The sequence below is a fragment of the Eschrichtius robustus genome, chromosome 6 (genome assembly GCF_028021215.1).
Source record: "Eschrichtius robustus isolate mEscRob2 chromosome 6, mEscRob2.pri, whole genome shotgun sequence".
In the NCBI taxonomy this organism is placed as follows: domain Eukaryota; kingdom Metazoa; phylum Chordata; class Mammalia; order Artiodactyla; family Eschrichtiidae; genus Eschrichtius; species Eschrichtius robustus.
Genome location: NC_090829.1, coordinates 144625698 through 144695766, shown reverse-complemented (window position 1 = coordinate 144695766; position 70069 = coordinate 144625698). Strand labels below are relative to the sequence as shown.

At 52.0% G+C, this 70069-nt stretch overlaps 2 protein-coding genes across 5 annotated transcripts; one reads left to right on the top strand and one right to left on the bottom strand.

The window, feature by feature from the left end:
• Positions 1-9031: 9031 nt before the first annotated feature.
• CRYAA (crystallin alpha A) lies at positions 9032-11642 on the bottom strand. The gene is made up of 3 exons (XM_068545801.1): positions 11454-11642; positions 10134-10256; positions 9032-9241 (listed from the first exon to the last, which is right to left on the bottom strand). Exons 1-3 carry the CDS (start codon positions 11640-11642, stop codon positions 9032-9034), a joined length of 522 nt encoding a protein of 173 aa, XP_068401902.1.
• Positions 11643-44303: 32661 nt separating this feature from the next.
• On the top strand, positions 44304-57185 carry U2AF1 (U2 small nuclear RNA auxiliary factor 1). 4 transcript variants are annotated; one of them, XM_068547156.1, is made up of 8 exons: positions 44304-44437; positions 47878-47965; positions 51278-51344; positions 54727-54776; positions 54929-55027; positions 55567-55688; positions 55779-55871; positions 56904-57185. In XM_068547156.1, exons 1-8 carry the CDS (start codon positions 44394-44396, stop codon positions 57040-57042), a joined length of 702 nt encoding a protein of 233 aa, XP_068403257.1. In that variant the 5' UTR covers positions 44304-44393; the 3' UTR covers positions 57043-57185. The 4 variants fall into 4 exon arrangements, with proteins under 4 accessions (XP_068403257.1, XP_068403254.1, XP_068403256.1 ...); XM_068547153.1 differs by having other exon boundaries at positions 55567-55700; XM_068547155.1 differs by lacking the exon at positions 51278-51344 and adding an exon at positions 50395-50461 and having other exon boundaries at positions 55567-55700.
• The last annotated feature ends 12884 nt before the right edge of the window (positions 57186-70069 follow it).

Genomic DNA, 70069 nt, shown 5'->3' with positions numbered 1-70069 from the left:
GAGAGAAGTCACCAGCCACACGGGGACTCGCCTGGGGGCTCCCACAGCTCCCCTCCCCCAGCCCCACCCCGACTCCATCACCCACTAAACCCAGGGCTCAGGGGTGGCGACCAGTGCAGCCAGGGGCGGGAAGTGCTGAGGTGGGCTGAGCCGGGGGGCCGTGGAGCAGAGGGAGAGCCGCCCAGCAGGGCCGGGGAAGAGTGGGGTGTGGCCCCAACCCCTCCCCAAAGGGGGGCTCTGGGCACCCCACTTCCCATCCTTTACACCCCAACAGCAGGGCCGCCTCTGCTGCCCACTGGGGCCTCCCTAGTCACGGCCCGGCCAACACACCATAGGGTCCCCGTTGCCGTCAGGCAGGGTGCGGGCTCCTGGGGCTGGCTGATGCGGCCCAGGCCAAAGGCCACCTCCGTGAGGCGCGCTGTGGAATGTTCTCTGCCACCCTGCAACAGGTCTCGGCCGTTTCTGGAGACCTACATTCCCCGCCCCCCGCCGGCACATCCAGCCCCGAAACACCTGAGTCCTCAGGACACTGGAGGAAGCGGTGTCTGAGGGGCACTGAGTTTATCACGTGGGCCCTTCCCCTTCTTCCCCTGACGTCAGGCCCCACATACGCACACAGACACACACAGAAGCCACACGCCACTGCTCCCGTCTCCTCTGTTCTCACCAGAAGTGGAGGGCAGGGCTCGAGCCCCCATCACCCAAGCCCTGGCTCTCCTCTCTGGGCAGACAGGCCGAGGGTGGAGGTGTGTCAGGAAGCCCCCCCAGGAGTGCCCACCCCGGGGTTAGTGGCGACCCGGAGTCCCCTGGGCCTATCCCGGCCACCTGGGCCCCAGGCCTTCCCTCACCCTGCTCCCTCCCCGGTGCCCAGGGCCCAGCAAGGCCTCCTTTGCACTTGGCCTCGGGGGCCACATCCCTGGGCGAGGTTCCGGACCAGGTCCAGGACCGTCTTGCTGGCAGGGTGGGGATGTTCCCTGAGTGGCACCCGCCGGTCTCCTGGTTCTGGGCAGGAATGTTTGGGGCCCCGTGGGCGGCAATAACTGGGCCCGGGTCAGCGGCTGCCCCACAGCTCTGTTAATAGGTGAATCATTGACAGACACAGGACATCGGGTCATCCATGGCTGGGCAACAGAAGGTTGCCATAGCAATGCCTAAAACAGAACCCCAGGCCTCCGAGTGTTAGGATGCAGGCTGGGCTCTGGGGGAGCCAGGGTGGGGGGCACCTCAGACGTACGCATCCAAACCCAGCTCTTAAAGCAGAGGCGCAGCTGCTGAGATGGAGGCCACGGGGCAGCCTGGCCTGCGGGGGGCTGGGGAGGGGTCACCAAGTGCATCACAGACCCCTCACTTGCCTTTACCAAGAAATCACAGCATTTCCTCACAAAGGAACCTTAGGAGGTTGCCCTTCACTTCACGGCTACATCAACTCAGGTTAACCCGGCCAGTGGCCACGCCGGGGCTCCCCCCACCCCCAGGCCTCCTGCTCCCTGGCTCTACGTTTCTGAGCCTCAGTCTCTCCTTCTTTAAAATGGGCTGGTGTCAGTCCTGCCAACCTCAGAGACTCCCTTCCTGGACCAAGAGGAGTGGTGCACCTGAAGAGTCCCAGCAGGTGAGGGCCGTGTGACTTGAGGGGGTCAGTCCTGGCCGTGGGCAGAATAGTGACCCCTAAAGAGCTGTCTCAGTTCTAAACCCCAGAACCCGCAAACGCAACCTTATTTGGAAAAAGGGTCTTTACAGATGTAATTAAGGTAAGGATCGAGATGAGATCATTCTGCTGCATTACCCGAGTAGACCTTAAACCCAATGAGTGGTGTCCTTAAAAGGAGAGCAGAGACACAGATGCAGGAAGAAGGCCACGTGACCTTGGAGGAGACAGAGACGGGAGGGATGCGGCCACAAGCCAGGGATGCTGGCAGCACCGGGAGCTGGAAGAGGCCGGAAGGACCCCGCCCTCGAGCCCCCCGCAGCAGCAATGACCTGCCCACACCTCGATTTCACACTTCTGACCTCCAAATAAATTTCTGTAGCTTGAAGCCGCCCTGTTTGTGGTCATCTGTTACGGCAGCCCCAGGAAACCAGCACAGCCCTGTGGGACATGAGCTGCCCACCAGGGGAAACAAGCTCTACACTGGCTACAGGACGGGCAGTGGAGAGAGCCAGGACCGGGCTCAGGAGGAGACAGCAGGGATTCACATCCCTGCACCCCCTCGGAGGCCAGGTGTCCTCAGACCCTTCATTTAACTCGGTTTTTCACAGGAAACAAGCAGAAGCAGCAGCAACAGCCCCTGGTAAGTCCCCACAGGTGAGCCCAGGGGTGAGCTCTCAGCACAGACCGGCACAAGAAAACCCCAAACTTCGCTGTTACCAGCCATCTGGAGGAAATTGGCCCCCAGCCCCTCCAGGAACCATTCCCTTTCGTCATCAGCCAGACGCTACCAGGCCAGCATGGGGCCTCCCAGTTCCCACCTCCCACTTCGGTCCCCCAGGTCTGATTGGTGTCCTTGGCTGGTGCCCAGTGCCCCCCGCCCCATACTTAGCAAAACTCTTCAAACCCACCCTTGCGTGCAGTGAGGCTCCGTCTGAAAAGTCTTCGGAAAGCTGCGTTTTGGAGCCATATCTTTTTTTTTTAGTTGATTTCTGGCTCCTGGCAGGTGGGGTGGGAGTGGGAGTGGGGGGAGTGCAGGAACGTGCTCACGGGGCTCCGAGTAGCTGACAGCTCCGGGGAAGGAGGGGCCGCCCCACTCCTCATGCTCCTTCCCTGTGACCTTGGGGCGCCCTTGAGCACACCGCCCCACCTTCTCTCTTGCTAATCTCTAGCAGCAGAAGGTCATCAGGTATCTTGAGCCACACAAAGAATGTCGGGTCTCCCTAAAATCACCTTGGTGTGAAAGGGTCTGCTGACCAGAGCACACGGGAGGTTTCTCCTCAAGGTGGAGAAACAAGCAGGAAACGTCTTTGTGTGATTGTGTCTTCAAGTACAAATCAGACACAGGGAAGCCAGTGAGAGGTAGGAAATAGAGCCTGGAGAATGCTCGTGTCTGTTGCAGGCATGTGGGGGGGGGGTGTCCTCTGTGTGCACATGTGTGTACATGTATGTGCAGGTGTTGTGCAGGTGTGTGTGTGCATGCCTGTGTGCGTGCGTGTGCATGTGACTTGCTCTGTGTGTATTTGTGTGTGTGTGCGTGTGCATGTGACTTGCTCTGTGTGTATTTGTGTGTGTGTGTGCGTGCGTGTGCACGTGACTTGCTCTGTGTGTGTGTGTGTGCATGTGACTTGCTCTGTGTATATTTGTGTGTGTGCGTGTGTGCACGTGACTTGCTCTGTGTGTACTTTGTGTGTGCACGTGACTTGCTCTGTGTGTATTTGTGTGTGTAACCGTGTGCACGTGACTTGCTCTGTGTGTATTTGTGTGTGTGCGTGTGTGCACGTGACTTGCTCTGTGTGTATTTGTGTGTGTGTGTGCGCACGTGACTTGCTCTGTGTGTATTTGTGTGTGTGCGTGTGTGCACGTGACTTGCTCTGTGTGTATTTGTGTGTGTGTGCGTGTGTGTGCACGTGACTTGCTCTGTGTATATTTGTGTGCGTGCGTGTGCACGTGACTTGCTCTGTGTGTATTTGTGTGTGTGCGCGTGTGCACGTGACTTGCTCTGTGTGTGTGTGTGTGTGCACGCGTGTGCATGTCCTCTATTCGGTTCTGTCTTCCTGACAGCAGCCTGCACACACAGGTGTAGGGCCGGCTCCCCTCCCCGACCCTGCAAACTCAACCCTCCGCCCGGGATCGTGGGGTAACCCCACAGCAGCAGAGCCCCACCCGCAGCCTGGCAAGCCCAGCATCAGGGAGCTGACCCCAATGTGGGCCATGTAGGGGCTGCAGCCTTCCACAGGCCACCCCTCATCTGGCCCTGGCCTGAGTGGGAATCCACTTCCTGCACCTCTACTCCCGTCCTGAAGGCCGAGGCAGGTACTGGGGGCAGGCACTGGCCCCTGGAAACAGGTGCAGGCCTCATCCCTCAGGTCCCATCCCTCGGGCCCCCTTTCAAACTGAGGTCTGACACGTATACATAAGCCTCTGGGTCTCAGCCCGCTCCCAGGCGGCCACATTGCAGCATCTGGCTGGCGGGACCTCTGACCCCGTGATCCGGCCGCCTGTGTCAGGCTCTGGGGCTGCCTGCCGAGCCGAGTCCCTTCCTGGGACGTGGCAGGACCAAGGCTGCTCTGAGTCTTCCCAGCAGAGGCCGCGGGGGCCCGGGAGGCCGGTGGCCTGGGAGGGCTGACATACCACGTCATTCTGTGTGGGAAGAGATCCCGCCAGAGCCGCAGGGACCCCAGCACAGTGCCGGCCTGCCAGGCAGAGACTGCCTCTTTTTCAGATGATTTTGCAAACGAGCAAATGAAACAAAAACTGCTTATTATAAAGAAATACCACTGGCTCTCTTTGGGGCTTTTTGTGTCTGTCTCAGTGTCCTCTGCTGGACACTGGCTCCCTGGGTCAGGATAGGGGTCTCCCAGAGCTCTGCGTGGCCAGCCCAGCCCACACGAGCGAGGCCCTTTGCGGATGTGGGCTGCAGCTGCTTCCCGAAGGCTGGACCCGTGAAGGTGACCTTTGAGACAAGATCCGCGCCTCCTTCCGGCGAGGTCTTGGCGGCCAAGGAAAAGCCTCTGCTGCCATCTGGTGGTGAGTCTTGGAATGGCAGGTGGTCATCTGGGAACTGGACACCCCTGGGAGAATCTAGTCTACCACCCTCGTGAACCGGTAAGGACGGGAATCTGATACCCAGAGGGCTTGATAAATCTGCCTGTGTTCACGCAGCGAGCCGCCTGCAGAACAACCAGCCTGGTTTCCTCAGTGCCTCCTGACTTACTGCTTAGGGGTGAGGCTGTATAATACCCATCGGGTAGGGGTTCCGAGTCCCACCTTTGAGGTCAGGCAGACGGGCTGGGTCCTGGCCAGGCCCTCATCGATGGGGAACGCTGGGCAAGGGACTCAGCCTCCAAGCCTGGGTTTCCTCCCTAACAGTGGAGCCTGTTACGGGCGGCGGGGCTGCTTGAGGGCTGCCAGCTGCCAGGGCGGTTGGCATGGTGCCTGGCACACAGTAGGTGCTCAGTAAATGCTCTTCCTGCTGCTGCTGAGGAGGAGGAGGAGGAGGACGTTATGACGATGGTGCCGAGCTTGCTGCTCAGGATGAAAACGAGACCCCAGGAGGGGACAGGGATCGTTCCTGCTCCAGAAGCACGACGTAGCCACAGCCAAGCATCCTGTTGGCTGGGATGAGCAGCTGCCCCCTCCCCCTCCCAGAGATCCACAACTGCGACCTGAGCCCTGAGATGGGAGAGGCGGCCTCCGGCGAGACTGTTCTCCCCGCACTCGCCCCACCCATGGAGGCGACCACTCTTACTCTGGCATGTCCCGGATTAGCCCGGTCGTAGGTGTCTCTTGGAGAAACGTGGGACACACAGACTCCGGGACTCCAGCCCCACACAGTCCGATTTGCTGGGTCTGGGACAGGGCCCAGGAATCTGTATTTGTGCAGCACTCTGGGTGGGTCCCAAAGGCCGACAGGTTTGGGGGGTGGTGACCCATCCCACCTTCATGGTTCTGGTAGAGGGGACAGACACTTGTCCTAGAGCGGGCAGGGCCAGGCTCTGGTGGCCCAGGACTGTCTGGGCATTGCCCCCCCCCGAAGAGATGTGACCAGAGGTAGACCCTTGTCACCTAACCTGGGTGAGGAAGGGCCGGCAGGCAGAGGCACAGCAGCAGGCGGTGGGGGCCTGACACCTGCACAGGTGATGAGCTCCAGGCCCTGCATCAGTAGACGGACACGAGCTTGGAAGGAGCTTGAAGGGAGGGGGAGCAGACAGTCCTCGGGGTTCAGAAGTTCCTCCTGCAACAGCCTGAGGGGCTGATACCGGTGGGAGCACCACGGTCAGGGATCTGGTGGCCGTCAGATCCCAGAGCGCGCCGGGCAGCCGCAGCCCAAGCTGTGCTCCCTGCTTGCGTCAGTGCGGCCTCCTGTCCAGCCAGCGTCAGGCAGACTCGCCCTCGGCTCTGCAGAAGACGGTGGTCAGCTGGGTGCCTGCACAGAGTCCGCGTAACTTGGCTGACGGCAACCATGGTGGGTGGGCCGTGCGGGGAGACTGTTCCAGAACAGACCCTAAGACGAGGAAGCTCGGGCGCCAGCTGACGCGGCAGCCCCAGACGGGCGAAGGCCACCGGGATGCAGGCTGGGCCTCCTGGGCCCAGGAGGGGCCGACCCTGGCCCTCTGTCAATGGCCTCAGGAGCTGGTCGTGCCCCAGAGTCCCGGGCATCTCCGCAGGTGCAGAGCAGCTGTGGGCCAGCCCTTGGGCTCCTTAGCTTGAGAAACGCCCAGGCAGGGAGGAGAGCAGAGAAGGGGCGTGTACCGCCCGGGGGCCCTGGGAGGACATCGGGGCGAGGCTTTGCCTCAGGAGTCCAGGCAAGGTGGGGTCTCCCAGCGTGCTGCCGTCAGGGAAAGTCCTCTCAGCTCCCTGCCCGGGCTGGGCCCCAGTGCTCCCTGCAGATCCCCGAGGAGCTCCATCCCGGATTCCCTGAGCCTGCTGCGTGACCTCACACCCCTCCCCAGAGGGCCAAAGTCTGCATATTCAGGCCTGTATTAGTCAGCTCGAGCTGCCATGAGGAATGCCATAGACAGGGAGGCTTAAACAACAGAAGTTCATTTTCTCACGGTCCTGGAGGCTGGAAATCTGAGATGAAGGTGTCACAGGCGTGGTTCCTCTGATGTCTCCCTCCTGGGCATGTAGACGGCCATCCCCTCCCTGTGTCCCCGCATGCTCATCCCTCTGTGTGCGTCTGGGTCCTAACCTCCTCTCCTTGTGAGGACACCAGCCCTATGGGATTAGGAGCCCCCCTCATGACCTCATTTTAACTTATTCACCCCTTTAGAGACCCTCATCTTCAAAATAGTCACATTCTGCAATGCTGGGGGGAGGACTTACATATGGATTTGGGGATCACAGCTCAGGCCGTTACCAGGCCTGGGCAAGAACTACAGTGAACACGAGACCAGCGGCATCTAATGACAGCTCAGTTCTGTCTGAGGCCAGACCGACAGGACCTCTCAGCCCCCCAGACCCGGTGCAGTGATAGGCCAGGCTGTACAAAACGGAAGGTGCCCTCTGGGGGGACCCGGGAGGAACAGGGGCTTCAGAGACTCTAATTTTCCAAAATACCTGCCCAGCCCCCAAATGCAGTGGCCATTTATGCCGCCTACCCAGGGTATGCCCTTCTCCACGGGTGTGGATGAAAAGGCAGGGCGGCGGCAGGGGGGCTTCCTGTTGGAAGGAGTCTGCGGTGGGGGGGGGGGTGGAAAGGAGTCTGGAGAAGCTCCCACGGGGTGAGGACCCTTCCCTAGATGGGGCCAAACCAGAGTGACCCCAAGCTACAAGGGCGCAAGTGTGTGTGTGTGTGTGTGTGTTCTCACGAATGCCCTGCTTTCCACTTAAATCCACGTGACAGCAACGGTTTCCCCGTGTGTTAAGCAGGGCTCACTTTTGGAAATTCTCCCGTGTGTCCTCCCCTCTTGGTGTCCAGTTTCTCCCAGGAGGGGAAGCGTGGCACCACCGCAAGGAGCGTCCCGCTGGGCCCCATCGGGGTGCCCAGGGTCCCGGGCCTCCGCTCCCCAGGAGAGGGCCCTCCGCATGGCCTGGCAACACCTGCAGTGCCCACCAGCCAGGGCATCCGCTCGCTTTCCGCTCCCGGAGGCCACAGCTGGCCGCCCACTGCCCTCCGCACGGTCACCGAGCAGCTGGCGGGCCCTGGCTGATCCGCCCACCCCCTGCCGGCTCCCCCGAGGAGGCCGCTAGCCTCTCGTCTCCTCCCATAGCGGGGGAGTCTGGGCAGACAGCACGAAGGCCGCCCCTCTGGGTGGGGGACGCTCAGACCTGGTCACCAGAGACCCCCGAGGACCCCGTGCCTGTTCCAGGCAGGGGGAGTCAGAGTGAGGGGGGCCCCCAGGGCGTGGTACCTAACAGGGGTGGACACTTCTGACTTCCAGGGAGCAAAACCCCAAGGGAGCTGGGACAGAAGTCCCCAGGGGGAGGCCAGCGGTCAGGAAATCCCCACCTGGCACCCCAGTTCCCACACAGGGTTACAGAAGGGAGCCCAGAACCTCTCCCTCCCACGTCCCCCGCCCCCTCCCCTCCTCCCTCCATCCCTCAGGGCTCTTGGAGGAACCCCCTCCTGCCTGCACAGCTGACGTCGAGGAAGCACTGGGTCTGGGAGCCAGGAGGCGACCCGGTCACTTAGAGGCGGCCGGGGCTGAACAGGGACAGGCGGACCAGTCTCCCCCGCCCCTCCCTGTCCCTCGCATGCCCACTACGGGTCCCCTCGCGCCTTCTCCATCGCTCCCCAAACCCCGCCCCCGAAAATAGTGCGGCCAGCCCAAAACCCCCCCACCCACGAAAATAGCACGGCCAGCACACGGCTAGTTGCTTGTGTCATCTGCTCTTTATTGACTGCCACAGGCTGCCTTCTCGTGGGTGACCAGATGCCCCAAGAGCGGCACTACATAGAGGAGGGTCGGAGGGGAGGGGGTCTGAGAGGTGCAGCCTGCAGAGAGCCCAGGCGCACGGGAGCTCCCGCCAGACGGACCTCACGGCACCCGGCTCGGCCCCGGTGCGGGCGCCTGCCACCGAGGGCTGAGACGCACCTGGCTGGCCCTGGAGACCAGAGGTCACCCAGAGATTGCTCAGCGAGGGGTGTTCTCTGACCTCCCGGGCAGCCTAGACGGCCCGCAAGCCCGGGAGGACAGGGATGCCGTCTAAGAAGCTGGGATGGTGGTCACTTCCACCGACTGGCTGGTGTTGGAATCCGGGCCACTCTGAGGTCTCAGCACCTCAGGCCAAGGCCCCGAGCTCTCCAGGCTACTCTCTCAAACCCTCATGCCCTCAGAGAAGAGGAAAAGGAAACGGAAAAGAGGGAGGCGGGGGAGACAGACGCCCCACTTTCTAGGGCTCCCCCGGAGGGATGGGTGGCAGCCGAGGCCGAGGCCGAGCTTAGGACGAGGGCGCGGAGCTGGGCTTCTCCTCCCGCGACACGGGGATGGCCCGCTCGCTGTGGCCGGCGTCCATGCCAGACGGGACCTTGGGGCCGGAGAAGGTCAGCATGCCGTCCGCAGACAGGGAGCAGGAGAGCGCGGACTGGTCCACGTTGGAAGGCAGGCGGTAGCGGCGGTGGAACTCGCGGGAGATGTAGCCGTGGTCATCCTGGGGGGCCAGGGGAGGGCGCGGTCAGAGACGCCGCTGCAGTGGGTGGCGGCTGCCTCGCACAGAGGAGGCCCTCCTGGACCGCACGAGGGTCAGACCCATGATACCCTCACGGGGCGGCAGCTGGACCGTGTCCAGCGCCCTGGGACCGCCCTGCATCCCTGCATACAGTCTGGGCCTGCCTGGGGCCCCTGGCTCTTCACGATAATGTCACCCTAACATCGTGTGAGTGGTCCTGCCCCTGGCCCTGCCCTTGGCTCCAGCTATCCCTTCACCTCTGGCCTCACAGACTGCTTGGGCTCAGGTCCCTGCCGTCCATCTAGCTGGGTCAGAAAGCCATGCCTCGACGTTCCCTTCTCCTGACGCCCTGGACCCAGCTTAGCCCCTGGCCCGACTCCCTCCCCTCCAGGTGGAAAGACCCAGAGCCTCAGCGTAGTGTCCGGGCATCTCCAGGGACCCAGGAGGGGAGAGCAGCAGGTGCAGTGGGGTCTCTCCCCCGCCTCCAGCTTCCCCACTACTGGACAAAGCCCTGGTCTCCGAGCTGTCCTGGCTGGACCCCTGCCCCCTCAGGGTAACGGGCTCCGGGCACTCGGGCTCCGACACAAGTCAGCTGCACCATCCTCCCGAGAGAAGCTGGTGTGAAAACCTACGTGGCTTGGAGCTCGCTCCCTTGGTGCTGGCGTCTCCTGGGGTCTTTCCTAGTCCCACCCCATCACCCAGGGGATTTGGACAGAGCCGGGGATGCCGAGCAGTTCCTGAATGGGGCTCCCCACGGGCCCCCGCTGGCCGTTCACCCGCTGCCCAGGCCTGCTGCGGGCTCGGGGTGGCCTCCTGGTCACCAGGAGGGGGCCTTGCTCGGGGATGCAGCCCCTCCCTCCGGGCCCAGGTTCACCTGCCGCTCGTTGTGCTTGCCGTGGATTTCCACGAAGTCCTCCTGCACCTTCACGGTCAGGTCCTCGGGGGAGAAGTGCTTCACGTCCAGGAAGATGACAAACTTGTCCCGGTCGGATCGGACCTGAAACCAAGTATCCGTGTAGGTCTCCACGGGGCTGTGGCTCAGGGAGGGGGCTGGCCGAGGCCCCTGCAGGGCTGGCCGGAGCAGCTGGAGTGGGGTGGCCGGGGCTTAGTCCCCAGTTATCAGAACAGAACCTGTGGTCAAGGCTCTAACCTCTCCCTCCACGTGCCCGGGGGACAGAGGGACCTGGGACTCAGGACACTGTGGCCACTCGGCTGACACTCAGAGCCCCGGGGGTCTGTGGCCGCCTGGTAGGTGAGGGGTTGCCTGGCTGATTGGTATGGGTTGAGTGGCCGGTTACAGATTGGTTGGCTGGCTGGTTATGTGTTGTTTGGCCGGTCGGTGGGACTGAGCACTTGGAATGAGGTCGCGGCCCCTGGCCTCTGCCCGCCTCTCCGTGAACAGCCTGGGGCCTTGTCTCTGCACACGGGCATGCATGTGATGTGCCCGGCAGGCTACGCAGGTCGCCCAGCTCCTCGCACAGAAAGTGCTTCCAGCCTCCTCCCCTCCCTCTCCCCTCGCTTGGGGCACTCCTGTGGGCCCCGTCGGCCCCGGAACGTTCGGTGTTTCACCAGCTCCGAGCAGGCCCCTGTGTTTTAGGCAGTGCTGACCCCTGGCACCTCCAGAACACTGGACCCTGGGAGCAAAGGCCGGTGGACCGCCCTGCCTGCCCTCGGGGCCTGGCCTCGGGCGCCCAGGCAAACTCGGGAAGAGCCCACACACTGCAGCTCTGTGGCTGCAGAGGGCTTCAGACAGGAGGCCTCCTGCCAGACCTCGCTGCTGGAGGGCAAGGGCAGCCCCAGGCTGCACAGAGCTCCGTCCACCAGCGCCCGTGCCCCGGGCTGCTCGGGGGTCTCCCAGCATGTGGAGGGATGCCACCCACCACATACGGGTCCTGAGCTGATGACAGGAGGAAAAGGCAGCAGGCCGGCTCCCCCTCCCACCCCCCCGGAGGCACGGGAGGCTCTGCGGGGTGGGGGGGTGGTTTAGTTGGCCTGGCCTCTGTGCGTCCAGGACGGACGAGGCGGGCTGAGGTGGGAAAGTGGCCCTGCGGCCGTCACCAGCCGCTCCACAAAGCAGGACGGGAGCGCACAGAGCAGAGGTGCCGCACCTGCCCCAGGGCCGGGCCTCACAGAGCCCCGCTTCCCGCCCGGCCCCCTGCCGCCGCAGGAGGGCGCAGCGCGCAGCGGGTCTCACCTCGGAGATGCCGGAGTCCAGCACGGTGCGGAAGAGGGACTGACGGTAGTAGGGGCTGATGGTGGAGGACAGGAAGGGCAGCAGGTCGTACTCGAAGAGCCCCTCGCCGAAGAACTGGTCAAACAGCCGGCTAGGGTAGAAGGGGCCCAGGGCACGTTTGAACCAGGGGTGCTGGATGGCGATGTCCATGGCGGGCGTCGACTCTGCAGGGACCTGGGGCTGGCGGGGAGTCAGGGCAGGGGCCTCTGTGCAGCGCACTGAAGAGCTGGGGCGCACGCCCTCCCTATATACGGCGGGACAGAATGGAGGCATTAGGGGGATTTGTCTGGAAGGCGTGAGCTCAGGAGGGAGGCCGCCCAGTCAGCAGAAACGTGGGCTGGGCTGAGCGCGCACCTCTCCCAGCCCCGGCTGCAGCGCTGACCAGCCCAGAGCTCTGGATGCCAGGAGAACAGCGTCCCCAAGGGGCTTCTCTGTGCCCCCCACACTCAGCCGGTGCTGCAGAGAAGGCTCGCATCTCCCCTTTCCTGGGCGAGGGTGCTGTGTGCCAGGTACCTGTGTCTGCATATGTGGTCCCCTGTGACCTCACGGCCACCTTACGAGTGGGAGCTCATACCCCTGGTTCACAGACGAAGAGAGTGAGACACAGAGGCTAGACAAGTGGTCCCCAAATCCCACCGCTGCGAGGCAAGGCTGCATTGTGTTTTATAACAGAATTACCTCTATTACTTCTTCCTGATTACAAACATTATACATACTTGTAAAAAATCTCAACAAAGACAGAAAATGCAGAGAAGAAACTAAAAAGCGCCCATAATGCCAGCACCGGGGAGCCCTGCTGTGGGGTCTGTGTGCATCCAGAGGGGAGGCAGGTTTGGTTTGACAAACATGGAAATCCTGCATCCCGGGGTCTCCTCTGGACACCATCCCTGAGAACCTCAGGGCCTGGGAACAGACAGAGCCAGGGTCCTTAGAGCAGGTGCCCTGTCCCTGTTACTGGCCTGGTGACTGGTTGGCTCCTGTCTCTGTGGCCCATCCAGCTATGGCCCAGGATGCGCTCCGGGGGGACCTGCCACAGTTGGGGCACTCCTGGTTTTAAGGCTTTCATACTTTTCAGTAACTTGGCCTCCAGGAGCCTTAGACTGACTCACCACCCCCTCCACACCCACAGCACAGGAGCGTGCCGGACCCACGCCCTACCCGAGCCAGCTTTTTCATGCACAGTCCAGACGGTGAGACGCTTCTAATTCACCCTGCGCCTCCCCAGGTCCTCGTGCAGTTTCTGACCAGCGTCCACCTCCTGTTTGTGGGGTCAGCGCACCTTCAAAGCACTCAGGATCTCTGCAAATTGACCTCCAAGCCCTGGGCTTAGTGGGTCAGGAAAGAGCACTCACCCTGTACCTAAGGAGGATTTTGTCTCACACATCTAAGAAGCAACTGGTGTCAAAAGTGGGAATTTCAGCGCCTCCCTCACACAGCCCCTCCCTAACTAGCGGTGCACAGTATCAAAGCCCACCCCCCTGCCTCTCTGAACACCTGTGATATGCATCCAGCCAGTGGTAAAGGGCCCAGAAAAAACTGGAAATGCCACCCTTTGCCCTGCACGTCTACAATTCCCTAGGGTGTCAGGCAACAAGGGCCAAATTAGGGGGCAGATAATCAATACTCTGAGGGGTGGAGGGCACTCTCCCTGCCCCAGGCCTGCCTGAGCCCACACTGATGGTGACCTCATGGTCCCTTGCAGCCACCCTAAATGGCATGTAGGTCCCAAATCTCCCCACTTCATAGACAGGGAAAGCAGGGTATAGAAAGGTTAAACAGGTCACTTAGCATGGAGGAAGGGGAGGGGGCTTTGGTGCAGGCTGCCCACCCAGGCTGGGAGTCAACCAGGGGATGGGCAGGGCTGTGGGCGACCCCACACAGCATGGGCTGCCTGCTCCTGGGCGTGGGGCAGGGGGAGGAAGGGGCACAGGCATCCAGCTGGCTGCTGAGGAGAGGGTCCAGCTGGGCCAGGCACATGGTCAGTGCGGGCTAGAGCCACACTGAAGCTGAAGACAGAAAGCAAAGTCAGCAGTAAGGATCCTGCCTTTATGTACAATTTGATCTTTTGTTCATCATGGATTTTTTGCACCCATTTTCATTTGTTTAAACATCACATTAAGATGTGATGTATCCTCATGACTGCGTTTGGTCCCCCTGACACTTGGTACGTTCTCACCCTGCACCTGGCTGTCCATGTGGTCCTTCAAACAGGCTGGGTCTGCAGGCAGGGGCGGGGTACAACCTCGGCCCACGGGATGCACGGCCCAGGGTCGCTGAGGGTCCTCCAAGGTCCTTCAGACACATAGGGGTGCCCAGGCACTCACCCATGCCCCCGACTCGTGGGCTGCAGCCAGCGGGAGCCCAGGGCTGGCCTTCAGAGTGAGCCAGCACCAAGGTGGCAAACCCAGCCATGCAGGCCCCAGACAGGGGGCCCAGGATGGCCGCAGAGCCCTTGGGGACCTTTCCAACCCAAGATGATGGTGCTGTATCAGTTTCCTGCAGCTGCTGTAACAAAAGACCACAAACTTGGTGGCTGAAAACAACACAAACGTATTACCTTGTAGTTTGGAGGTCAGAAGTCCAAATGGGTCTCACTGGGCTCAAATCAAGGTGTCGGAAGGGCTGGGCCCTCCTGCAGGCTCCAGGGGAGACTCCATTTCTTGCCTTTTCCAGCTTCCAGAGGCTGCCCATCCCTTGACCCATGTTCCTTTCCTCTGTCTTCCAAGGCAGCCGTCACATCACATCCCTCTGGCTGTCCCCCTCTGCCTCCCTCTAGTGACCCTGTGATTACTGAGCCCACCCGGGGAATCCAGGATCACCCCCCAGTCTTACAGTCTGCTCTTGAAGGAACCTTATTTCCCCCCTTGCCATGTAAGGTGACACATTCACTGGTCCTGGAATCAGGATGGGGAGGCCATTAACCACCTGCTGCAGGGAGGGAAGCGCTGTGATGACAGGCGCCCTCCCTCGGGGCGGTTGGAGGGACCCTCAGCTCAGGAAATGCCCACCAGTAGCGGCCAATACAAACTCACACCACTCAGAGCCACCACCTCGTTCAAGTCAACTTACAGCTCCGTCAGGCGTCTGAGCCCTTCCAGCTTCCTGTCTTGTTTGCTGACCTCGCCTATTGGCCAAACCTGTGGCCCACACGTGCTATGGCAGGCGGTCCAGAGCTCCGCAAAGTGGCCACAGGGATGGGAGGAGATGCGGGACGGAGTGATGGGCGACCGGCTCTTGCCAGCTCACCTGTGCGAACTCACCCTGCCTCACACCTGACCTCACACAGCCCAGACCCTCCCACCCTGGATTCTTGGAAAACAAGACCATTTTTCTCCGGGCCTGTGTTCCTCCTTGAATTCACGACCATGTGCTAAGGGGTGCGCTGTCTGCATCTGCGGAGCTTTAAAACAATAACAAACCACCCAAAAGTCCGTTCTAATCATGCAGGTGCAAAATACCCCTCCTCTTCTGTTAGTCTGAGGTCTGAGCAATCCATACATAATAATACAGTCGGTTCTCCTCATTGGAGGTAGTGATGTCCTATAAAGTTGCCGTGAACAATGAACTGGTAACTACTGAGCCATTTCTCCCAGGGAAACACAGGGTCAGGTCCTACCAGCCTCTGGTCACAACATTATCATCAGTCACTACGTGGGCAACATTTTCATCGCTCAGTACGTGAGCTTGTTTGGTGTGTGTTTCTGTACAAAGACAGCTAATTTCATACGTGTTGTTGATTCATTAACACTGAATCCACGCCAGCAGCCCCATAACTCACTCCTGTAGCGAAGCTCACCTGACACGTGTTTTCTCCGGGGAGGCACATCCCAGCCTTCCTGCACTTGGGACACTAGACAGCCCTTCCCGCTGTGCTTGGGACCATGTAAACAGTGAAGCCACAAAAAGTAGAAAAATGTGGGAAACGGGATACTAAACAGACCCTGGAAAGGACGCTGGTTTGCAGCACAAGCTGAAACAAGCAGGCGGAGTCGCCCTGTCACCCTCGGCCAGGGACGTGCACGTCCGGCCACGCAGATTTTTCACCTCTGCCGCTCTGCTCAGTGAATGGCTATGAAAAGGGCCATGAGCATGGATTTGAGGTCAGATTTCAGAGATATTATGGACTGAATTGTGTCCCCCCCCAAATTTTTATGTTGAGGTCCCAACCCCCAGTACTTAGAATGTGAACTTACTTGCAGAGGGGTCTTTTAAACAGGTGATCAAGCTAAAATCAGGCTGCTAGGGTGGGTCCTATTCGAATCAGATGGTGTCCTTATGAAAAGAGGACATGAGGACACAGGGGGAAGACCTTATACAGGAGGGCTGGTGTCCTTATAAGGGGAAGAGACACCAGGGGTCCCCAAACACATGAAACACCGTGTGAGGACACAGGAGAAGACAGCGTCTACGCGCCAACGGGGAGAGGCCTCAGGGGTTCCAGCCCTGCCCACACCTGGATCATGACTTCCAGAGTCCAGACTGAGAGATAACTTCTGTTTTTTAAGCCACTCGTGTGTGGTTCTGTGGTGTGGCGGCCTGGGCACCTGACACAGGAGACAGATCCTCAAACGCAGGATCCGCAAATACAAGGAGGGCCTGCATGTGTGTAATCTTCAAACAAGCAGAGTTTTCTTTCTTATCCTTCTCTAAACAGGTGCTAAGCGGAGATCACCCGGAGAACTCACGGTGACACGGCCAGCCCGAGGCTGGCCCACCCTGCTCCGCGCGTTTGTTCTGGAGCCGGTTTCCAAGGTCGGGAACTGCTCAGGCTCCCGGGGCGGTTCTTACCTCCAGCCTCTGACTTCTGTGCTTAAACACGGGGTTTCAGGTTGGCGAATGACAGCCCACGTGAAGACAGCACCGGAGTTATCCCAGTTCTGTCATGCTGTGTGACTTCTTGGCACTTTTATTGCGTGTTTAAAATATAAAACTGTGAAACAGAGCACAGGCTGTGAGGTGTGATGTTTCAGGGCAAACGATAGTCCTCAATGGAATATTTCACTGATTTTGAGGAATATCTTTAAGATTGAAATATATTCTATTTTATTGTTAATTGTTTGTTTTAAAGAACAAATCAGGAAACTCATGATTATTCATGATTATTCCCTGATTACACTGGAAATAGCTGTGTCGTGTGGAGGAGGAGGGTGACCTGCTCCGGGTGTCACATGCACCGGGCACACCACTGGCCTCGGGCTCCTCTGAGCTCTCTGCTGGCATCCCAGGAGCATCTTGCAGATCTGCAGCAGTGACGTGGGCCCCGCAGCTGTCCAGGGCAGACCTGAAGCCCACCGTACACGCCCCGCTGCCCACAGCTCTCAAAAAGGTCTTGGGTGGACACACACACGGAGCCCTTTGGCCAGGACCTCAGCTCTGCCTCTGTGAGCCCCAGGCTGCAGCCCGCTTGGTCACCAGCAGCCTTGGGGCCCCCGGGCGGAGAGGATGCACGAGGAGGTCACACCAGCGTGTCACAAGAGTGAGGTGCCACCCTTCCCTTGCCTCTCGGTGGGAGGGCCGCCTGGTAAACCAACCTGGGGCAGCGGCTCCGGCGCCACAGCCCTTAATGGTCGCACTTGAGCTCTGAGGACCACACAGCCCCATGGACGTCCACGGGTGCCCGAGGCCCCTCTGCACTGTCCTTTCTATCATTCCCATACACAAAAACAGACTGCTGACGAGGAGATGCTTTCTCGAGAAGGTCTTCGTGTACTAAGTCTTTAGAAGAGGACCGATGAACCCTGTGATGCTCGTTCTATTTCAAATAACAGGGCTGTTATAAAAGCGATCCATTGTCTTTCAGAATCCGGATAAATCCAATAAACCTAAAAGTGGGGGGATACCCATAAGCCTACCAAACCCCGAGTGTTTGTTACAGGCTGTCCCAGAGGAGGTGGCGAGTCTTCCCCATTTTGGTTGTTGGGCTAGTTATCAGGCTCTTGGGAGCCGACCAGAAAGTTGTGCCCGAGGGAAGCCGGAGCCACAAAATCCCAACAACATGCTCCTGAGACGTGGAGGGGCCAGCGGCTGAGGACGCCCCAAGGGGAGGGGTGCTGGGGGCCTGACCACCCACCCTCTCTGTGACAAAGACGCCCCCCTCGTGTCTGTGCAGGGACCCCCGGCTGCCCTGGCGCTGAGCCCTGCCTTGTGCAAACCCCTAGTGACCAGGACGGCTGTGCCCCAATGCTCCCATCCCTCCAGCCTGTCCTGGAGACGCCAACAGAGGTCTTCCCACCCGGCCCCGCCATGGCATCTGGGAGGCCACAGAGCTGACGCCAAGGCCACCTGCGGCGCAGGCGAGGGAGCAGGGGGAGTGCACAGGTGTGTGTCTGGCCTGGGCCCGGTCTGTGCAGGGGCGGCCCTGGAGCTCCCGCCTGGAGAGGGGGGACCAGGCCCACGGGGGCTGCAGCGGGGGGCGGGGGCCGGGGCCCTCAGCTCCCGAGCGTGTGGCTCTGTGTGTGTGTGTCTGTGTGTATAGAAGGGGTGCACTGTGTGCCTGTGTGTGTATGTATGTCTGCGTGTGTGTGTCTGTATGCGGGGTGCATGTGTGGTATGTCTGTGTATCTATGTGTGTGTTGGTGTGTACGTCTGTGTGTGTGTGTGTGTGTCTATATGGGGGGTGCGTGTGTGTGACTGTATGTGTATTATGTCTGTGTGTGTGTGTCTATATGGGGGGTACGTGTGTGTGTCTGTGTGTCTGTGTGTGCTTGTGTGTATGTGTGTGTGTGTCTATATATGGGGGTGCACATGTGGGGTGTGTGTGTGTCTGTGCAGTGTGTGCATTTGGGGAAGCGAGAGCCCCAGTCCCTGAGACCATCTTTCTCTAACATCTAAACAGATCGGGACCCGTAGGGAGTTTGGTGCCGGACGCTGGCAAAGCCCTGTGCCGGCAGGAAGTGGGGCCTGGAGGGTGACCCCCAGAGACGCGCCGGCCCCTCTCGCATTGTTTCCGTGGCGGGTTAAGCCTGCTCTCAGCAGTTTTGCATCCCGCTGCACAGCAGCTGAATGCCAGCCCTTCTCACACAAAGGCTGGTATTTGCTTTATCTACAGGATTCCCGGACGTCAGCAGTCTGCAGGCGCAGTCACAAAGCCCCGGCACCCCGATTTTCCACTCCAGGGCCCAGCGGGGCTCACCCACAAATCTGCCCAACTCAAGCCAACAGGCATTGTTGTGGGTCAGCGGGCTGAGCCCTCGCTCGCCCCTGACCCTCCGTGAGGCCGGCAGGCTGGACAGACAGTCCCCTGCCCACACCCACTGCAGCCCCAGGGAGGGATGGGAGGGCCGGCCATCCTCCTCCAGCCCCTTCCAGGACACTGGCATCGGCAGACCCTGCAGAGGCCCCCCAAACACCGCCTGAAGGGGAAACGAGCAAAGCTGGGGACTTGAGACAGTTCTGTTCCAAACACACCAGGTCATGTTTGACCCAGTGGGTCACCCACTTCTGCCCACGACACTTGGCATTTTCAATAATTTTTGTCATGAGAGTAAAGTACTATTTTCATTGAGTTGATTTTTGTTACAAAATTTTTCATACATCTAAAAAGTAGAAAAAGTGGTACAATGAACCCCCATATACTCATCAGCCAGATTCAACAATTGCGATGATTTTGGCCCCGTTTGCTTCATCTTCTTTTTCTTTCCTAAAGTATTTTATTTTATTTCTTTAATTTTTATTTTATATCGGAGTATAGTTGATTTACAATGTCGTATTAGTTTCAGGTGTACAGCTAAGTGACTTAGTTATGCATATACATGTATCTATTATTTTTCAGATTCTTTTCCCATATAGGTTATTACAAAATATCGAGTAGAGTTCCCTGTGCTATAAAGTAGGTCCCTGTTGATTATTTTATATGTATATCAGTGTGTGTATGTTAATCCCAAACTCCTAATTTAAAGCAAAGCCCAGACTTCCTGTCATTTCACCCCTACCTACTTCAGTAACTTCTCTTAAAAGATGAACATTTCCTTGTATCAGCACAAATACCATTTCATATTTGATAGTCATCATTTCTTGGTATCATCTACCACCTGGTCCCTAATCAAACACCCTGATCATCTCAAACATGTCCTTTTACAATTGATTTCTTTAAATCAAGACCCAAACCAAATCCACTCCCTTCTTTGGTTGTTAGGGAGGTATCTTTTTTCCAAAGCTTTTTCTGCATTATGGAGAAGGTCTCATGTGTTTTCCTCTTTGATCTGTTAAACGGTGAACCATATGGATTCATTGTCTACTGTTAACCAATCTTCCAAGGCTGGAATCAACCCAGTTGAGTTGTCTTAACCCAGGCTTCCCAGAAAACCAAGCAGGGGCAAAGCGTGGGTATTAACACTTCGCTGGGAGGTACAATCCCAGGGAAGCAAAAGTGGGGAAAAGGAAAGCGGGAAATGAAGGGATGCAAAGAGGGTGTGATATGATACATGATTAGAATAGAATAGAATAGAATAGAATAGAATAGAATAGAATAGAATAGAATAGAATAGAATAGAACAGAACACAGTATATGGTGGTGCTCTCTGGAGCTGGCAGCAGCCCTCACAAGAGCACAGCTGGTAGAACCTCAGAACAGAATTTAACTGCCGGTTGCTTCCCATGTCATCGCTCTCATGGGCCAAATCTGCTCCAAAGGGCACTAACTCCCTGCATTTCTGCCCTGTCTTCCCTGGGCGCCTCTGGGCAGCCTCTGGAGAGCCCAGCCCCTGATCAGGGAAGTCGGCCTGAGGGCCAGAGCTCCCGCAGCCCCACCGTGTGGAGATGGGGGCCCAGGCCCAGCCTTGCCCCAGGGCTCTTAGGAGACAGCCAGTGGGTTTATAAGTTTGCTTAGTATGTTTATGACTTTGCATCTGTGCTCCGAATGCAACTGGCCCATAATCTTTCTCTTACTCTCCTTATCTGGTTTTGATAAAAAGGTTATGATTCATAATAAAATGGGGGGCAGGGACATGTTTTCTATTTTTCTTTTCTTTGGAAGAGTTTCCTTAAACGTTGGCAAACTCACCTGTAAACATCTGGGCCTGATGTTTTCTATTTTGGGGACATTTTTTCTACCTATTCAATTTTTGTAATGGTTACAGGGGACTTCCGATTTTCTATTTTTTTTTTTTTCCTGAGTCAGTTATGGCAACTCGTGGTTTCCCTTCTTTTTACACACAGTTTTGTGTAGGTGCCCAGAGTCACCGGCATTAGGAGCTCCTGCTGGGCTCTGACTGCACCTCCTCTGCTCCCCACGAGCACGACGGGGGGCCCGTTCCCTTTTTCCTTCCCACTGCTGTTTACTTAGGTCCGCTTGTTTTTTTCCCTTGTTCATCTGGAGAGATCTGTCAATTTTGTTTGATTTTTCAAGAATCAGTTTTTGGCTTTGTGGTTTTCTGTTGCACCCACTCCTGCCCCTATTATTATATTCTTCCTTCTGTGTTTTCCGGATTTATGCTGCTATTAATTTCCTTAACGTTACGCGGTTACTTAGGTATTTGGTTCTTCCTTTTTCTTCGTCTCTCATGTGGGATATCCGCATCCCCATCCCCTCAGCTGCATCTCGCAGGAGTCGGCGGGAGAGTCAGGCCGCATGTGGCGGCAGCCTCCCAACCCGGGAGCCCAGCACACCGCCCAGCTCATGACACTTCAAACGGAGCGCAGAGCAGGCCAACCACAGGAGTCTCCGTGAGACCCCTTGGCTTGACTGGATGCCCACTTACATGTTTACCTTGATTCCACGCTGACCCCAAAATGCTTAGGGGCAGGCAATGAGGACTCAAGTCCTGGCATCCGCTCTGTTCAGAGGAACTAGCAATTCTGGGGGAAATGCTGAGATGAAGGGAGAGGCCTTTGGAAAAGCCCCCCATGACAGTGAACTTAGCCACCCTTCCATCGGGGTAAGTTTCGTATCTGAAGAGCGTGTGTGCACGTGTGAATAGCAAACGTTTCTGAGCGCTGTCGCCACACCTGGGGTGGACTCACTGCTAGCATGAATGACACTGCAGCCCCCATCCTCAGCACAGGGGCCGAGGCGCGTGGATGCCAGGAGGCCCGTGGGGCCCACAAGCGGGCTGTGTGTCTCGTGGTCCCAGCGTAAAACGCTCTGCTTTTCTGGATCAGTTACGCCTCTCTGACAGTCATCACAATCGGATAGCCAGAGACCACGCCGCCCAAACGTCCACTTGACCTGCCCAGACTTTTCGGTGGACAATCTCATCGTGACCTCCACCTGGATGGGAGCGATCGGGCGGCCGGCAAGAAGCGACGTGAGTGGCTATCGGCCTGGCCGTGGCCAAGGGGCTGCGCGCGGCTGTGCACACACGTGGGTGCTGGTGCTCAGGGATGAGAGGAAGCGGGCACAGGGACAGGGCAGCAGCGTCCCAGGGTCAGCATCTGGGGAGGGAGGACAAGGCCGGGCGGTCAGGCTTTGTTTCCTGAGCCACAGACACAACTTCCCTAACCAGAGACTCTACCCCGCTGACTTCACACGGCAGCCAGATGCAAAACGGGAGAGGAGTGTCTGCAGCTCTGTGTCTGCTTAGAAGAAGGAGGTGGTCAGCCGTGCACAGCATCTCCCAGCCTGGACGCTGCACCCAGAGAGAGGCCCTGACCCCTCCGTCTCCATTGACGCTGTCACGGAGAAGCAGTGACACGGGAGGGGGTCTCTGCCTGGCCCCCCAAGAGCAGACCCTGAGGGAAGGTGCAGGTGCTGGTCCCTTAGCTGGGGGTGTTGGGGAGGACCCAGGAAGCAGAAGTGAGGCAGGGCAGTGAGACAGGAAGGGAGAGAAGCCAGTAAAGTGTCCCCTGATGAGAGGGTCACTAAGGTGGGGGGCTGGGGCTCAAGCCACAGGGACCCCTGAGGAATCATGTAGGATACACATCAGGATCTCCCCCCAACTGAGGGACAGAGCTGGGGCATTTATCCTGACACAGCCCCTCCTGGTTGAGGGTTGTTCCTGAGGACGTCGACTCTGGGAGTTTCAAATGGGCTGAGCGGATGCGGGGGCCCTGAGAACAGAGAAGCAGGGGGACCATGCCCCCCCCAAAATGGTCCCTTAGCTGCGGTGGGTTCACAGGCTGCCTGGGGCTCTGGGCAGGGCAGCAACAGGATCTACCAATGGTGTGAACCGTCAAGGAGTTAAAGACCATGAAAGAGACCAAACCAGGTGTGTGATTCAGGGCTCTCCAGGGAAACAGAACCAATAGGATGGATGGATGATGGATGGATGGATGGATGGATGGATGATGGATGGCTAGATGGATGGATGGATGATGGATGGCTAGATGGATGGATGGATGGATGGATGGATAGATTGATGGATAGATGGGTGATGGATGGATAGAATGATGGATGGATGGACGGATGGATGGATGGATGGATGGATGGATGGATGGCTGGATGATGGATGGACGGATAGATGGATGGATTAGGAAACTAATACACCTCCCATACTTGACTTTTCAACAAATCCTGTCACTTCTTCCTGCAAAGAATATCCAGAATTCACCTACTACTCACCAGCCCACAGCCCCCCATCTGAGACACTACCACCTCTTGCCTGCTTTTTTGCAGTTACATCCTCACTGGGCTCCCCATTTCTGTGCTTGTCCCCCCAGAAGCTATTCACCCAGCGGCCAGGGTGATCCCTTAAAGTCACATAGGCCACTTCTGTGCTCCAAACCTTGCTGACTTCCCGTCTCACCCGAGCAAAAGCCCAAGTCTTTACCATGACCTGCGATGCCTTTCAGGTCTGGCCTCGCCCTCCCCTCATTCCTGAGGCTCCAGCCACGCTGGTCCCTGGTTGCTCAGATGTGCTGCTGCCTCAGGGCCTCTGCACCTCCTGCCCCCTCTGCACAGAAAGCACTTCCTTCAGTTACTGCATGGCTGGTTTACACACTTCCTGGAGGTCTTTACCCAAAAGCCACCTTGTCAGGGAGAGCTTCCACTGTGACGTTGTCATGGTCCACTGCAGGCAGAGCTCACTTCCCCACCCCTCTGACTTGCTGCTTGGCATTGTGACTCTCTCTGGGTAATGAAGTGTGAGTAGATATAACTTTGGCCACGTCCAACTGGAGGCTTTCGACGTGCTTGTGTGGTTTGACCCTGCACCATGAGAAGAGGATGTCCAGTGGCCACTGCTCCCTCAGCCTGAACCCCAGCAGAGAAACACCTGGAGCAGACCTAAACCCAACCTGAGGCCTGAAGCAGAACCCAGCCAAACCACAGGCCCACGAGCAAGAAATAAATGTCTGTGGTTGTAAGCCACTGCGGTTCGGGGTGTTTGTTACGCCGCGTCACCACAGCAGTAGCTGATGCATACACGAGGGCTTCCCCCTCCCAGTTCAATTGCTTCTCAACACGCATTATTCTCTAATGTGAATTATATGCATCTTATTTATCTTCATTGTCTGCCTTCCCGACTAGAAGGTAAGCTCCACGAGAACAGGAATTTTCACCTGTTTCATTCACCACTGGATCCCCAGCACTCAACAGGAGGCACTGGGCAAATATCACTGAATGAGTGAATGAATATGATGGGTCTGACACTAGAGCTAAGTCCTGGGTGCAAGGGGAGCATATAAGGGGACCTGTAACCCAGCCCTGGAGATCAGGGCAGTCCTCGCAGAGGAAGCAACAGAAACCCTAGGTGGCCAGGTTGACCTACCAGATGAAAAGTCCCTGGAGATTACTCCTGTCCCCAAAGTGAATAAAACCACTGGGAATAGGTAGGGGAGGGTGACATTAACAAGGAGAGAGAGAAAACATAAGATTCCGTGTGCATTGTCAAAGGTCACTCATCGGGCCATCCGTGCAGCCAGGAGCAGCTCTCTCCCATGTGTCTACTTCTATGTGAACACCGTGAAGTCAGAAGGTAACTACACTTTAATGAAGCAACTACTATGTGCCACACCAATTGAACACGACTATGAAAAGGACAGTCCCTGCCCTCAGAGAGCTTAGAGTCCCGTGGGAGGGACAGACATGCAGATGGACTATCAGACATGGAGAAACAGAACCAACGGGAGAGAGAGGTGGGTGGCAAGTCCAAAGTCTGCAGGGCAGGCTGGTCAGCTAGAAACCCGGGCAGGAGCTGATGCTGCAGGCTTGAGGCAGAATTTTTTCTTCCCCAGAAAAACCTCAATGTTGCTCCTAAGGCCTCTCAGCTGATCGAATGAGGCCCATCCAGATTCTCTGGAATAATCTCCTTTACTCAAAGTCCACTGAGGGTAGATGTTACCCACATCTACAGAATACCTTCCCAGCACCACCTGGATTACTGATGACTGAATCTCTGGGGTCTACAGTTCTGGCCAAGCTGATGCACAAAACTGACCATCACGTGCTGGTGACAGTCACACGACAAGGTGAATGTACTTAATGCCACTGACCTATATACTTAAAAAAATTTTTTTAATCACTAAATTTTTTTTTAATTTTTTATCTTTAAATTTAAATTTTTTTAAATTATTTTTAAACCACTAAATATTATTATATATTATACGTATTTCATTAAAAAAAACAAAACCTGACCATCACAGGCTCTGATCAGGGTGAATGCTGACGCCTGGAGACCACCCAGGAGGTGTGACAAACTTCACCGGGAGCCCCAGAAGACACCCCCGAGCCCCACCAGTGATGGCTACGACCAAAGGAAGTTCCAATCAGCAAACTGTGTTCGGCAGCAGCGGCTGAGCTATTTCTCGGGCTGAGCCGCGGCCCTGTGCTCACAGTGACCTGCGCGGCGTCCCTCCTGCTCGGCCCCCAGCGTGTCCCTGCCTCTCCCTCACCAGCCGAGCAGCAGGTGCCACTTGGCTGCAGAAGCTGAAAGAATCGCACTGAGGTCACGGCTGTCTGTCCTTCCCAGCTGTTTTTGCTTAGCCGCTGTGGTCGGCAGAATACCGCCTCCTCCAAGATGTTGGGTCTTAATCCCCAGAACCTGTAACTGTACTGTCTTGTCTGGCAAAGCAGGTGTGATCACATTAAGTGGCTTGAGCTGGGGAGGTTACCCTGGGTGATCCGGGCGGGCCCAGTGTCATCACAGGGGAAGGGGGAGGAGGTGTGACGTGGGAAACAGGTTGGAGTGACGCCGGGGTCGTGAGTTAAGGGATGTGGGTGGCCCTCAGGCGCGGGAGAACATGAGGACTCTCCCCGAGAGCCTTGGAAGGAAGGCAGCCCTGTAAACACCTTGATTTCAGCCCAGCGACACCCATTTTGGCTACCTCACGGCTCCCGTAAGACACCACAGTCGTGCTGTTTTAAGCCACTAAGTTTGTGGTCATTTGTCACAGCCGCCATGGGACCAGGTGTCGCTGTGCATGAGGCGCACTCCTGCTCCGTCCGCAAAGACTTGCAAAACGTAACAACCACCTTCAAGGTGTAGATCCTGATTCCAGTAAACTCGCTGCAAAAGGACAGTTGTGAGGCAATTGGGGAGATTTGGACATAGGCTATCACGTGTCATTGAGAAGTTATTGCTGATGTTGTTCAGTCTGTCGATGGTGTCACGGCTCTGCACGTGGGGGAATATTCTGCAGCAGGGAGGGAGCGGGATGGCATGATGTCTGGACTTAGTTTGAAATGCTTGAGGGGCAGGAGGGGTAAGAAAATGGGGTAGATGAAGGGAATATAGACACTGTGATGACTATGGAATTGCGTGATGTCCCAGGGGCTTTTCCAAACCCTTCTGAGAGCCTACAAATGTGTCTCAGAGAAACGGCGGCCTGAAATTTCCACAAAGTCACCGTTTCCATATCCCCAAGTGTATCCGCTGGCTCTTTGGAGCCAATGACCGTCTGCACGGACAGCTCACTCGTGCCTGGCACCTGGCAGTTCGCGAGCCCCTGCGTGGAGTTGAATCACGTCCCCCCAAAGGCTATGTTCACATCCCAACCTCCAGAGTCTGTGAATGGGCCCTTATTTGGAAATACGATCTTTGCAATGTCGTCAAGTTAAGATGAGGTCAGACTGGGTTCGAGTGGACCCTAAATCCAATGACCGGTGTCCCAGTAAAAAAAAGAGAAATCACACACGGAGACACACACAGAGGGAAGAAGCCACGTGAGGACGGGGGCAGAGATGGGGGCGGGGATGCTGCCATAAGCCAGGGGATTCCGGGGTTTGCTGCCACCACCAGAAGCTGCAAGAGGCACGGAGGGTGTTCCCCTGGGGTCTTTAGAGGCACCAGCCCTGCCCACACCTTGAATTCGGACTTCGGCCTCTAGACCGGGAGAGAGTGAACGCCTTGTTTTAAGCTGCCCCGTCTGTGGTACTTTGTTACAGCGGCCCCAGGACCCTCACACACGCCCCTTTCACTTTCCCCCGCAGGGTGTCATCGACCCCGTCCTCCCCGAGGCCCTAAGAGCTGGGTCCAGCACGGTGAGGGGAGAGCTCTGCCAGGATGGCCAAGTCCACACCCCGGGGGCTCCCGCCCACAGCTGGCCGGCCTGGGCAGGCTCCATCTCCGTTTCTGGGTCTCCGTTTCCTCTCCATAAAGCAGGGGGCTGGACCACCGCCGGGAGGTCCCTTCCATTCCAGCGACCCCGGTTCTGAGCGGGTCCCGCACCTCTGTGTGCTCAGAACGCAGTATCCCTCACCCGCCCTCCCCGGTGAGGAGCAGGGATGCACGTCCTGCCCAGAGACGCCTGCAGGGAGGCACAGGTTAGACGGAGAGCCCGGCGCCATCGGGGTGGCAGGTGGCCACGAGCAGAGCACACACAGAGCACGGCCCCAGGGCTGCCCCAGCACCTCGGGTGGCTTCCGGATGGGGCGAGGTGGGAGCCGCAGGCAGGGTGGCATGGTGGGTGGGGTGACACCGCAGCCAGGGTGGGGTGGCAGCGTCCCCCTGGGGCAGGGCTGCTGTGCAGTGTGGGGCGCACGGCACGGCAGTCGGGCCAGAGCCCAACACAGGGTGACGGGGACCGAGGGCCACCAGGCAGGCAGGCCTCTTTGACAGAGCGACCTTGCTGCAGCGGGCGGGAGCAGGCAGGGCCGCGGCATCGCCACCAAGTGCAAACCTGCTGAAACACAGATGCTTCCGGCGGCAGGGACTGGGGCTCTGGTTCACGTGGACTGTCAGGACCTCGTCCTGGGAAGGAGGAGAGAAGCCCGCTCTTGCTAGGGGGAGAGGGTCGTCAGAGAGGCAGGTTTCCAGACGGGATGCTGACGGCCTGAGACCCACGCGGGCAGCGGTACGGCGGGTGGGGGAACTGGCCGGTGAGGACTGGGCCAGGGCACTGAGGAAGGCCTCCCTCTGCGCACAGCCCGGGAGCCCTGCCAGCCTCCCCGCAGCCCCCAGCCAGCCTTTCCCTACCCCACACCCCACCCTGGAGGCAGCACAGCTCTGTACCAGCCTCTCTCCTGCTGGCAGCCCCCCAGTCCCTCTGGGCTCCTTCAGACACCCCGAAACCTAGGATCCCTGGACAGCCGGCATGGGACGGTGGCCCCTGCACGTGTGTTGGCAGGCGGAGGAGGAGGGGAGGCTGCACAGGCAGTGAATCCCCCGCCACTGACTCCCACTAACATCCAGGGAGGAAGGACCTGGTGCCGCCCCTCCTGCAGCCCCCATCCCCACCCCCAAGCGCTGTGGCCCACAGCAGGCATCCCACTGGGAGTTCTAACCCAGGGCCAGAAGCCACCTGCCCGCAGCGAGGCGGGGCCGTATGGCCCGTCCTGGTCAACAGCCAAAAGGAGGTGAGCTGTGCCCTGCCACTGAAGGCCAGGCCACTGGATAAATTAGACAATAAAGAAATACACCATTATCTGTTTAAAAGAATTGCTAGAAGCAAACTTGGGCCCTGTTTCCGATGGGGCCTAGGGCACAATGCCCAGGGAGAGGTAATGGCTGGAGAGCCCGTGCTGGGCTGAGGCTGGGACGGAATCACAGGAATCTCTCTGTCCCCCAAGTCGGTTTCCACCTTCAATACTTCTTCTCTACCCAAAACCAGAACAACCAGTCCTGTGCAGGATCTCTTTAGGAAACACCGTGATTTTTTTCCACTCGAGTCCTAAATAATCACCTTCGCAGCTACAGAAGTAGAGAATTGGGCTGAGCCTTCTGGCTGCCTAAAAGCGGGAGAATAGCACCCCCTTGTGTCCATTGCCGCAGCAAGTGGGGAGTTTCCACTTCCTGATGTCAAAGGTGCAGCGCCCACTGCGGCAAAAGTCTGAATTTTGTATGAAAAAGTCTGTCCATGACTGCTGCCTGGTAAATACTCCCACGACCCTCACGCCATCACCCATAAGATTTGGTGCATCTGAAACCAGCTTCCAACAGCTGCCAAATGGAAAGAGTTCAAAGACAGGTTTACAGAATTACAGACCTCCCGTCTGATGCAGCAATTTCACCTGCAGGAATGCATCCTACAATACAGAGTTGCACAGGTTAGCAGCAGCCAGTGCACGAGGTCACTTGGTGCAGCTGTGTTTGTGACAGCAAAAGTGGACAGTAGCTAAAGGCACATCCGTACAGGGTAGGTGCACAAAATTCCACTGCAAGGAATATTCTGCAACCATCTAAAAAACCAAGGAAATCTGCACACCCACACCCACAGCAGCATATTCACAAAGAGAAAAGGTGGAAACAACCCAAACATCCATCAGCAGATGAATGGATAAGCAGAATGTGGTCTGTTTATATTTCTCAGCCTCAAAAAAGAAGGACATTCTGACACCTGCTACCACATGGATGAACCTTGAGGACATTATGCTCAGTGACATAAGCCAGTCACAAAAGGATAAATACTGTATGATCCACTTACTTGAGGTCCCTGAAGGAGTCAGATTCATAGAGACAGAAAGTGGAATGATGGGTGCCAGGCACAGGGGTTGGGGATGGGGAGAGTGTTTAATGGGGACGGAGTTTCTGTTGGGGAGGATGGAAAATTCTGGAGGTGGATAGTTGCACAACAATGTAAATGAGCCTAATGCTGTAACCAAGCAGGAACCTATGGGGTCTTCCTGGGACAGACCACCCCCCATGTCCTCTGCCTGCCTCTTGTCTGTAGAAAAACTTTAGCCTCCTAGGCCTTCCCCTGAGTTCCAAAGAATGAATTTAATCAGAGAAGTGAGAAAATGTAGAAAATTCAGTCAAGCAAGACAAAGTAATAATAGTTTAGCCGTTAAACAAAGTCAAGGACCTTTAGTTCCTCCTCAAGGGCTATAGATAATATTCTGAATCATGTCCTTTCAGCTGTTTTGCAGACACAGAAACCCACACGAAGTGGAAGAAGTTCACTGTGTGCTGCCCACCAGCACGGAGACCCCAGACCAGTTGGAACCAGAAGGTTGATGATGCTGACTCCTGATTACCTCACCATCAACCAATCAGAAGAACATCCACAAGCTGATCACGCAGCCCACAACTCCCTTCCCTCACCTTGTCTTTAAAAACCTTTCCCTGAAAGCCATCAGGGAGTTTGGGGCTTCTGAGAACAAGCTGCCTGGACTCCTCGCTTGGCATCTGCAATAAATGCTGCACTTTCCTTCACCACAACCTGGTGTCAGTAGATTGGCTTTACTGTGCACGGGCGAGCAGACCAAAGTTTGGGTCGGTAACAAGGCCTCTGAACTGTGCACTTAAACATGGTTAAGGTGGTAAATTTTATGTTATGTATATTTTACCACAATAAAAAAGTGAGATAATTCTTTTACGTTGTGATATGGAAATATCTCCAAGTTATTACCCAGAAAATACGGTCGAGAACAATGTGTATTGTGCGCCAACATTTACGTCAAGGAAACACACGTGTAGCCACTGCAAAGACTATCTCTAGGACCCACTGGAGCGGGTGATAGGGCTGCCCTCGGTGAGGGGGATGCAGGGGATCTCACTTCTGAATTTCCTACCATGACAACAGCACCCACACATAAAGTCATTAACTAAAGTACAAATGCAAAGAATGAAGATGTAGGGCACACCACAGAAAGCCATGGGGCAGGGGAGGTTGTGTGTGTGACGGGGGAGTGGCGGGTGTGTGTGGTGTGGTGTGTATGTGCTGACCGTCTTTACTCTGCCAGAAATACTGGTGGCCCAGAGGCCCAGGTGCAGACCTGAAGACTTCTTTTTATTCTGTTTTTTCCCTTAAAAAAATTTTTTTTTATTGAGGTATAGTTGATGTACAGTATTATAAGATGTCAGATGTACAACATCCTAAAGCCTTCTTAAAGGTCCAACTACACGGTCTGGTCTATTACACATGCTTATAAAAGAAAACACAAATGTGCTTCTTTTGCTGCGACCGGGTTAACTGATTTCCCTGGAGGGACTCGGAGTACCCCGTGTCACCCGTTCAGGAGCTGGTGGAAATGAAGGTCTCTCCATCCCACTCCCCACTCTCAGAGGCCCTGCTTTGCTTCAGGGCCTCCAGGGAGATAGACTCTACCTCCTTAAACATGACTGGGGGGATGAGGTTTCATGGCTTTCCTCGGACCAGGGAGGGCAGCTATGTTCCATGTCACAAAAGCACTGAAGGAGCTTTGAGAGGAGACCTCAAAAATCCAGCCCCATTAGACAGACCAACAAACCAAGGCCCAGGGGAAGGAAGCGACTTTTCAGAGCCTCCCCACTGGAAATGCCCCACCCCCCGCTCTCACCGGGCCTGTGCTCAGCCTCCCCCCAACTCCGCCCCCCCACCCCACCCCCACCCCGGCCTTTTGCATCTAACCTAACCACAGCCTCGGAGGAGGAAACGTCATCCCCATCTTACACGTGGGGAAACTCACCTGAGAAATGGACTCCTTCCACAGCGGAGCCAAGATTCAGTCTGGTCTGAGGCTGGCGGGTGTGCAGACACGAGGCCCCAGGACATTGTCCGTCCTGATTCCTCACACAGGTGCCCCCCCCCCGCCCCCCGCCACCGCCTGCCTGGGTGAGACACGCAGGCCAAAAATCTCTCCTTTCACACCCTCGCCCTCCACATCCAACCCATCAGCCGGGCCCAGCACCCCACCCCCGACATGCTTCCTTCCCCCCTCCCTGCCCCCACCCTGGGCCAAACCTGGTCACCCTCCTGGGATCAGCGCCCTAACCAGTCTCCCCGCTGCCCTACCCCCAATACTCCAAGCTCTACTTTTTAAAGAAACAGCTTTACTAAGATATAATTCACATATCACAAAGTTCACACTTCTACAGTGTACAATTAAGTGATGTTTAGAGTATTCACAGAACTGCACATCTATCACCACTGGTAAACCCCAGAATATTTGCTTTACCCCAAAAAGAAATCCATGCCCATTGGCAGTCACTCCCTATTCTCCCCTCCCCCACCCCAGCTCTAGGGAACCACTAATCTACTTCCTATCTCTACCGATTTGCCTACTCTGGACCTTTCACATAAATGGAATCTTACAATATGTGGTCCTTTTGTCTGGCTGGCTGATTTTACTTAAAGCCGTGTTTTCAATATTCATCCATGTGGTGGCATGTATCAGAATTCCCTTCCTTTTCATGGCTGAATACTATTCCACTGTAGGGCCAGACCTCATTGTGTTTATCCATCATCCGCTGATGGACATTGGGTTGTTCTCACTGTCAACTAAAAACAAAGCAAAACAACAACAACAAAAAACGCACAACCTAAAAGTTGAGAATTACGTTTTATTCAGGGACTTTACTGAGCACTACAGTCTGGGAAGGCAGCCTCTCAGCTCTGAGGAACTGCTCCAAAGAGGTAGGGGATGAACCAGGATGTGCAGGAGTTATTGCTGAAAAAGAAAGCCATGTATTTGAACATGAAAAGATTACTGCAAATCACAAAAACCAGACATCTCAAGTTAATGATCTTAGTGCTTTTCTCTGTATGGGAAGACGCAGGAGTCTGGGCTCATTGAAATCATTCCTTTGATGTGCACCTCAGCTCTCTGGGGCCAGCGTCCTGTGCTTTCTCATCCTGAGTCTCCGCAGGGTGCATTACTGTGGGGATGGGCGGGGAGTTGCAGCGGCCGACGGCTTGATGGCGGGCACCTGCCTCCACCCCGACTTCTGGCTGCTACATCCTTTGTTTACTGATATGGCAGGCAATATTTTTCATTCGCAGCGGGCAATGTTTTTCTGTGCACATCACCTACGGCTACTGTGAATAACGCTGCTGTGAACATTCAGGTACAAGTTTGCGTGAGACTAGATGTCATTCTAAAATCAATAGGTGCCACTGGGGAGTTTGAATGATGTACTCCACCCCTGAGACTTTTAAAAACATGGATCGGGCCTCAGTTCTCCTCCTTCACCCTCCCCGGTGACACCTATGGATTTCACAACGACATCCAATCTCGGGGTTCCGGCCACCTGGCCTGGCCGGAGCAGCTCTCCAAACTCAGCCAGCCTCGCCTTGCCCTCCGCTCCCTCCCCAGCTCCAGGGACACTGGTTGTCCGCTGAGCACCGCCCTCACCAAGCTCCCTCCCTCCCCGGGTCTCTGCGGTCACGGTTCCCTCTGATGCTCATTCCCAACTCTCCACACCTGTCAGGTCTCAGCTCAAATATCAGGACCTCAGAGGCCGCCCCGACCTGCTCAGCTGCCGGGGTCCTCCTCCCGAGCCGGCCCTCCAACTGCTCATTCACTCTTTTTTTTTTTTTTTTTTTTAACATCTTTATTGGAGTATAATTGCTTTACAATGGTGTGTTAGTTTCTGCTTTATAACGAAGTGAATCAGTTATACATATACATATGTTCCCATATCTCTTCCCTCATTCACTCTTAACTCCCTTCATAGCTCTTGGCGTGGTCTGAAGTTAGCTTGTGCTTTTTCTTGCTTGTCTTCTCTCTTCCCCTGTATGAGGGCTCCCTGACATTTTTTTTAAAAAGCAGCAACAGGCCCCAAATGGAGCCATTTGCACACCCCCGACTCCCCACCCCACCCCCAGCGAAAGGAACCACGACTTAATTGCAGTTTCAACCCCTCCCAGGAATGTGACCATTAAACAGGTAATCTGAAATTTCCGGATCAGCAAGAGTGAGGCAGTCCGCAGGGTACAGACCCTGCCGTTCCCTCCCCCAAAGAAGGTGGGAGGCCAGAGAAAATCCTTTCTATTCTCCTGCTAATATCTTCTTGCCCCGCCCTTCTTCTGTGTATCAAAACCCCCCATTTCCTACAACCCCCTCGGGCCCTTCTGGTTACTAGATGGGACATTGCTCGACCAGGTTTAGTTGAATAAAGCCAATTAGCCCTTCAAATCTACTCAGGTGAACTTTGTTTTTTAACCCTGAGGACAGGACCTGCTCTCGCATGCCCTGGTGTCCCCAGGGCCTCCAGCAATGAATGTCTGGTCCTAGAGGTGCCGGGAAAACATGCGACTTTGATGAAGAAATGAAAAATAAAAGAACTGGAAGCTCCTGCAGTCCTAGCCCCGCGGAGCTGCTTTGACCATAACCAAAGCCCGCTGTCCACTTCCTACCCTGCCTGCTGTGTTTGTATGTGGTTTCGCTTGCTGGTTCGTTGGTGATTTTGATTTGGGGGCTTTCTCCTGTGTCATGAGAGCACATCCGTCCTTCCACGCAGAAAGATAAACTCTCCTCCGTCAGGCCTGTATGACTTGTAACGCAGTAGGATACGGGTGCTACCAGCACGTGCACGCAGCGTTTTCTTCTCCGTTAAACGTAAAATGAGAAAGATCAGGCACATGGCTTTGGGATGGAAATGACTGCCCAGCAGAAGCCGCACAGGCACAAAGAGCCTGTCGGTTCCGCCAGGAGGTCATTCCCACCCAGGGGAGCGAACGCTTGGCTGATGTGCCCAAGCCCCGTCCCCCTGGCAGCTGTGGACGCCAGCGCCCGGCCCACCTCTGCTGCATCAGCTCCTGATGTGTCTGCCATCACGGCCAGCACACGCTGTGTTATTGTCTCCTCAACAGTCGCAGAGATGGGTGTCAGTGGTCAGGTCAAGCGGACACCAGTCCCTGGGTAGACCTATCATTACCATGATGGAACTAGGGTTTAATTCCATTTGAAAGGCCACATGTGGCCAAGAGCCTGTATCAGCTATCTTCTGCCACAATCAACGCTGTGTAACAAACCACCCCAAACCAACAGTGCTTTTATTAGCTCTTGATTCTGGGGATCGACCACTGAAGCTGGTCCACTGGGGCTGTCCACTGGCAGCTGGGCACCCTCGCACATCTGCCATTGGTGCAAGTGGGCATGGCTGCCCTGGGCTCCGGGCTCCAATAGGGTGGCCCCCACGTTGGCAGTCCCTAGAGAGTAAGTGTGAAGTCCTCCAGAGGACTTGCCAGGCTGGGAACCACACCGCAGCCCTTCCACCACGTTCTACCGCATAGAGCAATTCTCCTGGAAGTGCCTCACTCGCGGAGAGGGGACACAAGACGCCACAGCTTGATATGAGGAGTCGTGGAGTCACATCTCTAAGTGACAGAGTCTGCACACAGCCTTGCAGAGCCAGAGCACAGAACCAGCCTCAGACGCCATCAGGAGGCCTGGAGCTTAACCTGCAAATTCCTCTCCCCCACTTCTGATCCTGTGGGGTGAGGCCCAGGAAGCTGTGTGCTTAGCAAGTGCCCAGCCCATTCTGACATGAGGGGTCCTTGACCACACGTTAAAAGACATGGACCCAGGCTGATGGGTCTTAACCCAGATCCACAGACCTCAGGACGCTCATGAACCCCCAGAAATGTACAAAGTTTCATGCTTCGGACCAGAGCCTTTATTCAGCATGGGAAAGGACTCCATGACCCGAGAAAGGTTAAACTCGCCCATAATCCACAAGTACTCACTTTCCCCCTGGTCTTAACCCTCTTGCCCAAGCCAAGGTGTGACACTCCACCACCTCTACCACACACAGAAATGTAAGGATTGTTTGCCTGATTTCAAACGCAGGGTTTTGTAGCCAAATGCCTCAGGTGTGTGGGAAGGAAAGGGGGTGGCTTCAGGGCACGTCCAGTGGGGCTGTTCTACGGGGGGCATGGATGGGCAGAGGGGCTGAGGCTGGGGACCAAGGAGCAGCCCCTGGAGATGGCTTACAGAACACGCTTAGGTGGACGAAAATCTTTGTAGAGATAAAACCCTCCTAAGGAAAAAAGAGGCCTGAGGATTTTGTTTCCTCATCTAAAATGACCCAAGGCCTTCGGTTTACTGTCCCAGCCCCACTGCGGCCGTCTGGTGGGGCTGCCGGGGCGTCCTCGGTTCGGGGCGTCCTCGGTTGGGGCTGACGGAATCCACGTGGGTGGAGCCGTCATGAAAGAGGTGTCGTCTGTCCACGCTGGGGTGAGAATCACGTGACTTCTCCAGCCCCCCCCCCCCTCCCCTTAGGAACTGAGTGGGGTGTCCGAGTCTCTAAAAGAAAACTCTGTGTCACCAGATCGTGACCTGTAACCTGAGTAGGACATCCCTGGTAAAATCGGAAAACAAACCTTCTGGGGAGTTTTTGCAACAAGTGTGGGTTCAAAATGCTCCCGTTAACCCAGACCCTGGAGGGGTCAACTCAAAGGCCGACACACCGGGCAGCTTCAAGGAGAGGCTGCCCAAAAAATACAGATTCAGAGGCCTCAGCACGGAGATATCGATTGAAGCTGAAGGACACCAGGGGCTCTCCCAGGGCCTCTAGGGGCCCTGCTATTCCCCCAACTCCACCTTACTGGAATAAGCCCAGAACCTGGGTCTCGGGGCCCCCTTCCAGCCACAGTGAGAGGCAGGGACCTCCCCAGAGAAAGGCCAGGAGAGCCCAGAGGGGTTGAGGACCATCCCTGAGGATAGCCCGAGAGGCCCTGGAGCCCCCAGACTCCTCCACTGACCAAACCAGGCCTCCTTCCAAGACCTTCTGGCTGACGAGGGACCCGGGCAGTGGCTTCCCTTAAGCCACTGGTCCCGGTCTCCTGCTAGGGATCTGCAGGGTGTCAGCACCGGCTGGGGACAGGTCTTCAGGTTGTCAAAAGAAGAAAGTCCCTCAGAGGCCCCCTGTGCCCTAGTCTAGTCACACCAATCTGGATTTTTCTCCTGCTTGAAACTGTTGGGGAGGGAAAATTTCCCCCGTTACCCCTCTTGGGTTCTTATGGATGGACTGATAGTAAAATTGACACAAGACAGATTAGCAGGAGAGAAAGAAACTAATTTTAATTCATGCACATGGAGGTCTCATAGAAATGGAACCTAAGCAGTGGGCAAAGCAAGCAGCTTTTATATTTTTTAGACAAAGAAATGGTAAATTTGTGAGGAATTGAAAGGACAAAGAAACTTGCGTTTGGGTGCCCAATTAGTGAAGAATCTAAACAGTTTGGGCTTGGGACAGTCAATGAAAGAAGGCATGGGGTTTTTTAATTTTTTTTTTTTTTTTTTTTATTTATGGCTGTGCTGGGTCCTCGCCTCTGTGCAAGGGCCCTCTCCAGCCGCGGCAAGCGGGGGCCACTCCCCATCGCGGTGCGCAGGCCTCCCACCACCGCGGCCTCTCCAGCTGCGGAGCACAGGCTCCAGACGCGCAGGCTCAGCAACTGTGGCTCACGGGCCCAGCCGCTCCGCGGCACGCGGGATCCTCCCAGACCAGGGCTCGAACCCGTGTGCCCCGCATTAGCAGGCAGACTCTCAACCACTGCGCCACCAGGGAAGCCCAAGGGGTTTTTTATACAGGATTCTCAGCCCCTAATTCCCTTTCTCTGGTGATAAGGGTGTCCTTCGACCTCCAGGTACAGAGGGTGCACCCTTCACATGGGAGATTTCTTTCCTGCTCTCAGAGAGACAGAAAGGTCGGAGTGTCCCTCTTGCATTGGTCATTTCTTAAGCAACTTTAATTGAAAATAATCAATATGCCATCGAGGCACATTTGGGGGTGGCCTGCCGTGGGCCCCACGATCCTGAACCACTAGAGTCTGCACAGGAGCTGCCTCCTCTGATGCGCTAGAAGGGACACGGTGCGCCTGTGGGCTCCCATCACGGTAACCCAAAGTTCCCAAGTCCGCCTCCCGGGGAAAAATCTCGCATCACGTTCTCTGCATCTCTTTACCGCCAGCCCCGGCCCCAGGCTGGCCCAGCTTCCCACTCTAAACCCAGGAGACCTGGCTCCCCCGTTTTCCTTCAGCCAGGGGACTAGTCGGTGGTAGCGAGGCTGTCACATGAACACTCCTCAGGAGACAGACAGTGGCCTAAGGAGCCCTGGGGAGGCCTTTGGGCGGCATTGGGTGTTGGCAGCCCTATTCCCATCAGAAAGCATCAGGCCAACTATCAAAACAGAGTCACCTCCTGAAACAGAGAGGCAGCCTAGGTTCAGAGTGGAAACAGAAGTCTAAAGATGCTTCACACCTGGCCAGCAGGGTCCAGTCAGGAGACAGAAACCACAGGGTGATTTGAAAGGGACAGTTTATTACAAAGAATTATGAAAAGGGCATTGGAGTAACAGAGAATTGGCAGCAACAGGTACAGAGAACACTGAAGGGTACAGGAAAAGCAAACACAGGGAGCAGCCCTCAGGCTGACATGGGGACCCACGGGAGACCCCGCCCCAGGCCTTGCTGAAGCAGGCACGGCGTGGCCCGGTGTGGCCGCCAGCGTGGGGCAGGCACGGGGCTCGCTGGCTGGTGGAGAAGTCGTGGGGGGCCTCACCAGCGGGGCTGCTGGAGGCTTGCCCCCTGGGATGCCAGGGGGTGCCGTGCCCCAGAGCTCTCTACCAAGCCACCCCAGGGGATGCAGGAGAGGCTGCTCTTGGGACCTGCCTTTCCAGGTCACTCCAGTGCAGAGACCCTGGGAGAAGGGCCACGGGAGGTGCTGGCCACTGTGCACTGCAGGGCGTGAACACTGGAACAGCAAGAGAAACCCCCCCTCCCACGTCCCTCCGTGGTTCTGTACTAACGAGGCTCCACACGGCTCTGGCCCCAAAGCAGAACCATTGGCAAAGCCCAGAGCAGGCAAAGAAGGATCTGAAGCTGAGAGGAAACAGACGGAGAGCTGACACAAGCCCACGCGCCGGCGAAGTCCGCCCCTGCAGTCAGCCATTCCCCCGACGTCCACCGCGTGCACCTCGAGGCAGCCCTGAGCTAGGCGGCCGTCTACAAAGGTGACTGAGGCCCTCGCGAGGGCACCAGATTTAGTACATAGAAGTGCAGGACAAAGCTCAGATAAATGACAGATAATTTGTTAGTATAGATCCCATGCAATATTTGGGACATACTTATACTAAAAAATTATTCATCCTTCATCTGAAAATCAGATTTAGCTGGGCATCCTGTGTTTGTTTTTAATTGAAGTACAGTTGATTTACAATGTTGTAATAGCTTCAGGTGTACAGCAAAGTGATTCAGTTATATTTTTTTCTCAGATTCTTTTACACTAGAGGTTATTACAAGATACTGAATATAGTTCCTTGTGCTATACAGTAAACCCTTATTGCTTATCTATTTTATGTATAGTAGTTTATATCTGTTCATCCCAAACTCCTAATTTATCCCTCCCTTCCCTTTCCCCTTTGGTAACCATAAGTTTGTTTTCTATGTCTGTGAGTCTGTTTCTGTTCTGTAAATAAGTTCATTGGTACTATTTTTTAGATTCCGTCTATAAGTGGAATCATATGATATTTGTCTTTCCCTGTCTTATTTCACTTAGTGTGACAATCTCTAGGTCCATCCATGTTGCTGCAAATGACAGTATTTCATTCTTTCTTATGGTTGAGTAACATTCTATTTTTTTATATACATACACATACACACACACACACACACACATATACCACATCTTCTTAAACTAATCGAATGTTAGACACTTAGGATGCTTCCATGTCTTGGCTATTATAAATAGTGCTGCTATGAACAGTGGGTTGCATGCATCATTTTGAATTAGAGTTTTCGTCTTTTTTCCGGATATTTGGGCATCCTGTGTTTTATCTGACACTCTGACCCCGGCACTGCCCTCAGGGACACAGAGTCTGATAGACACGGTAAGTCCCATCAAGGCCTTTACTTTGGCATCTTCTGTTCACAAGAGTGTCGGTCAAGTACAGAGACTGGCTGAACTGGCTTATTCCCTGCGCCCCTTCCCCCTCCTCCCCAGGGGCTGGCCTGGGCCACGGCTCCTTGCATCAGAGTGTCTGTCACACCCCACAGTGATCCCCCCTCACTACGCTTCATTCGCTCACAAATATTTCCTGGGATGCTTTTGCCGAGCTCCAGGTCTGAGTCTTCCGGGGCCAGCTGGGCTTCGGAGTTCAAAGCATTCAGAGCCAAAATAAGAAGAAGAAGAGGACATACAACATATTACATAGCCTCCATCAGGGCCTGGGGCAGGACCGCCAACATGAAATACACTAACACTTCTGCAGCCAAATCTGTCCCACTAAGTGGGATAAATACCCCATAAATAGCACTACACCTTGCTTCCGGCTGATTTATACAGTAATAAAGTGGCTCGTGAGATGCTGAGATAACTACAGACAATAAATTCTCTAGTACTTCTTACTCCCAAGGAAAATGTTCTAAAGCTTCCAGCTTATGCCAGTTCAAGCGAAGCTCAGTGCCCGGACGTGCACGTGCAGTGAGTCATCTCCAGGCCTGGCTGTCCCAGCTCTGCGAGGATGCCCAGCAGCGCTGCACGGCCTCGGTCACCAGGCTGGAGGTGGGCAGTGGAGGATGGTCATCTCGAGCCACGATGCAGCCGCAGAAAGACGGTGCCTCTCAGCACGTCTCTGCGCGTCACCAGCTCAGAACTAAGCCATCTCTTTGGCTCCGTGATTGCCTGCTGGCTGATAAATGTCCTCGAAGCCAGTGATTGGCAGGTCACACATCATGACTGCACAGTCCCCGGGGGCCTCCTCAGCATTCACAGCGCCTCACCGTCTTCTCCCCTCTTTGGCCTCATCTGTATTTAACCCAGTCCAGCGACGTCTCCATCCCTCAAGGGAGGCAGCAGACCTGCTCCATTTCCATGCCCAGCATTTCTTCCATGTCCCTTTCCCCTGACTTAAGCCCTGGTTTACATCAACTGCAAGAAGCATTCACTTACCCACCCCCCACTCCACCTCAAAAAAAAGTTTTTACATTCCCTCTTCATGGGGTGTAAAACTCCTGTCACAAATCGGGGGAAAGTGAATGTCAGAAATGTTACTTTTCAAAAAACATCCAGGAAGGCACCGTGTGCAGGAATAATAAAATATCCGTTTTCTCCCAGTCTGGGCTTCTCTCAGTGAATTCATGCTGCTGATTGAAAGGGATCATCAAGCCAGGCAGAAAACACTTCTTGGGTTACCAGTACACGTTCGTTTGCATAAGAGGGCACACACAGGGACGCATTCGCCCGCCACCTGTGGCTTTTTCCAATCACAGCCAGCTTCATCCTGAGTCGGCCTGTGCTTTTCATCCTGAAACCCTGCCTGCACCCTCAACCGTTCTAATGCCTTTCTAGAAATGGAACACAGGACCCAGCTGCCTCGTCAGCTCTGAAGACTAGTGCAGACTGAGGTTTTAACCCGAAACAATCTTAGCAAATCCACCACTATGATTTTCAGATGGTTCCTGAAGAGAAGTTTTTCTACCACAGACATTCAGATTGTTCCACATCACTGCCTAAATTTCCACAGCCAACCTTCTGAATATTCATGCTCACCTTTAAAAATCAGTTCTTCCTGTGCTATCCAAGCTGTTTCATGAGCAGCAAATGCCGTTTGGCATACGTTGGCGTCCTCACTGCCAAGCCCACCATCCACTTCTGCCAGCATCCCTGCCCCCCCCAGGCAGTGGTTTCCATGTCTCAGTGGGTCTTGGTCATCACCAATCCTGCAGAACTTCAACTGCCCGCCCTTTGATTTCCAAAGTCATATGTCATGGTGGGTCCCAACATCACCGGCTTCCTGATATCACCAAGGACAGTGTTATCTGTGTCCCCAGCAAGCAGTGGGGTATCTTTAACTCTTCTTTCATGCATGAATAGTACCACTGAACACAAAGTCACAAAAGGAAAAATAAACTTTATAATTTAAAACACACACAACACCAGCAACTGATAGAGGCGCCTGCACCCCTGGGAGCATTGGAGTGCTACAGTCAGGTCAGGTCAGATTTTGCAGCAAAGTGAATCTTGGCACCAAACTTATGGGAAAAAAACTTCTCAGTGTCCAGAGCTTTCTGCATTTTGGAATTGCAGATAAGGGACTGTAGGTCTGTTCTACCGGGGAATCAAGGAAAAGACAGAACCAGGCTCTTCAAAGAGCTCCCAGTCGAACAAGAGAGAGCTGTCTGCAAACAGAGCACAGTTCAGTGGTGAAAGCAGCTATCATTCGGCAATGTCGGGGAGGAAGACCTTTGCCTCTACCCTTCTAGGGTTTTCCAGCTGCTCTAAGAATTAAATTGACCTGAGACAGATTAATAGGAGAACATCAAACAAAAGTTTAGTAACATGTATACATGGGAGAGGCACTGGAAAAATGAGTATCTCACCAAAATGGCTGAAGCCCTCACCTTAAACACCATCTTCAGCTGAAGACAAAAGAGCACGTTGAGGGTAGTGGTTTGGGACTTCAAAGGGGTGGAAGGCAATTCACAGAGATGGAAAAGCAGATGTGTGGTAAGCAAATGTTCGTGGGCCTTGCAGAGACAGTGGGACACAGAGCAGACTCTGACCTCTAGGTTTTCCCACCACATTGGGCCATGTTCTTTGTAGATATCTGTGGCGACGGCTCTATTCCAGGAACAGGCCCTTTATCTAAATTCTTTAGGCAGCTAAGGGGGAGGTAAAAAGAAACACTTTCTGAGTCTTCTTTCTTAAAAGCAATCAGCCTAAATTAATCCTCATGCCAAAGAGGCACATTTTGGGGTGGCCCACTTTGCTTACCTAGAGTGAGCACCTACGAAGTGCTCCCTCCAAGGCAAGCATTGCTGATTCCATCAACAAATGGAAACTCTTGAGTCCGGAGAAGTTCATAACCAAGTGCTATAAAGACTTACGTCTGCCCCCCTCAACACATTTAAATTCTAACCTCCAATGGGGTGAGGGCCTTCGGGTCACAATCAGGCCATGAGGGCAGAGCTCTCACATACGGAATTAATGCCCCTATAAAAGGACCCCCGAGAGCTCTCCCTTCCCCCACGTGAGGACCGTTGGGGCCCAGGATAGGCCATCTCAAAATGTGCCTTAATGGCATATTGATTATTTTGAATTAAAGTACTTAAGAAACGGCCAATGCAAAGGGACACTCTGACCCTCCTTTCTGTCTCCCTGAAAGCAGGACATAAATCTTTTCTGTGAAAGGAGCATCCCCTGCATCTAGAGGCAGGACACCCTTATCCCCAAAGATGGGGAATTGGGGGCCGAGAAACACAAACAAACCTCATTCTTTAACTGGCACCCCAAACCTCAGTTTCTTTGTCCTGTCGAGTCCTCACAAATTTATCGTTTGTCTAAAAAGTATAAAAGTTTCCTGCTTTGGCCACTTCTTAGGTCCCATTTCTACAGGGCCTCCGTGCACGTGAATTAGAATGAGTTTCTTTTTCTCCTGTTAATCTGTCTTGTGCCAACTGTACTATCAGTCCAGCCACAAGAACCCAAGAGGGGTTGAGGGGAAGTTTCCCCCTCCCCAAGAGCACAGATAGGATCATAGCTCCTGCTATGACACTCACCAACCAAAAAAGTGGTTCTCAGACTGTGTCCAAAGGAAACCAAGAGGCCTCAGATCTGCTGTGAGAGCTACACAAGGACCTGATTATCTTTTTTTTACCCTTCACCTGCAACCCATTCTCAAATGTGTTCTATACCAAATTTTAACACACTAGAGACGGCCAAAATATCAAACATTTCTGCCAGGATAACTCACTTTTGTGTAGGCCTCCCCCCAGGATAAAACTTTGTTGCGTTCTGTTTAGCTATGAACACCCGAGACTGCAGAGCTTGGTTGGCAAACACACCAGGTGTGCATTTGCCCCAAATACAAAAAGATGCCTGCAGGAGGCCACTTGATGCAGGACTGCTAGTGGAGACGAGGCTGGATCAACCCACGGGCCCATCAACAGGGGACGGGTTGACCACACAGCGGAGCTCTGCGCAGCTACAAAAGCAGTCAGCACCTTGACCACGGATCCCTATGGCGCCTCCTCAAGGATGGACGGTTACATGAAAAAAGGCAAGGAGGAGGAAACAGTGGGTAGAAAGGAGGGTCCTCCAAAAAACGGAATAAACTAAGGAAACCGGAGGTCGGTAGCTCTGGGGGAAGGACCTGGCGTCCCCGTAGGTCTGTAACCTCTGCTCGGCTCCCGACCGGCCCCCTTCCCGCAGCGGCCCCCGCGCTCCAGCTTTTCCGCGGTCTTTAGGGTTTACGCGCTGGGCGCTGCGGGCCAGTCAGCCCGGCCCGAAGACGTGCGGTCGGCCTTCTGGGCGTCGGAGGCTCTCCGAACCCGCCGGGCTTTCCCGGGACCGGGCCCAGGCGGCGCACCTCCCGGACCGGGGTCGGCTGGGCGCCCCGATTTTGCTCCCCGCCTACGAGGGTGCTGGAGGAGGGATCTTCCCGGAGGAAGAGTTCGAAAGACGGTGGGGGTCCCACATGGAAAGTGCGGGGAGAGGGCGCCTGTCCCGCTGAGAGGACAGGCGCGCCCCGGGCCCAGCCCCAGGGACAGGGTGGAGAAGCTCCTCGTCCGCCGCCTCCTCCTCCTTGACCGCCGTTTGCGCGCTCGGCTTCTCTGGGCACCAGGGGACGCCGGCGGGGGGCGCGAGGCCTCGGCCGTGGCGCGAGGAGCACGGGAGCGAGGCCGGAGAGCGCCGGGAGGGAGCGCCGGGAGGGGTCGCCGGGAGGGGGCGCCGGCGGGCGGCGCGCAGGCTCCTGGGCCGCGAGGGTGGTGCCTCCCGCGCGCGCCAAGCCCCGCCCACGCGCAGGCAGCGTCTCTTCCGATTGGGCAGCGCCGCCAGGCCGTCGGCGTGGGGCGAGAGTCGTCGCGTCCGGGTGACGTCTCCCGCGGGCGTCGGGAGGGGTCGTCGGCGTCCGCAGCGGTGTCGGCGGCCGCGGCGGCGGGTGGGAAATGGCGGAGTATTTGGCCTCCATCTTCGGCACCGAGAAAGACAAGTGAGTGAGAGCCGGCCGCCGGGGTCCTGGGTCAGGGGGGCGGGAGGCGTGCGGCGGGGCTCGGCGGCGGGGCCCGGGAGGCGGCGGGAGGCCCGGCGGGCCGGCGGGGGGAGGGGCGGGCGGCTCTTCCGGCCTCGGGAGTCGCGCGCCGCCGCCTCGTGCGCCCGGGCGGGCGATGGGCCGGGCGGGTGGCGGGCTTCCGCTTGGGCGGGCGGCCTCTCCCGCCGGGGGCTGCTCGGCGGCCCACCTACAGGCGACCCTGGCCCCCGCGCCCCTGGCACTCGGAAGCCGCCTCGAGTTGTGCTGAAGTTGTCAACATCAACGATTCCCCCAACTTTCATCTTTTAATGTCGAGTCGGGCAAGCGGTAGTACAGGCTTCGCCCGCGTTAAATCGTTAGATAACTTAGAGTCCTAACTGTTAGGGTTTTATCCGCTTCACGAGCTTCTTGTGTGAGTTAAGCGGTGATCGGGCTGATCATAAGGACATTTGATGTGAAAAAGTATTTTGGAGATTACGGGTTTAACCAACCATAAAAGACATAATCTGATTTTAAAATACTTTAAGATGCAATTCCAATATAAGAGTAAGATGGGTGTTTTTTCTTTTTTTAGGTTGTATATCTTTCGTAATCAATCGTTAGATTAAAAGTAAAACATATAACTTTGACTTTGCCAGGTATTAATTTCCAGTTTATTCACTGAAGTTTAGACTAAAGGGAATGTTTCCAGACATTTTGGAGGATAGTTCTTACTTTGAAAACCCGAAGATTAAGCTTAATCTATTCTTTGAATAAATGGTTAACATCTTGGGATTCTTTAGGGCTGTACAGGGCTTACGTGAGTATGTTTTGAATGATAAACTCCTAAGTTTGCTATAGATAATGTTTTAATACCACTTGATCAAACACTTTAAATTGTTTCTGTTTTCCAGGATGCAGTTTATCTTGTAAAATATCTTCTTTTACACATTCTAGAATCTCCTGTGTTGTTTGGAAGAGGTGGTTATATTTTTTCCTAGCAAAACCCACAAGATAAAAGCATCAGTCATACTCACTCCAGAAACATTATTTGAGTGTCAACTCAAGGCCAATCTCTGGGGACTCAGAGATGGGTAAAATTTGGATCTTGTTCTCAAGGAACTCAAGGAGTGAGGGGGTACTTATCATGTAAAGGATAACTAAAGTAAAACGCATTAAAATGTATTAAGTGCTATGGAAGAGGTGTGTGCCCCGAAGGCTGTGGCTCCAGAGGCGGCAGCTTGGGGAACATGATCTTGAATGGATTGGCCAGCTCTGCTGGAAAAAGAGGCTTCTCGGAGTTTGCTGAAGAGCATGCAGTGTTAATTTCACTCTTGAGCTTATGTTAGTGTGGGCCATGACTTACGTCCCATGCAGTTTTTTTCAGTTGTTCTGGTAAAAAGCTGCATAAGGTGGTGTCTTCGCTGTTGCTCTATGAAACTCTTACTTCAGAGGTTCATTTCATATATTCATTCTATAAATAACCACATTTCAGTCTGTTGGTGCTGTATTGTAAAAATCACGGCTATAATTCAGGAAACTTGATTATTTAATCTAGATTTCTCATTTCAGGGAGACGTGGGGTTTTAGTTTCCAGGAAACATCTCTACTCCTAAAAAATGAAGATGATGATTCCCGCTTACCTTTTTCTTTTCTTTTCTTTTCTTTTCTTTTTTTTTTTTTTTCAATTTAAGCTGGAGGTAAAATGTAGGTCTATACCAATTAAAAATATTTAGCTAATTACACATGTGAGGTTATGGACATTTTCTAAATCTAAGCATAGATTAGCCTTTCTAATATCTTCTCTGTGATAGTAAATCACGTCTTTTCTTTTACATCTTTTCATTTTATTTCAGTAGTTTAATGAGCACACTAGAAAAGTTTTGACTGATAGACTGAATTCAGTAATTAACTGGGCATAATGAAAAGAGAGTCATCTCTGGAAGTACAGGACCAAGGATTGTTTTAATTATATGGAATAGTTGGGTATTAATTGTTGAGATGGGTTTTGTCTATTCTGGGATATTCTTAAAATAAGCTCTTTATTTTCGAGTGACTTCCTGAAGATGTAATGTTATATACTCAAGTGAAATAATCTGAAGCAAGAGCTATAAGTTTGCAAATACATGTAGTAATCATTTTCCTCTCCTGATAAATTCAGACTTTTCCACTTTTATTGCTATCTAATAGTAAACCAATGGCTAGTTGATCTTCATGGTTCATCAGATTTCACTGAGGCCCTTTGACCTTAACTCTGGATGGCCCTTGCTAAAAACTTGAATCTACAGGGTAACTTCCCCACCTCTGCAAGTCTGAATTTGAATGGGGCCCACTAGTAAGAGTTCATAATTCATCATAGATGGATTATGCTAAGCCACCTTGCATTGCTGTCACGCTGGCTGGAGTGCTAGTTTTGATTTTATCTGGATGGCCCAAGTATTGGAGCATTTTAAGGGAGGGCTTTGCAATATGGGGACAGAAGGTGGCCTTGTGTAGTTCCTGCAGACGGGGGGGAGTTCCCCAATAGCTTGTTTTCAGTGTATTGAAACCAGGGGGAATGGTTTACTTAGACCTCTTTTTGGAAATTTCCTATTGGTCTGGTGTCTTGGGTGAGGGAACCTGGACTTTGTGATTACTTAGATAATAATGACTACGTGTAATGAGCACACAGATGGTACATCTGATTCTGGTTCTCGGGACAGTGCCATGTTGGCATTTTCCTCAGTTTACAGATGGCTCCTGAGACCTGGACAGGGACGGGCTACTGGCCCAAGTCCAGGCAGCTAGTAGCAGACTCAGGATCTTGACCCCTCGCTACACTGTGTTGATGTCCTCAAGAGAAAATTTCATTGTGGAAGACTAGAGAACAGATAGGTTTTAAGTTAAATACAGTTTTAGATTAACTTAACATACAGTTTAAGAGGAAACGATAGAGAAGTACAATTGACCTTTGAACCACGTGGAGGTTGGGGTGCTGACCCTCTGCACAGTCAATAATCCAGTCTGAGTTGAACTTCTAGGCAGCCCATGTCTGCTGTTCCGAATCCTACGATTCATCCAACCATGGGTCGTGTAGTACTGTAGGATTTAATGACTAAAAAAGCTGAATATAAGTGGACCTGCATAGTTCAAGCCCGTGTTGTTCAAGGGTCAACTGTAGTTGAAAGTGGAGGGGATTCCAGTGCGGAGGAACCAGGTTAGAATTAGAGTGTTCTTCATTGAAAGAGTACCATGTTTTTAGAGGGGCAAATTGAAGCTGAGTAGCTCTAAAATATGGGAAGGTACCTATTACCAGTAAAAACAATGTGCCTATGTTTTTGTGAAGTAAAAGAAACGTAGTTTGACAGCATTTATCTTGTTGATGACATATTTCCATCTATTATCTTCCCAGCAAAATAATCAGCTCTTATTTTCCCTTACAGAGTCAACTGTTCATTTTATTTCAAAATTGGAGCATGTCGTCATGGAGACAGATGCTCTCGGTTGCACAATAAACCGACCTTTAGCCAGGTTTGTTTGTTTTTCCTTTTTTTTTTCCGTTTTCATGTAAATGATCAAAACTTCATGTACTTTACAGAGGCAGTTAATTTCCACGTGTTAATAAGCGGGGGTTTTTTTCTATAGTTTTATTTTCTATCTGTGTTCATAAATGTGTTTATTTAAATGAGAATGAGGCAGGTGAACCACCCCTAGCGGAAGGTCTGAGAGCACCATTCCCTGTTTTTGTCATTAGAAAAACTTGTTGGCTGTGACTGGTTTTCACTGCCTTACCACCCTCCCTGCCTCTAACAGGCGTGGGCTGGGAGGGGCAGCCGGGCCTGCGCTGCCTTCGCCTCTGCTCCGGGCACTGGTAGATGCAGAGCTGGCCTTCTGCTCATTGCTCTCCAGGCAGTAGAGGAGATGCTGGCGCAATTGTCAGCAGAGCCGTCACACCGTGCATGCAGGGACTCTCCAGTACTCCCGGGTGTGTCCCCTCTGAGACCCCGGCCAAGGACACAGCAAGTCGTATCACGTCATTAGAAACACGAACAATGAAAGTTAATGTCAGAGACAGGCATTTACCTTCAGTTGTTCATGGCCAGTCTGTTCAGTTAATTGAGAGATGCCTGTTGCCTTGGGCTTGGCTATGTTGTGAGTTCAGATCAGTCAGAAATGGTGATTTTTGATAGTTTATTTTTGGCTAATTGAAGAAAAGGCAAGGGTTTACACCCTGCAACAGATCCAGTGAATTACAGGGAGAAAGCACCTCTGGGAGGAACAGAAAACTTCTGTCCGTGTTTACCTGAATGTTTGGATTTGAAAAGAATCTGTACTTCAGTCTTTCCAGACTGAGGGCCCTTGAGCTCCTTCAAGCCACCCGTGAAGTCTGAATGTGCAGCCTCAGAACCACTGAGTATAAGTATTTAGGAAAGTCAGTCAGTTGTAAGAAAGAGACGGTATTTTCTAACTTAATAGCTTTGAACATGTCTCTTTCGAAATTCAGAATATTGGAGAATTCACTTTACGTTTTCTGTTTGTTGTATTTTTTTTTTTAAAGTGCTTCCATTTATGAACTAAATCTTCCCCACTAGGCCAGTGGCCATGATTCCGTTAAAGTTTGGTGGGGTCAGGTGTATGTGTTAACTTGAACATCTTGTTTTGATTCATTTGGTTGGATTTAGGTAATCCTGACCACCTGTGATTTTAATGGAACTGAATTACTCCCTTTAAGTGAAGTTTCTTTTATTATTAAACAGCCACTGCCAGATGACCTGAGTGAGAGCTAAAGTGAATTTCCTGTTGGATCACTGGGCTCAGTATAGCTTTCCACCAGAGCTGTCACACACTGGTGATTCCAGTTAAAAACCAAGTGCGGTTGGCTTTGGGAACATCGGAGTCCTGAAGTGGTTGACTCGGGGCGGTGTCAGTGGCTTGCAGAGAGGCCAGGCCCTGGGGGTGGGTCTGTGTGGTGGCAGCGGTGCTGCGTGGCTGGCGGGCATCCTCCCAGCTTGGTTTCCCAGAGCAGACCTGCGGCTGGGGGACCCGCACGACCACTCCCCTTGACCCCGCAGCTAGAAGCGGAGCCGGCCGGTTCTGTGAAACCACTTACAAAACTGCTTTGGATACACGTTGAGACTGAATGTTTATTTTCTTAAATCATGCGGTTTATTGGCTCAGCTTGTAAATCTCTAGCGTAATTGAGTGTGGGCTTCTTTCTAAGCTTTTACAGTGATGTGGACGTTAAGATTCATGTGATGCTAGCCTACTAACTTAAACATGGTTTGTTTTTTCAGACAACTTGAGTTTGAGAAGAACGGTACAATGTAAGGTTTCAAGTCTGCCTGATCCAGTTTAAAGCACAAGGGCTAAAAGGATTTTTTTCCCTTAAAAGAAGGATTGGAAAAGAGCAAATGTTTTAAGCTATTGTATTATGTAAACAGAGATCCCACCAAGAAAATGTAAATATGATAGGTGTCCACGAGAGTTAGGAAACCCATTCGGTGTGCCTGTTTCCTACGAGATCAAGAGAGCTTGATGGACTACATATACTTGGGTTATGCATTTGGTTTTAAAATTTTTTTTCATATGGGGAATATGATTATAATGTGAATTTTTTGACATCATAGTGTCTGCTAGCTTGAAGTATGAGGAAATGTTAGTGCTCTTATTATTTGCCTTGTCTTAAAACACTTCAGTGGCGTGGGACTACTCAAAATAACAATTACAGTTTCTTCTTGGTTGCTGGCTGACTTGACCTAAGTCACTTGACCTAAGTCACCGCTCAAACTCTGTTTTCATAATATGATGGTTTGGGTGTACTCTTCAGAAGACAAGTGTCTGACTTGCAGGAAACAAACAGCAGGCGTTGAGCCATTTGCAAACAAGTTGTCTCTTTGCAATTGTCTAATATATGCACAGCAGCCAGTAGAATTCCCCTTTTTATTTTTTTTTCCCCGCAGACCATCTTGATTCAAAACATCTATCGTAATCCCCAAAACAGTGCACAGACGGCTGACGGCTCACACTGTAAGTCCCACAGTTGGAGAAATTTTTTTAAAACAATGGTGTTAAAGAGCCCACTCTTAATTGAGACAAATAATGTTGGCTTCTGAGCTGCTGACATAGAGCTGTTGCAAACAGGACACGGTGCCGGAGGTCCTTGGCGCACACAGCAAGAACTTGATACTTGGCCGCGTTCAGCAGGCTGGCCGGGAGGTCACTGGCCGGACCTCTTCCCACCGTGGACGTTTGTTAACGAGAGGGGTCCGGCCCTGTGACACCCAAACGTCACCAGCCAGTCATTGGTCTTCACAGTGACTGAACCCCTGGCAATTATTAAGTTCTTTCTGTGAAATCAAAAACCTTAGGAATATTTAGGATTTAATAAGGTAAGTGGCCCAATAAGTGTGGGTTTTATTTCACCATTATAATTTTTCCTCTAGGAAGTAGAGATTTCATGATACGTAATTATTGTATTTCTCTAATCAGTTGATACAGGCACTCTTTCTCATTTGTTCATTAAAAGTTTCCTATAACAGGAATATTTTGGTAGTAGCCTGCCGAGTTGTTTGCATTCTTAACTGGATTGGAACTTTGAAATGGAGAATTTTTACAGTCTGTGACAGAAATACAATATGAGCATGTCATGGGATCTCTGTTGCATTGCAGTGTCAGGGTGCTCCAAGACAGCCATCAACTAAGAGAAAACATCTCTGCTTCGAAAGAAAATAACTTGATCTTTTTTCAGCACTGAGTCTTGACTGAAGTGATCGCCACAGGAAACCGGTTAAGTGTTTACATTTAATTTTCCATGATATAAAGTTGTTGCGTTTTGTATTTCAGACCATTGCCCTCTTGAACATTTACCGTAACCCTCAAAACTCTTCCCAGTCTGCTGACGGTTTGCGCTGTAAGTTCATACAAGTTCCTTCCCTGGTTCCCTGGGCTTGCGTGTCAGAGCTCAGCGTCAACTCCATCTGGTCTGCCGCTGTAGTGTCAAGGACCACCTTTCACTAGAGGTGTCGAGAGCTTATGTCCCACTGACCCCATGGAAACGTCTGTTTGAGATTGGGACTCGTGCCCACTTATTTAGGAAGGAAAAAGGGACTGGAGAGGGTGCCCTTTACAAGAGCGTGGAACTGCTGCTCTTCCTTCCGGTACCTTGGCCGTCATCCGGGGGGAATGTGTGTCAGCTTAAATGTGGACTCACGTTCTTCCCGCTTAACAGGCAAAGTTTCTCTGACTTAAAAAAAATTGTTCTGAAATTGTTTTTCAGATTTTTTTTCTTACTAGACTTTTTCCTCCTTAAACTCCGTTTTGGAGATGATGCTTTTAACTGCGAGAGCCCTGTTGTGAGAACGCTTCCCACGTGGGGCCCTCCACACGGCACTGGCCCCGAGTGCAGCACAGTCCTGGTGGGCTCCTGTCTTCCTCAGATGCTTTATGTAGGTGTTTCCAACTTCAGGAGTTAGCTTATTACATTTGGGAAGTAAAGGATACTTGGTAGGGAATAGCTCTAGACCGGGCATTCAGTAGACATTACTGGTTTCTTCAGGTAATGGGGAGTGCTGAATTTAAGTTATGGATGTGGTATTTACTGAGGGGTATCTTTTAGGGAACAGGAGAAATATTACTATCTCTGGAAAGTTAAACTACAGTTTAAGTTTTACAGCTGTTGAACCGTAGAGTGGATTTAGTCATCTGAGGATAAACTGAAACGAACATCCTGGACTCGTGTTAAAATCAAGGGGTCCAGACCGAAGGGTAGATGCTTCTCATGCACCAATTTGTTTTGAAGCTGTAAAAAATAGATCACAGGATAACACCACGAGGTACCTTTGGATAGCCACAAACCTGGATCAAATACACCCTTGGCCCGGAGCCCCTCAGTTTATAGGGTGACCTACAGTGGGTGAAATGGTCCCAGCAGCCACCACCTCCTCAAGCTGGCCCCAGACTGGGAGGCCTCCCAGTTCCGTGTGTGTGCGTGCACGGTGCTTGTGTCTGCAGGGGAGGGACTGGTACATTTTTCCTGCCGAGACACTAAATGTTTTTCGATGCTAATGCTGACCTGATAGAGAATTAATTTCTTTGCCTGAATCTGATGGTAGCAGGATTTACTTGGTAGCCCTTGATTTAAAATACCTGGTTTTCTGTTTTTTAAAGAAATAAGTCAATGGGTGGAAGAAACTGTTTCTCTATGGACTGATTAAATAATTTTTGTAACAGCCCTACCCTGGGGTAGAAATGAATGAGAAGTAGATGACTGAGTTATGACAGTTAATCACTCTTTGCCCTGCTTGTTTTCTCGGGGATGCGTATGCTTTATTGACAGAAGAATGTTGCATTAGTTCTCTGTGTCTATATTGCGATTCACAGGACTCTTGTTTTGCATATGCTACAAAAATAAAAGTTTAGCTGTACTAAAGACTACAATTCTGGGGTCCAGATTGTACAAATTAAACACAATTTGGATTCTACAATTTAGCTAGGTTCATCAGTTTCCTAAAATTACTGGCTCTTTTTAACGTACCCTTTTATCTGTAGAAAAATAAGCTATCTTTGCTCGGATTAAACTTAAATATGAACCCCAGTTTAAGAGCGTTTCTGTGAGAAAGCTGGGTACTTATTTAAAATACATTGAGTCGTGTAAATACTCTTTTAGTTGAGCAGTTTTTTAATCACTCATCTCTGCCTTTTAGGTCATTTTGATTGACTCAAGAATTTTAACCAGAGTATAGGAGATAAGATATGCCCACTATCAAGCATTTTAAAATATGAACTTGACATAAATTTTTAAAATACGATATTCTGTTATATAGTAACGGAATAGAAATTCTAAGAATAGAGCCAGTATTTTAACAGCCACCAAAATTTGATTCTCAATATTGCTAAAACTTTTTGAGTGTGTGAATATTTTCTGTCTTCTCATTTTTTCTAATGTGGAGAAGGAAATTTTAAACATTAAAATCTGCCCTTGGAATGGGCTTCACTTGACTAGCTTTTCTGTTGTTCAGAACTTGATTTCTGGTCAGGGAAGAAGGTACGTTCACAATAGCTTTTAAATCGACACGAGCTGTCGAGTAGCCATTGTTGCCTAATGCATTCAGTAAGTTCTGTGTGCTAATGCAAGCTGGATTCCTAGAAATTCAAAAATAACTAAAATGCAGGGACACCCCCCCGCCCAGCTCCAGTGGCAAGAAAGTGAACTTAAATCATTGTCAGAATCAGAAACTGAAGTTCTTATCCTTGAGGTAAAAAGTTTTCCAGAGAGCTCGGGAACTGCTCTCAGGCAGCGCAGGCAACGCAGTGTGGATAGAGCCCATGGCCACAGCCCAGCGCCCTTGGCGGGTGCCCAGAGGGGACCGCCAGTCCAGGAGGCGGCCTGTGGAAGGTGACAATTAAAGACAGGCTGTCCCAGCCTCGAAGCCACTCCCTGGTCTGGCTGTTTGGAACGTCAGTTTACTGACACACCAGCTTTGTGCTTTCTCAGATTTAGGTTCAGAGAACGTTAGAGTTTGATGGTAAGATTTGGTAGGAGGATGACGAGGATAGAATGTAAATTTGCAAAATCTATCCACACACCTGACTTGATTTCACTTAGTGCATGTGGATTACGAAGAATAAACTTGATGAAAATAGTTTGAAATATAAAATAATGCTTTCTTCAACGAAGCATTGTAACTTTCCCTTTATGCGAAAGAGGGCGTTCAAAATACTGTAATTGAACTTGGTAATTATCCTACTGAGTCTTTATTTTCGGTCATTTGGGTTTTAATCGCATCAGAAAGAATTTTAATAACATTCTGTGTGGCTGCTAATTGGTAAAAGAAACTAGTCAGGAACATAAGCTTTTAATCATTTACCCTGATTTCAGCTTTCATTTTAACCTAATAAAGGAAAGGAAAAAAAATCAGTGTGATTACTTGGCCTGTATCTTAAATCTAAAAAGGAAGAAAATATTCATTTAAAAATTTCTTAATTTGAGAGTCAACCTTTTCCTCACACTTTCTGAAAATGTTGGCCCTTTGATGCTGATTAAAACTTGTTGTGATTTTAACATTTTAACAGCCAGAATTGAGATTGTCGTAAGGGGCATTTAAAAATCTCACCACACTTTAAAATTCCAACAAGTGGCTGTGTAATGCAGAGTCTTCAGTCTCCAGTAGGACGCAGCTCTCCTTTTCTCTCTAGATAATCTGATGTGTGTTGTGTAGCAGTTTGAGTTTAAGCGCAGAGCTGTCTCAGTCACAGCTCCCTGCTCTAACCAGCAAGATTTCTGTTGTTCACAGGTGCTGTGAGCGATGTCGAGATGCAGGAACACTATGATGAGTTTTTTGAGGTGAGCTGTTGACTGAAACCCCCTGACCTGTCGTTCACCCTCTGTATCTGGAACTAGGACTTTTGTCCATTAATAAAAATTCCTAGACGTGAGTTATGTTCGGTTACTCTTTTATCTCTGTTGTGACCCTCAAACCACTGTCCTCCCTTCAGGAGGTTTTCACAGAAATGGAGGAGAAGTACGGGGAGGTGGAGGAGATGAACGTCTGCGACAACCTCGGAGATCACCTCGTTGGGAACGTGTATGTCAAGGTAGGAGTGAGACGGCAAGTGGGACTGAGGAAGGGTTAGTGCCCTGAGCCGCTAACCTCGAAGTTCCACGTGCTCGGACCTGCCCATGAATTCGATGCGCTGACCGGCCCTCGTTGGTGTGGCTTGGGTCCGGTGGCCGGCCTGCGGGTGCCGGGAAGACGCAGGGAGGGCCCCGGTCGGCGGGTGTCTTCGGCTGTTGGTTAGCAGCTGTTGCACTGGGGAGAAGAAGCTGGTTTATATGTTTGGTTTCTTCTCCCCCCACCCCTTTTTTTAAATAAAACTTTCATCGCCTGCATAAATCATGACGTGTTCTTTTAACCAGTTGAATTTGAAAACCATGGCAACATACATGGCATGAGCCTGGACCGTAGAAAAATTAACTCATTGTAAATAAAGGGTGGGCTGGCTCTTAAATTGCTCTCCAACGTTATCCCACCTGAATTACTTTACCTGTGAACATGTGACGCATAGTTGAGTCACTAGTTGAAGACAGTTGTCATTGAAGTGTGGGCGGCAGCGTTTTTGCCTTGTCTTTTCAGTTCCGCCGTGAAGAAGATGCGGAAAAGGCCGTGATTGACCTGAACAACCGCTGGTTTAATGGCCAGCCGATCCACGCTGAGCTCTCCCCTGTGACTGACTTCAGAGAAGCCTGCTGCCGCCAGTACGAGATGGGGTAGGTGTGGGCAGGCCCCAGGGGCACCCTGGGCGGGTGGAGGGCATGCCCCGCATGACCCCGTCTATTCTCCCGCAGGGAGTGCACGCGGGGAGGCTTCTGCAACTTCATGCACCTGAAGCCCATCTCTCGGGAGCTGCGGCGGGAGTTGTACGGGCGCCGCCGTAAGAAGTGAGTACTCGAGTGAACCGTGACCGTTTCTTAACCAAAATACTGTTTTCAAGTAAAGCTTGGCTTTCATGTCATTTCTCTTTAAAAGGCACTGCTTAGAACGTAGTGCATATTTTAAAATATAACATGTACTCTTTGAAGGACATTTTCCACGCACGCACGGCTTCCTCCTTGTCAGGTCGAGATCAGACCTTAGTAACTGAGGGAACCGTTAAGCTGGTGACCACTAAAATTAGGTTTGTTTACACGGTGTTTATTCTCAGATATCTGGACTTCCTTTACATGCTGCCTGTTTCCATTGGGGTTCCTTGGTTTTTATTGATTTGGGCAGGTTTCTTTGGCTGGGGGTGGGGGCACCGCCCTGTGGACCACCGACAGTTGGGCACCGTTACGTGTCTGGTCCTGTTGCTTAAGTGCAGGGGGTCGTGTCACCAAGCAGAGAAAAGGCCAAGGTGTCAGCGTAACGAGTGACTTCTCCTACTCAGACTGAGTTCTGACCCCAGAGGGCTTCTCGTCCCTCTCCTGTCAAACAAATATTTGGAGATGCAGACCTTATTGGTGATAGTTTCATTGTCAACAAAAAGAAGCATAGGAGAAAAAGAACCCTGGCCTCCCGTCGCCCACAGTGGGCCCGACGGACCCCGTCGCTGAGCTGCGTACATGTCGGGGCGGCGGCTTGGCCGGGGCGGGACCTGAAACGGGGGTCAGATGTGGGGTGAGGGGTGTGTACGTCCCGTTCGCTCTGGATTAGGGTTTCCCCTGGCCGTTTGAGTTGGCGCCACAGGAGGATACGATAGAGAAGATGTCATAGCTCTTCAGTCTTCAGGTGCCCCTTTTTATCCCTGACACTTTAACATCTGAGATGAGGGCACGTCGTACAGCTCCAGCTTGTGGCTTAATTGGCAGCGTTTTTCTCCTTTGTTGGCCTCGTCGGCGCAGTGAGCTGCAGTGTTCAGACGTGTCAGTCCCCATCCTGTGTGTTGCGTCCTGCGGTGTGGGTGCCATGGTGTCCTTTCCTGTCCTTGGTTGCAGGCATAGATCGCGGTCCCGCTCTCGGGAGCGTCGCTCTCGGTCTAGAGACCGTGGCCGCGGCGGCGGCGGCGGTGGCGGCGGGGGACGGGAGCGCGACAGGAGGCGGTCGAGAGACCGAGAGAGATCTGGGCGGTTCTGAGCCGTGCTGTTCTTGCCGCGTGTCTGCTGGGAAGTGTCGTCCGTCGTTGGTTGACCGAGCCAGTTCATAATGGGAGTTTTTTTAAAAAAAACAACAAAAAAAACAAAGATGGGTTTCTGAATAAAATTTGTAGTGATACAGAATTCCTGTGTGACTGATTTCTTGTGCCAAGTCTTTGTTTCCAGTCTCTTCCTTTACAGACCTGCACATACATCATCAGCCCTTGAGGTGAAGGTATTACATCAGTCACTTCGTGTATAAATGACACACCTACCAGTTAAGGGAAAATTCATATGCAAAAAAGGCCTGCTTCTTGAGATCTGCATGTTAACAGGTAATCCAGTGTTTCTCTTCCGAAGCTGTTAGCCGACTGGAGTGGAGCCTGCAGTGTTGGGTTCTTATCCGTGAGCTTCTGGTTTTGCTCCAGGGGCCGCCTTGTGTCCTGAGACACGGGTGGCACATAACACGGGGATGCGCTCAGGCTCTCGCGTTTCTGTTTCACCTACTGGTGGCTGCGTCGTAAACCACTAAGGGACAGGAGCACAAGCCCTGTGATCACATCTGCCTCGGCAGAACCTTCCTGTCTGGTGTGTCACCTTCCCAAACCATCTTCGTCATGGCAACGCAGGGCAGTGTGACTCGGGGCAGCCGTGGAGCTGTGTCCCGGTTCCTGCCGTGGCCGTGCCTCGGCTGGGAGCACAGGGATTCTCTTAAGAGAAAGTCTTACCCAAAGGCAAACCGAAACACGGTTCCAGGTGACCAGCACGCGGCACTGCACGGCATCCCCGTGTTTCCTCACGACAGCCCCAAGCACAGTCTCCCGCAGGCGTCCAACCCTCTTATCCGTTCCTGGGAGGTGTGCCTGCCGAGTGGGGGGAGACACACTACTTCCCTGACCAGTTTGTTTCATGGAAGTCAACTTTTATCTGATAAATTATAAAAAGTGATTTAGTGATTACGTTAGTTTTGTTCAGGTTTGCTGGCTTGAAATTTTGGGGTTTTTTTGGTTTTTTGCAGTAGTAGGCAGATGATTTTGGATAAGGTGGCACTTTGAGTTGGTGGTCTAGGAAGTTATCTTTAAATCATTTTTCATACTCCCAAAAAAAGTCAGTACCAGTGCTTCAGATTTTCTACCTAAGTTTGGTCAGAGTTGTGGAAATTAGTCATTTCCACTGCATCTGAAGGAGGCAACGTGACAAAATTTTTAATTTGTATTTCTTAACTTTGATTAGAGTCACCTTTTCCTGTGGACGTCTCTAGTTTCAAAAGTAAATGAAGATCCCTGGTGGTCCAGTGGTTAAGAATCGCCTTCCAACGCAGGGGACTCAGGTTTGATCCCTGCTCGGGGAACTAAGATCCCACATGCCGCAGGGCAGCTAAGCCCGTGCGCCACAACTACTGAGCTCACGTGCCCCAACGAGAGAGCCCGCGTGCCACAACTACAGAACCCACACGCCACAGTGAAAGATCCCGTGTGCAGCAACTAAGATCCGTTGCAGCCAAAAATAAATAGGCTTTTTTTTTTTTTTTTTTTTTTAAGTGTCTTGAAAACTTTGTCACCGAAGTCAGAAAGAGGAGCTTACAAAGTAAAGGGAAAGGAGCCCTGCCGCCCCACCCTCCATACCCTCGTGCAGGTCTGGAGTGAAAGGCCGTTGAGGGCAGTTTGGGCCTGAAGTTGCCCCTGGTTTGGGCATGCTTGGACCTACCCACGTCAGCAAAGAGCAGCTCAGTAGATAAGCCCAAGTAAAGGCGGTAGGTCCCGGGTCCAAGGGGGTTTTTATTTTTAAAAAGTGGGGGAGCTCCCCTTGTGGGCAGTGGTTAAGACTCTGCCTGCCAATGCAGGGGACACGGGTTCGAGCCCTGGTCCGGGAAGATCCCACATGCCGCAGAGCAAGTAAGCCCATGCACCACAACTACTGAGCCTGCGCTCTAGAGCCCGCAAGCCACAACTACTGAGCCCATGTGCCACAACTACTGAGCCTGTGCTCTAGAGCCCACGAGCCCCAACTACTGAGCCCGTGTGCCACAACTACTGAGCCTGCGCTCTAGAGCCCACGAGCCACAACTACTGAGCCCATGTGCCACAACTACTGAGCCTGTGCTCTAGAGCCCGCGAGCCACAACTACTGAGCCGTGAGCCACAACTACTGAGCCCACATGCCTAGAGCCCATGCTCTGCAACAAGAGAAGCCACCGCAATGAGAAGCCCGCGCACCACAACGAAGAGTAGCCCCCGCTCGCCGCAGCTAGAGAAAGCCTGCACACAGCAACAAAGACCCAACGCAGCCAAAAATAAGTAAATAAATATATAAATTTATTTTTTTTTTTAAAAAGCCACTTGAAATAATTGTGATTTGTAATGAGGACGGGCCCAAATATTACTGCAAAAGTTTCTTGTCCTGAATATTACACGATGTATATTAAGACTGAAACCAAATAGAGAATAGCTGCTGAAACAGACTCTTAAATACAGTATCAACACATTTAATTCAACAGTTGTGTTGAATTACTTCAATTAATTTTTACAGCCTTTTTTTTTTATTTTTGCTTGCTGTTTTGATAACAGGTGTAGCAAGCTTACCCTATGCATGTGTGTATATATAATAGTTGAAAATCATTTTAAGTATTTCAAACATTGGCGTTTGAGGTCACCACCACTATTGATTGGAGAAAATTCACTTCCTTTGAACAAGATAGTATTGGAGGAAGGGTTGCTGGTGTTGGCACTGCAGTATCACTTTTTCCCTTCTCAGTTCAGGAGTCCTTATTTACCAAAAGGGGATGAAACAGCAAATATTTTTTTTTAAAAAAAAGTCTATTCAAAACACAGAAAACACTGGTATTATAAATGTGCTTCTAGAGCCTTTGTAATGGAAAGTCAGGCTGGGGTCTTGGCAGTGAGAGTGTCACATGGCACTCAGCGGGGCTGACCCTAGTGAGGTTGGCTTTGTTCAGTCCAGTGGTTCCCAGTCTTGGGGGTTTTCAGACCATTTAGATTTTCCCAAAGAAACAACATAGGATTGTCAATATAAGATTCTCAACTTCTGGTTTGCTAAGTGGGACTTTTTAAATTGCTCTCATCAAATTTCACCCATCATTTCCTGAAAGAGCATTTCAGTTTTTTATTATGAAGGTTTTTTAAACATACTCAAAAATAGAGAAATTGTGGTGAAGCCCCAGATACTTAAACCTTGTGTACGTAAAATGTTTGCATCCCTGAAACGTAAGGACTTTTCCATGCTGCCGCCTCAGGAAAGCACAGCCCGGAATAAACTTGGCTCCATGAACCACAGTGCTTTGCCTTTCCTTTCGTAGCTCCTGGGGTTGGGGTGTAGCAGCACCGTCCATCAAGGTGTTGTGGCCTGTGTGTGTGTGTGTGCGTGCGTGCTTGTGCACCAGCCAAAAGTGAGCAAGGCGGAATAAATGCCTTGTGGGCACTTGGCATTTTTGGCTGGCATTTCAGGGCAAAAATTAGGCAAAGCTCTACACTTGAGAAAAGGATGCGCAACCAGAAGAGGCGCTTCAGAAGACCAGGTGCTCCGAGAACTCTTGGGTCCAGCCAAGCAACTTGGGAAGAGGGCTGGGGTTTGTCTAGGGGCGCGGGGATTAGGTTCTCTGAGGGCTTTGGAAGTGGCAACAGGAACTAGTCCTGGAGGCTGAATTCCTGTGCCTGTCAATCCAGACACTGGCAGCATGGAACAAAGCAGGAAGAGAAGGCACCTTGTTGGATCCGGCTTTTTATTCCAGTTGATCTACATAACCTTTTGAGAGAGAGGAGGGAACAGCCCTAGAAATCAGGTAAACTGATCAGGTTGTCCTAGTGCAAGTAACAGCAGATACGGTGAACTAGTTCCAGCAACAAAAATAGAGGATGTATTGCCTGTGTTGACCCAAAACACACAGACTGCCAGTTATTTCTCCAGCAAAGATGGGCTTTTTCAGGATAAGCAGAGAATCCAGCTGGGGTCTGTAGCCGTGAGGAGCCACGTGCAAGTCCCCGCACCGCTCCAGCTGTAGTTCTCTGCCTGCTCCGCCCTGTAGGGGTTTGCATCGCCCCAGGCCAATAGCGAGCCGGCTGCAGCTTCTCCAGGCTTCACGTTCCAGAGGAAGGACACCTTCCCCCAGGGCACCCAGCACCTGGCGTCTCATTGACCCAAATTGGTGCTGCTTGTAGCTTCCAAATTCTTCATATGATATGAGTACGATACTGATAAAATCTCGCAAAAATGGGACACACACACACACACAAAACTACAGGGGAGTCTCAGTTCTGAATATGGATGCAGAAGTCCTAAACACGGGCAAACAGAATCTAGCAGCATATTAAATATGCCACAATTAAGTGGGATTTTTTCTAGGAATTACGGATGAAAACAACTATTTAATTTGTTATATTTAAGTTTTCTTAGGAGACTCCCAATCACATTTGTGTTGTATCTTTTAGCCGGCTCCATGATTGTCATATTTTTAATGAGCTGCATGATGCCTACCGCACAATACTTAGAGAACTGTTATGAGGTGAACCCCCTAGTAGGTCCTGCCCAGTCAAGAAGTAGCTGCACCGGCCAACGCCCAGACCAGCCTCTCAGCCACAAAGCACCTCCCTCCTCAAGAAAACGACCATCTCAACATGTGTGGCCATCATCTTGTTTCGTTTTGGTTTTATTAAACACTCTGCATAGATAGACCTAGAGATTATCATACAAAGTGAAGTAAGTCAGACAGAGAAAGACAAATATCATAGGATATCACTTACATGTGGGATCCAAAAAACCGATACAAATGAACTTATTTACAGAAATAGACTCACAGACATAGAAAACAAACTATGGTTACCAAAGAGGAAAAGGGTGGGGGGTGGATAAATTGGGAGTTTTGGATTAACAGATACAGAATACTGTATATAAAATAGATAATCAATCGGACTTCCTGGTGGCGCAGTGGTTAAGAATCCGCCTGCCAATGCAGGGGACACGGGTTCGAGCCCTGGTCCGGGAAGATCCCACATGCCACGGAGCAACTAAGTCTGTGCGCCACAACTGTTGAGCCTGCACTCTAGAGCCCACGAGCCACAACTGCTGAGCCCTCGTGCCACAACTACTGAAGCCTGCGCGCCTAGAGCCCATGCTCCGAAACAAGAGAAGCCACTGCAATGGGAAGCCCATACACCACAATGAAGAGTAGCCCCCGCTCGCTGCAACTAGAGAAAGCCTGCATACAGCAGTGAAGACCCAACGCAGCCAAAAATAAAATTAGTTAATTAATTAATTTTTAAAAATCAAAAAAAAGAAAATAGATAACCAACAAAGACTTACTGTATAGCACAGGGAACTATATTCGATATAATAAACTATGATGGAAAAGAATCTGAAAAAGAATGTATATATGTATAACTGAATCACTTTGCTGTATACCTGAAACATTGCAAATCAACTATACTTCAATAAAAACAAAACTAAAAAACAATCTAGGGGGTGGGAGGATTTGGGAGATTGGGATTGACATATATACAATATTGATTCTATGTATAAAATAGATAACTAATGAGAACCTACTGTATAGCACAGGGAAGTCTACCCAATGCTCTGTGGTGACCTAAATGAGAAGGAAATCCAAAAAAGAGGGGATATATGTATGCATACAGCTGATTCAATTTGCTGTACAGTAGAAACTAACACAATATTGTAAAGCAACTATACTCCAATAATAATGATAAAAAAAATCTACATAGGCTTCACCAAACATTACAGTTCTGCCTGTTTTTGAATTTTATATAAATGGAATCATTGCATTTCGCCTTGCCTTGCTTTGACTCAGCTTGTCTGCAACATTCAATATGTTTTTGGACGCCGCTGACTTGAAATTTGCAGCTCGAGGCATATGAATCGAGTAGTTAATACATGTTACTGGCACAACGGACCAGCTGGAGGAACAGAAGGAGGAAGAGGAGGAGGGGTCAGTGGGGACACGTTCCCTGAGGCAGGAATGAGCTTGGACATGCGTGGATCAGGAAAGACTGGCGCTAGGCTGTGCTGTGGAAACACGTGGCCCTCATCCTCCCTAACCCCACATGTCGGCCGAGGGCCAGCTGCTCTGACTCCCAGCACCGTCATCTTCCCTGGGGCGGCTGGTGGGGCAGCCCCACCTGGATGGAGCATGGCCAGCACACCGGCGCAGAGAGAGAGGAAAACCCCTTGCCGGTTCTTCAACTCTGATCAGAGAGACGCATGAACTTCCTTCCACACTTCATGGGTCAAAGCGAGTCACAAGGCCACTCAGCACTGCAGTGGGAGGGGCGCCAGAGGGAGGGGTCCTGGGGTGCTGGGTGCACAACAGTATCCTCCAAAGCGCATTCAAGGCATAGCACACGGGAAAGAGAGTCAGGGCGGCATTGTACAGGGCCTCGTGAGCTCGGGAAGGACCTGGAGCTCGTTCTGAGTGGTGGGAAGGGTTTGAGCAGGAGGATTATACATTCTGATTCATGTTTCTGAAGTAGTGTCTCACCGCAGGGGGTTGGAAGGGGACCAGAGTGGAAGCTTCTGCTGTGGTCCAGGCAGGCAGGAGGGCAGCTCGGACTGTGGCAGGTGTTGGGGGCCGTTGAGTCTGGGACAGACGGTCTCCGTCCCCTTTGTCTTCTAGCTCTTCCAGCGGCTGCAGTGGCAGGTTGGCAGGTCCCTGGCTTCACCTGGCACGTCCCCAATGGACGGATGAGGTTGGTGCCTTTTCGTGCCATTGGCCATTTGCATGTCTCTGTGAAGCACCTGCTCAAGTCTCTGCCCATTTTAAAATCAAGTCGTTTGTCTTTTTCCTGTGTATTTCTAGCACTTCTTTACACAGTCGGAGTCCTTTGTTGAAGGTTGCAAATACCTATCCCGGTCTAGGGCTTCCTTTTCCCTCTCAGTGGTGGGATGAATGCATGTCTTCCAATGTAACTGGTCCAGTTCAGCAATATTTCTTCTGTGGACAGTGCTTTCTGGGTCCTGTTTAACACACCTTTGCTCCCGAGTTCCTGCTGATATTCTGCCTTCGCCATAAGCTTATTGTCTTAGCGTGCACACTTAGGGTACACGCAGGATTGCTCTCTGATCGTTTTGTGTGTATGGTGTAGGGGTGCTTGTTTTTCTACAGGGTTAGCCCATCGCTTCAGCAACTTATTGTGGAAAGAGCCGCAACCTCCCCTGCAGAGCTGAGGGGGCCTCTGTTGAATCAGGTGACCACACATGTAGATGGGTCCATTTCCAGGTTCTCCAGTCCCGTGTACCTCCTGTGCCTCACATATAGTCAGAATGAAGGAGAGCCCATAGGACCTGCTGGTGGTCAGATGTGGTCAGAGAGAAGGTTCTAGGTCGCCTCCACGGGCTTTAACCTCAGCAGATTTTTTTTTTTCTTTATCAATTTCATTACTGATAAAGCTGATTGGAGAACATGAATGTGGGTTTTAAGGCCCGTAGAACTCGTCCTACCACCTCCGTCCATGGTTTGACCTTGGGGCAGCCCACCTGAGGGGCAGCCTGTGTCCGCAGGACATGCACAGTCTCCAGGGTGCTGCCGGTGCCAACCTGGGGAGGGGCCGGGAGAGTTGGTCCCCAGGGTTCGCACCTTTTAAACTGATCAATGTCCTGCAGTCAGGAGAGAAGGGACAAGTCAAGGGCCTCCGCCGAGCAGACCGCCACTCTCCTCTCCTGGGAAGGAGGGGGCGTGGGAGGAGAGGGGAGGGGGCGTCACTGTGATGGGTGCTGCTTCCTTGTGGAAACACAGTACTGAGCTAAAGGGGCGTCACTCCCCACCCCAGGATTCCTCAGTGCTCTCTCCCAGCTCCCTGGGCGGAGGCGGGTGGGGTCCAGAGTGGGCTGGGGAGGGCTCATCCCTCAAGGCTGCCCTCCATCACGCACAGGCCACGTCCCCAATACCCCTACCCATCCTGTTCCACGGATGGGCGGTTGGCTTCATCCCAAGAAAGTTTCGAACAGGTGAGAACCGTGCAGTAATCAAGGGCCGCCCTGAGGTCAAGGCTGAAACTTCACTCCCCGAGCACCTGTCTCCCCTGAGCCTCGGTCCCACTGTCCGGGGAGGCTTCCCAGCACCTGTGCAGGAGACCGAATGAGAACAAAGCCAGCAATCTGAAACTGCCGGAATTGAGAAAGTGTAACCCTCCTCCCACATCAAATCCCTAAGAGAGGGTAGTCCAAAGCCGAGATCACCTGCCCCCATAAAGTTCAAAGACATTGAAGCTCAAGGTCTCTTCCTCCTATGGCATCTTATGTAATGGAAGCTTCTCAGCCAAACAGTGGCCACCAGGTGGCTGCCTTCCCATGCACCTGTTCCAGGAGCAGCAGGACGAGCCTGAAAACACAGCCCTGCAAGTCCACGTGGCCCGTCAGGAGAGCTCCCTGCCCAGGACGTAAGAGCTGCACCCGTCCCTGGTGGCGGGTTCCTGGTGGCTGGATGACTCACGTGGATGGCACAGTATGGGTCTCGGGGGGAACTACCATGCCCCCCCACCCCGCTTGGGACTTACTGTTAGAGTGAGCTCAGGAGCTCTCACCTCTGAAACGGGGCCCCCATCTCAGGACAGACTGCAGTCTTTTGCTCAGAAGATGCCAGGCTCATCCAGGTGAACTTGGCTCACTCCCAGCTGGAGCTTCCTTGGCGAGCGTGTTCAAACCTGACACAGCAGAGACTTAAACTCAGAAAATCCCCACCTGCATCTGGCGAACAGACATTCAGGCACCTGCTTCAAATCCCAGGTCTTTTTTTTTGTTTGTTTAACAAGTTGAATCAAATGAAATTGCCATTTTTTTGTAGGTTAAAAATTGCCAAACATCAGCAGTTTCATGTGGGTCAACCTAACATATCCCAAGGCTGGGTTGATTGCCATTGCAAGACGGGCAAGAAAAGCAGAGATGCAGGCGTCCGACTGCCTGGGTCGAATCCTGGTTCTGCTCCCCTTTAGCTGCAGACCTTGGGCAAGTCACCCAACCTCTCCTCCTAGGATAGTTATGAAGATTCCATTAGTTAAAGTTAGGTAAAGTTCCTCGAACAGTGAGTGGCACGTACATAGTAAGTGCTCAAGCAGGGTTAGTTGTTGTTATTAGGGGTAACACTATTAGTAGCTGAAGGTAGGACATGGTGGTGTGGAGAAGGACAAGCAGAGGAATAACCAGGAGCCCTAATAGGCTTGTTTTACAAGGTGAGGACTTGACAGGTGGTGTAAGAAGTTACTGAGGACAGGCCTATATGGGAAAAGAATCTAAAAAAGAGTGGACATATGTATTTGTATAACTGATTCACTTTGCTCTACACCTGAAACGAACACAACAATGTAAATCAACTATACTCCAATAAGATTTTTTTAAAAATAAAAAATAAATAAAAGTTTTCAAAAAGCCGTTACTAAGTACGAAACATACTCTGAAATTGACAAAACATTGCTGGGAAAACTAGAGTAGAGCTAAATAAATAGACCTCCCATGTTCATTCATGAACTAGAAAACTTATTCCCCAAATCAAAAAGAATAAAATACTTAGGAATAAATTTAATCAAGGAAGTGCCAGATTTGTACACTGAAAATTACAAAAAAATTGCAAAGAAATGAAAGAAAAACTAAGTAAGTGGAAAGTTATCCTTTGTTCACAGGTTGGAAGGTTTAACATTGTTAACATGGCAGTACTCCCCCAAAACAATCTACAGATTCAGTTCAGTCCCTCTCACAATCCTAACAGCCTCTTTGTGCAAATGGAAAAGCTGATCCTAAAATTTTATGGAATTGCAAGGAAATCCAAATAGCCAAGGCAATCTTGAAAAAGAAGAACAAAGTTGGAAGACTTGCACTTCCTGATTTCAAAAGTTAGTACAAAGTTACAGTAATGAAAATGGTGTGGTACTGGCATAAGGATAGATGTATAGATCAACAAAATATTTAGAATTGAGGGTCCATAAGTAAACCCTAACATCTCTGGTCAACTGGTTTTGACAAGAGTGTCAAGACCAGTCAATGGGGAAAGAATAATCTCTTTAACAAATGGTGCTGGGACAACCAGTTATCCACATGCAAAAGAATGAAGTTGGATTCTTACCTCACACCATATGCAAAAAATTAAAGTAGATCAAAACTCTAAATATAAACCCATAAAACTCAACATGGTAAGTCTTCACAAGCTTGGATTAGGCAGTGGTTTCTTAGGTATGACAGCAAAAGTGCAAGTCACGGGCTTCCCTGGTGGCGCAGTGGTTGAGAATCTGCCTGCCAATGCAGGGGACACGGGTTCGAGCCCTGGTCTGGGAAGATCCCACATGCCGCGGAGCAACTAGGCCCGTGCGTCACAACTACTGAGCCTGCGCGTCTGGAGCCTGTGCTCCGCAACGAGAGAGGCCGCGATAGTGAGAGGCCTGCGCACCGCAATGAAGAGTGGCCCCCGCTTGCCGCAACTAGAGAAAGCCCTAGCACAGAAACGAAGACCCAACATAGCAATCAATCAATCAATCAATCAATCAATAAATCTTTAAAAAAAAAAAAAAAAAAAAAAAGTGCAAGTCACAAAAGGAGAAAAAATAGATAAACTGGAGTTCATCAAAACTGAACACTTTTGTGCATTGAAAGACACTATCAAGAAAGTGAAAAATATGCCTCACAGAATGGGAGAAAATATCTGCAAATTATATATCTGATAAAAGGTCCAGTATCCAGAATATAAAAAGAGTTCTCACAACTCAACAACAAAAAGTCAGACAACCCAAGTAAGAATGGGCAAAGGATCTGAATAGACACTTTTCCAAAGAAGATATACAAATGACCAACAAGCACATGAAAAATGCTCAACATCACTTGTCCTTAGGGAAACGCAAATCAAAACCACAATCAGATAGCACTTCACACCCCCTAGGATGGCTAGGATCAAAACAAGGAATGATGGGAAGTGTTGGTGAGTGGGTGAACAAATTGGAACCCTCCTACATTGCCGGTGGGAGTGTAACATGGTGCAGCTGTGTGGAAAACAGTTTGGCAATTTCTCAAAAGGTTAAACACAGAATTATCATATGACTGAGCAACTCTATTTTTAGGTATATATCCAAGAGAAATGAAAACATATATCCATACAAAAAGTTGTACATGAGTATTCATAGCAACATTAGTCATAATAACCAAAAGGTGGAAACAACATAAATGTCCATCAACTGATGAATAGATAAATAAAACATTGTATAGCCATACAACAGCACTTTATTGGACAATAAAAAGAAAAGTACTGATACATGTGACAACATGGATGAACCTTGAAAAGCATGCTACGTGAAGGAAGCCAGTCACAAGCGACCACAAGCTATACGATTCCATTTATATGAAATGTCCAGAGTAGGCATATCTAGAGAGACAAAGTAGATTAGTAGTGGCCAGGGACAAACACTGGGGGTGGGGGGGGTATGGAAGGATTTGGTGTGGGGGTGATGGCTAAGGGGTTGGGGTTTCTCTCTATGGTGATGAGAATGCTCTGAAATTGAGTGTGTGGTGATGGCTGCACAACTCTGTGAATACACGAAAAGCCATTGAATTGTACACTTTAAATGGGTGAATTGTATGTATGTGAATTGTATCAATAAAACTGTTGCAAATATAAAAAGTTACTGGCATGAGAAAGATCATTTATTTTTATTGTTAAAATAGATATGGCCTAAAGTTCATAAATCAAGAAAAAGAAATACAGGATATCGTCTACATTATGGCGATGAATACCATTTTAAAAATGGCCAGGGCTTCCCTGGTGGCATAGTGGTTAAGAATCCGCCTACCAATGCAGGGGACTTGGGTTCGTGCCCTGGTCCAGGAAGTTCCCACATACCACGGAGCAACTAAGCCCATGCGCCTGTGCTCTAGAGCCCGCGAGCCACAACAGCTGAGCCCGCGTGCCACAACTACTGAAGCCCACGCACCTAGAGCCCGTGCTCCACAACAAGAGAAGCCACCGCAATGAGAAGCCCGCGTGCCGCAACAAAGGGTAGCCCCCACTCGCCACAACTAGAGAAAGCCCATGTGCAGCAACGAAGACCCAACGCAGCCAAAAATAAATAAAATAAAATAAAATGAAAATGGCCAAATAAATTGTCTCTGAGACCTGGAACTGGGGGTGGAAAGAGACTCCAATTTTACTGGAGTATAGTTGATTTACATTGTTGTGTAATGCTTCTACCATTAACTCTTCTCCTGCGTTTGCTTTGTCACCCTGTGGATGAGAACCGTTTCCTCCTGCTGCCCTGTAACTGGAGGGGCCAGCCGGCCATCTGCCACCCAGACATGCCTCCCCAGGAGAGTTCACACGTCCCTCATCTGCCTCAATCTCCTGCCTCTTCCTGAGCTGCAAGCCCTTTTGCTGGGCCCTAGGGACCTCGGGTGCAGGGACAGCAAACTCCTCCACAACAGACATTTATTTTTTCACTGTCTGGAAGTCCAAGATCAGGTTGTCGCAAGATTGGTTTCTCTCTCCTTGGTTTGTAGATGACCGCTTTCTCCCTTGTCCTCACGTGGTCTCCCCTCTGTGTGAGTGCATCCCTGGTGTCCCTTCCCCATCTTATAAGGACACCAGTCAGATTGGGTTCCAGCCTGCTATGGACTGAATATTTGTGCCCCCGTGCCCCAACCAAAAAAACCCCAATGTGACGGTATTTGGAGGTGGGGCCTTTGGGAGGTGATGAGGTCGTGAAGGTGGAGCCCTCGTGATGGGGTTAGTGCCCTTATAAGAAGAGACGCAAGTGAGCTTGTCCCCTGCTCCTTCCCCCAACATCTACAAGCCAGGAAGAGAGGCGTCACCAGGCTGGTGCCTTGATCTTGCACTTCTAGTCTCCAGAAGTATGAGAAATAAATGTTTGTTGTTTAAGCCAAGCCCCTACTCTTGTTAAAGAAAATTATTCTGACACTTGTTAAAAGGGTAAAGAAGACGTTATTTGAGACTATTGTAATAGGAGAGAGAGATGGGGCTCAACTCCAAGTACAAGGAGGAAGCCAGGGATTTGCAGCCGAGGAGCAGAGTGAGG

Excerpts from the sequence above, each read along its gene's own strand:
- CRYAA (XM_068545801.1), bottom strand. The coding sequence starts at position 11,642 with ATGGACATCGCCATCCAGCACCCCTGGTTCAAACGTGCCCTGGGCCCC. Across the intron at positions 10,257-11,453 it reads TGGACTCCGGCATCTCCGAG|GTCCGATCCGACCGGGACAA; the intron begins GTGAGACCCGCT and ends ACTTGGTTTCAG. Across the intron at positions 9,242-10,133 it reads GCAAGCACAACGAGCGGCAG|GATGACCACGGCTACATCTC; the intron begins GTGAACCTGGGC and ends CTGGCCCCCCAG.
- U2AF1 (XM_068547153.1), top strand. The coding sequence starts at position 44,394 with ATGGCGGAGTATTTGGCCTCCATCTTCGGCACCGAGAAAGACAA. Across the intron at positions 51,345-54,726 it reads GTCTGCTGACGGTTTGCGCT|GTGCTGTGAGCGATGTCGAG; the intron begins GTAAGTTCATAC and ends TGTTGTTCACAG. Across the intron at positions 55,872-56,903 it reads TACGGGCGCCGCCGTAAGAA|GCATAGATCGCGGTCCCGCT; the intron begins GTGAGTACTCGA and ends CCTTGGTTGCAG.